The 72,089-nt window shown below is 43.7% G+C and overlaps 1 protein-coding gene and 1 non-coding gene across 2 annotated transcripts; one reads left to right on the top strand and one right to left on the bottom strand.

The window, feature by feature from the left end:
* Positions 1-23,081: 23,081 nt before the first annotated feature.
* RAB11A (RAB11A, member RAS oncogene family) lies at positions 23,082-56,870 on the bottom strand. Its single transcript, XM_056571700.1, has 5 exons — positions 56,708-56,870; positions 38,016-38,211; positions 34,642-34,835; positions 27,312-27,392; positions 23,082-23,885 (listed from the first exon to the last, which is right to left on the bottom strand). The coding sequence occupies exons 1-5, from the start codon at positions 56,745-56,747 to the stop codon at positions 23,746-23,748; spliced, it is 651 nt and encodes a 216-aa protein (XP_056427675.1). The 5' UTR covers positions 56,748-56,870; the 3' UTR covers positions 23,082-23,745.
* A 464-nt stretch (positions 56,871-57,334) lies between these two features.
* TRNAQ-CUG (transfer RNA glutamine (anticodon CUG)) lies at positions 57,335-57,406 on the top strand. Its single transcript has one exon. It is a non-coding gene; the product is annotated as a tRNA-Gln (tRNA).
* The last annotated feature ends 14,683 nt before the right edge of the window (positions 57,407-72,089 follow it).

A 72,089-nucleotide genomic window follows, 5' to 3' on the forward strand; every position in this document is an offset into this window, starting at 1 on the left:
CTCCCGAACGTCTCTGCTGTCCGGTATCCTCGCTCTCCGTCGCCGCCATCAGGCCGCTACGCACGCCGCTCCTATTGGATGACGGGACGGCGTGTGCGATAACATGATGACGACGAAGGAGAGCGCCGGCCATGCAGGGGATCCCGGCACGGAGCAGACACCGAGGAGGCAGGTAAGGTCCCTCCCGGTGTCCGGTAAGCTGTTCGGGACGCCGCGATTTCACCGTCGCGGTCCCGAACAGCCCGACTGAACAGCCGGGTTAGTGTTATTTTCGCTTCAGACGCGGCGGTCAGCTTTGATCGCCGCGTCTGAAGGGTTAATGCAGGGCATCACCGCGATCGCTGATGTCCTGTATAAGCCGCGGGTCCCAGCCGTTGATGGCCGCAGGGACCGCCGCGATAGGTGTGTATTCGCCTTATAAGGCGCACCAACTTTTCCCCTCCAGAAAAATTGGGGTAGAAAAATTGCGGCGAAAAATACGGTATATAGTCAGAGTCCGCAGCACAATTTTGGAGCTATACATAAAGACAAGTATCAGACAACACAATATCACACACTACATATTAAAACAGGAGGAGTGAAGGTCCTATGCGTGAGAGCTTACAGGATCGGAGAATTGAGGTTGAGACAAAAAGCAGAAAAAATAATAATAATATAAATAATATTCACAGCATAGGCTATCCATTGCAGATTGGCAGGTTGCCATCAGAGATCTATGATATTTGAGTTTTCTTACGTAACTGTGCTGTAGATATAATGTAGTAATTCATGATTGTAGCTTCAACCACCACATTGCAAAAGGATTTACAAACAGGAAAGGAGCAACCAGCAACCTTCCTGCCAGAGCAATACACAAAGCACCTAGCCTGGCTCAGGGGGAGGCTATTACTCAACCTGGACAGAAGTATTAAGGGCTACGTGACGTTACCTCTCAGCAGCTACAGTATATGTTTACTTATCTACTTTGTTGGGATTTAAAGGGAACCTCTCATCAAATAAACTTTTGATATATTTTAGATTAATGAATGTTGAATAACTTTCCAATAGCATGTTAATGAAAAATACGCTTCTTTCTATTGTATTTTCCCAAATCAGTCCTGTCAGCAAGCATTTCTGACTCATGCTGGAGTCCTAAACACTCAGAGCTGCCAGCCTGCTTTGTTCACAGCCAAACAGGCTGTGAACAAAGCAGGCTGGCAGCTCTGAGTGTTCTCCTTTGTGAAGAAAGCAGACTGGCAGCTCGTAGTGTTTAGGACTCTGAAATGAGTCTGAAATGCTTGCTGCCAGGACTGGTAGGGAGACCCCTAGTGGTCATTTCTTCAAAGTGGAAAATTAAATAGAAAGAAGCATATTTTTTAATAACATACAATTGTAAAGTTATTCTGCATACATTAATCTATAATATATCAAAAGTTTTTTTTTGATGAGAGGTACCCTTTAAGTGTCCCTGTCACTTAATTAAAAAAACAAAACTTTTGATATGTCACAGAGTCATGTCACAAGTTTTCATCATTCAGGGTCTCAGTGCTGAGGCCTCCGTGGATCATTAGAATAAATGGGGAGGAGCGTTCGGCTGTATGATCTCAGTCCAATTGCACTGGACTGGCTATATTGTAAGTCTATGGAGAACTGAGACCTTGATGAACCAAAACTTTTGACATGTACCCCTTGTTCCTATAGCACCCCCTATGGACAGGTTATGTATAATGATCTCTATTATGTTGTGTCCGTATAGCTGCTATATTGATATCTGTGAATAAGCAAACACTCTCGTATCCCCCCAGGTTATAATCCAGTTTATTATTAGAATTCTGTAGATGATCTACTCCCACAAAGAAAGTAGAGCCAGTAGGGAATGCAGACGCCATAAGATACTAAGGGGTTAACTATACTTCTACAGTATACACTATATTATCAAGAATCCTGAAGTCAGCAGTTTCTCATATGCTTTCATATAGAGATATAGCAGATATACTAGATTTCTGAAATGGAACGATTCCAATGCACTCCAGTATCTGCAGGGATTATAATTTCTTGTGACCATGCATGAAACTTGGCACACATGTTACTTATATGTCAACAACAAACATAGGATAGGTGATTTAACCCTTACTCACCCCCATTTGCCACGGTCGGGGGTTTTGTTTAAAGTCCCATACAAGTCTATGGGAAATATATGTTACTGCATAACAGAGGATAGTTAAAGGGGTATTCCAGGACCAGGAAAAAAAACTTTTTTATATATCAACTGGTTCCAGAAAGTTAAACAGATTTGTAAATTACTTCTATTAAAAAATCTTCATCCTTTCGGTACTTATGAGCTTCTGAAGTTAAGGTTGTTCTTTTCTGTCTAAGTAATCTCTGATGACACGAGTCTCGGGAAACGCCCAGTTTAGAAGCAAATTCCCTTAGCAAACCTCTTCTAAACTGGGCGGTTCCCGAGACACGTGTCATCAGAGATTAGAAGATCAGAGATTAAAAGAACAACCTAAACTTCAGAAACTCATAAGTACTGAAAGGATTAAGATTTTTTAATAGAAGTCATTTACAAATCTGTTTAACTTTCTGGGGCCAGTTGATATATAAAAAAAAGTTTTTTCCTGGATAACCCCTTTAATTTAACCCTTAACAAGATGTCTGGTGCAGACTTTTTCTATTCCATCCTGCCCGGGCTGCAAAAAAAGACAAAACAAACTTTCACTTACCTCCATATGTTCTCCCGGAGCTCCGCAACACTGATCGGTCGGCCGGGCTGTCTGCTTCCTACTTCCTTTAGCCAGGTACGTCACACGGTGCTTCAGCTTATCACCGGCTGCAGTGATGTCCCACCTCAGCCGGTGATAAGCTGAAGCGCCATGTGACGTACTGGGCTAAAGGAAGTAGGAAGCAGACAGCCCGGCCGACCGATCAGTGTTGTGGAGCTCCGGGAGAACATATGGAGGTAAGTGAAAGTTTGTTTTGTCTTTTTTTGCAGCCCGGGCAGGATGGAATAGAAAAAGTCTGCGCTGGACATCTCCTTTAACTACCCCCATTTGTGAGGGTCGGGGTTTTTGTTCAAAGTCCCATGCAAATCAATGGGAAATGTATGTTCCCATATAATTTCCGTACGGTTGGAGATATTTCAATACCTGGTACACATATTACAGGTCGGGACATGAGGATGGGATAGGAGGTCGAGATAGGAGGACGGGATAGGAGGACGGGATAGGAGGTCGGGATAGGAGGTCGAGAAAGGAGGTCAAGATAGGAGGTCGAGATAGGAGGTCGGGATAGGAGGTCGAGAAAGGAGGTCGAGATAGGAGGTCGGGATAGGAGGACGGGATATGAAGATGGGATAGGAGGTCGAGATAGGAGGACAGGATAGGAGGACGGGATAAGAGGACGGGATAGGAGGTCGGGAAAGGAGGTTGAGATAGGAGGTCGGGATAGGAGGTTGAGATAAGAGGTCGAGATAGGAGATCAGGATAGGAGGACGGGATAGGAGGTCGGGATAGGAGGTCGAGATAGGAGGATGGATAGGAGGACGGGTTAGGAGGTCGGGATAGGAGGTCGGGGTATGAGGACGAGATATGGGGTTGGGATATGAGAACAATATATGAGGACGGGATATGAATTCAAAAGCTTCCTCTGTTGATTTTCCTCCACAACAAGGATTAGGAAGGAAAAACCGGGCAACGCCGGGTACTCAGCTAGTAAGTTATAACTCAAGGCTTTCCTTCCTAAATGCAAAAGAAGGAACACGCATTGTGGTAAACCTAGTGTACCAACCAATTGCTACACAGGGAAAATCACAAAAGTTTTTTTTTTGTTACATTATTGAGTGTCCACTTAAGTTTTCAGCCTGTGTCAGCCTTTACAGCCTTTCACAGTCACAGGTGCCCCCACAGCAGTGAGCCATTACTGTACCATGGAAGCATAATAACAACTCATTTTCAGGTAAGAAGCCACCTTCCAATTTCTATGGTCTATTTAAAGGGGTACTCCACTGCCCCAGCGTTCGGAACATTTTGTCGGCTGTCACGCCCCCTCCCATAGACTTGCATTGAGGGGGTGTGGCGATGACATCACAAGGGGCATGGCCATGACGTCACAACCCCCGCAGCCCGCACCCACCGTTCGGAACAACATGTTCCGAACGCTGGGACAGTGGAGTACCCGGAATGGAACATCATGGAGTGGCCAAACACGTGATCTACTGGTCATTGCTTGAGCCCTCAATAGAGGTTACAGTCTCTTCTAGTTTCATTGCCCGCTTAATGTTGAATTTTTGGATATGAAGACCTGACCAAGAAATGGATTCTAAAGTCAAAGGGAATCGTCTAATACAAGAAAAATGTGTTTCCTTCTATGATCTTTGTTTACTAAAGAATGTGGCTTTCTGCATTACTTCAGGAACACAAAAAGACGTTCCTTTCTTTGTGTGCAGTAAGCACTTCAAAGAGGTTCACACATGTTTTGTACATTGTAGCAAATACACAAACCACGGATATGATAAAACAAGGTTAAATAGTTGAACGTTTAGGCTTCAGAAAACGTCCATTAAACAAATAAAACTGTTTTAAGTAAAGGTGTGTGCTGTTCCAAAGCTAAAATAAGAAAAGAATATGGAATGATTCAGGAAATAAAATTGGAAAAAACGTATTGAATCCCGTTCTAATTTACATTTTTAAAACAAATACCTATAAGGGGAGATATATCAAAACGTGTCCAGAAGAAAAGTTGCCCAGTTGCCCATAGCAGCTAATCAGATCCCTTTTTTCATTTTGCAGAGGCCTTGCTAAAGGGATATTCCAGGCCAAAACTTTTTTTTATATATCAACTGGCTCCGGAAAGTTAAACAGATTTGTAAAATACTTCTATTAAAGAATCTTAATCCTTCCAATAGTTATTAGCTTCTGAAGTTGAGTTGTTGTTTTCTGTGTAACTGCTCTCTGATGACTCACGTCCCGGGAGCTGTGCAGTTCCTATGGGGATATTCTCCCATCATGCACAGCTCCCTGGACGTGACATCATCATTGAGCAGTTAGAGAGAAAACTTCAGAAGCTAATAACTATTGGAAGTATTAAGATTTTTTAATAGAAGTAATTTACAAATCTGTTTAACTTTTCGGAGCCAGTTGATATATATAAAAAAAAGGTTTTGCCTGGAATACCCCTTTAAAAATGAAAGAAGCGATTTGATTGGTTCCTATGGGCAACTGGGCAACTTTTCCTCTGCACAAGTTTTGACAAATCTCCCCCTTAGTCTAAAAATGTGAGCGAGCAGGTGAGTCTGCAGGTAAAGGGGGAGATTTATCAATATCTGTGTAGAGAAGAAGTGATGCAGTTACCCACAGCAACCATCAGATTGATTCTTACATTTTTTTCAGAGACCTTTTTAAAAATGAAAGAAGTGATCTGATTGGTTGTTATAAGCATCTGCACATTTCTTCCCCTACACAAGTTGAGATAAATCTTCTCCAAAATGACAACTGTGGACTTGCCTGATTGAAAAACAACATGGCGCTAACAAGCGTTTTGTCAACTGAAACAATGAAAAGGATAACAAATCCTGTTCAAAAGATGCTGGTTGTTCCCAGGCTGTGGAGTTTAAAATTTTGTGGAAGTGGAAGTCTTGGTTCACACATATTTTGGACAGTATTGGATCCCTGGTTTTGACTAAAGTTATTGACCAAAACACCACATGTGAACTCTGTCTATAAAATTGGCTGAATAAAACACAACACATAAACAGGAGAAAACCAGGTTAAGCTGAGTTCACATATGTCCAGTGTCCAGCATAGTTTCCGGATGGCACCAGACAGGGGAACACAGCTTACTGCCGGATGCCATACAACTGATGCACATTGTCATCAGTTATGGCATCAGTTGTGTCAAGATCTAGGCTGAGTTCACCAATGCCGGACATATGTGAACCCAGCCTAACAGGGGACTAAAGAGAAGAGTCATGGAGTGTGTAGGACTAGATAAAAGTGATATTCAGTGATAATCTGCAATGGCCAAGAAGATGATGCTGGAACCTTTTTTCTGGTGTTACTGTGGTGAAACATTTAAAGATGCTGCCTGAAGAAAACAATGACATTTCCACATCATTTATGGACTTTCATAGTTTGTAAAGCTGAAAAAAGACATAGTGGCATAGCAATCATCACCTCAGAAGACAATGGGGGCCATTTACTAATCTAGTGTATTCTGGGTATGCTTATAGACCAGCGTATGTGGTAGTCTCCTGTCTATTGTGCTCCTAATTTATCAAAGGTCTCACAGCCCTTGATAAATTCTGTGCTCAGACTTCAGGGTCTACAGCTTAAACTGCATTTAGACCTGCTCCAACATGGTCTGACATTTCAGCGTATTTTGGGCAGATGCGACTTGTCGCACAAAAGTCGCACTTGATAAATTCAGCACCAATGCATTTTCCAATGCATTTCCGTCTAAAATAGACTTGCATGCATCATGTTCTAAAAATCCTCTAGAGCAAAAGTCGCAGAAAAGTCGCACATATTTAGACTGCAACTTTCTGTGCGACAAATTTAGACAAAACAGTCTAAATCCTTTGATAAATTTCCCCCAATGTACATGAGGGCCGGGAAGTTGGGTAATTAGGAAATGAGTTTGGAGTTGATGAAGTTATTTCTTAGGATGATAATGCATCTTGCCACACAGCACATAATGTTAACCCCTTAAGGACTCAGGGTTTTTCCGTTTTTGCACTTTCGTTTTTTCCTCCTTACCTTTTAAAAATCATAACCCTTTCAATTTTCCACCTAAAAATCCATATTATGGCTTATTTTTTGCGTCGCCAAATTCTTTGCAGTGACATTAGTCATTTTACCCAAAAATGCACGGCAAAACAGAAAAAAAATCATTGTGCGACAAAATCGAAGAAAAAACGCCATTTTGTAAATTTTGGGGGCTTCCGTTTCTACGCAGTGCATATTTCGGTAAAAATTACACCTTATCATTATTCTGTAGGTCCATACGGTTAAAATGATACCCTACTTATATAGGTTTGATTTTGTCGCACTTCTGGAAAAAATCATAACTACATGCAGGAAAATTTATACGTTTAAAAATGTCATCTTCTGACCCCTATAACTTTTTTATTTTTCCACGTACAGGGCGGTATGAGGACTCATTTTTTGCGCCGTGATCTGAAGTTTTTATCGGTATAATTTTTGTTTTGATCGGACTTTTTGATCACTTTTTATTCATTTTTTAATGGTATAAAAAGTGACCAAAATACGCTGTTTTGGACTTTGGAATTTTTTTGCGCGTACGCCATTGACCGTGCGGTTTAATTAATGATATATTTTTATAGTTCGGACATTTACGCACGCGGCGATACCACATATGTTTTTTTTTTTTTTTTTTTACACTGTTTTATTTTTTTATGGGAAAAGGGGGGTGATTCAAACTTTTACTAGGGAAGGGGTTAAATGACCTTTATTAACACTTTTTTAAAACTTTTTTGCAGTGTTATAGCTCCCATAGGGACCTATAACACTGCACACACTGATCTCCTATGCTGATCACTGGCGTGTATTAACACGCCTGTGATCAGTGTTATCGGCGCTTGACTGCTCCTGCCTGGATCTCAGGCACGGAGCAGTCATTCGCCGATCAGACACCGAGGAGGCAGGTAAGGGCCCTCCAGGTGTCCGGTCAGCTGTTCGGGACGCCGCGATTTCACCGCGGCGGTCCGGAACAGCCCGACTGAGCAGCCAGGTCACTTTCACTTTCGCTTTAGAAGCGGCGGTCAGCTTTGACCGCCGCTTCTAAAGGGTTAATACCGCACATCGCCGCGATCGGCGATGTGTGGTATTAGCCGCGAGTCCAGGCCGTTGATGAGCGCCGGGACCGACGCGATATGATGCGGGATCGCGGCGCAATCCTGCTTCATATCGCGGGAGCCGGCGCAGGACGTAAATATACGTCCTGCGTCGTTAAGGGGTTAAAGGGGTTTTCCACCATAAGTTGATTTTCACAGTACGTACCTGCCAGAACTGGGTATTTCCTGTTGAATTTTGTTCTCTAAACTACACATCCCATAGTTCCATAGTTTGTAAGTATGAGGTCACTTTCCTCCCTCCCACACATCAGCCACCCCACCCATTGAAACACACCTGGGATCCCTTCAATGCAATACACCAGTGTTTTCTAAGGCTGCTTTCACACTATAAAATTAATCCGTTAAAAGATCCGTTATAAACGTCCGTTAGAAAAGCTTTAAAAAAAGATGTTAAACGTCCATTACAAAATCCCATTAAAGTCCATGGGATTTTTTGATTATCCGTTATGACCCTTTATAATGCGTCATGACTAATTTTTCTTCCGTTACAAGAAACGGGTAAATTAACGGCCATTATTTTTAACATTGAAGTCTATGGCCAACGGATGAGCCTTTATGTCATCTGTTTGCACCTGGTTTATAATATCCGTTATTACTTCTGAGCATGCTCCGAAGAGGTGACATCAGCAGACTCCTGCAGTGCTGAGGGACTACTACTACTCCCATCATGGAACAGACTTGTTTTCATTATGGGAGTAGTAATTCCCTGGCTGCAGGAGTCTGCTGGTGGCTGGGGAGTGTTTGTGTTTGTACTACTACCCCCATCATGGAACAGAGTCTGTTTCATGATGGGGGTTGTGGTACAGGGGGTGAGGGATTTATCGCTCCAGGCCTCACTTCTGAGACCCAATGCGGTGCGAAGTTATTAAGCAGAGAAGCGGGCAGCATGCTCCGCAACCCGGCGATGTATGGTGTGTTTTAACTTTCATTTTTGAATCCCCCACGGGAGCCCTGAATGGACGGTACTGAGGAGCCATTCAGGGCTCTCAACGGGAGATTTAAAAATGAACATTGCGAGTAGCAGGGGGCCATATCTATATTAAAAGTGCTGTGGGGGGGCAAGATATATAGCGCTGCAGGGGGGATGGCAGACATATAGCCTATATATCTAGCCCATCTATATACATATGCCTCTGCAGCACTATATGTGAAAAGCATTCTAGCAGCAGCATCGGCCGGCCTGATGCTGCTGATAGAAATACTTTTCATACACAGCGCTGCGGCGGCATATGTATATAGATGCGCTGTGGGGGGCAGATAACGCTAAATGTCTGCCCCCAGCGCATCTATATACATATACCCCTGCAGCGCTATGAATGAAAAGTATTTCAATTAGCAGCGCTTAGTGCCAGCAGCCGTTTGCAACCTGGGAAATCCTGAGACAACAGTAATTTTGTAGGCTGTTAAAAATAAATATTGGGGTGAAAATCACAGAAGAATTGTGAGAAAACCGTCATAGGCTGGGTTCACACTACGTTTTGTCCCATACGGGAGCGCATACGGCAGGGGGGAGCTAAAAGCTCGCGCTCCCGTATGTCACCGTATGCGCTCCCGTATGTCATTCATTTCAATGAGCCGACCGGAGTGAAACGTTCGGTCCGGTCGGCTCATTTTTGCGCCGTGTGCGCTTTTACAACCGGACCTAAAACCGTGGTTGACCACAGTTTTAGGTCCGGTTGTAAAAGCGCATACGGCGCAAAAATGAGCTGACCGGACCGAACGTTTCACTCCGGTCGGCTCATTGAAATGAATGACATACGGGAGCGCATACGGTGACATACGGGAGCGCGAGCTTTTAGCTCCCCCCTGCCGTATGCGCTCCCGTATGGGACAAAACGTAGTGTGAACCCAGCCTTACACAGGTACAGACACTATATTATGAACGACACTAACTTTACAGCCTCTGTAGCATAGTCAAATAAAATAAAAAATCCTGAAATACCCCTTTAAAGCTTTTCTTCAGGAAAAAGCAAAACAACTCAAGGACCTAGTCAGAAGACAATCATTATCTGACTACAACTGATGATGCAATATTGTAAAACATTATTCCATAACAAGGCTCCATCCAGAAAGCTGACCTGTCACCACATAAAAAGCAAAGGGGGAACAAGTAATAATTGGGAGGTTTTTGTCGTTGATTCCAAATTTTGCTCAGGAAAGACATATGTCATTGATTAATAACATTTTATTTGTTTGTTGCATAAGGCCAGAATGTATAGCTATAAAACATGTTAAGGTGTCAGATTTGAGTATTTGCTATAATGTAAAGATGTTGAGTGATCATATAGTGATCGTGTGTGGATTCCATAATTCTTGCCCCAGGGGTTATAGGTCCAATTGTGATTTTATAGAGTAATTCCCACTTATTCAGAGAGGGAATCTCATCCTCAGTGAGGGCATTTCTTTTAAACTCCAAATCATTTTTAGGTCTAGGAATATATCCTACACCTACCTCACAAGATGTCACTGCATTGTATGTTGTCATTGTGTTCAATGTATGCAGTAAGCTCCCTCTGGTGGCCACTGCAGTCAGCTAAAATGTTTTTATGGCTAAGCAGAGGGATTGGATCTCTCTATAAGAAGAATGGAGTGCCAACTTCAATGAACAAAATGGTAACAAATAGTGGATATCCTCTGCTGTACTGAAGTATGGCCATGCTAAGAGCAATAAGATACATTTAAAGGTGTATTCTCATCTCCAAAGGTTATACAGTAATCCCTCAACTTACAATGGCCTCAACATACAATAGTTTCAACATACAATGGTCTTTTCTGGGCCTTTGTAACTTGAAACCAGACTCAACATACAATACTACAGACAGTCCAGATCTGTGAAACGTGTCAATGGCTGAAATAACTGACCAATCAGAATGGGCATTCACTGGTAAAACACCTGTATTACTGAAGTGCATGCACTGACTGGCTATCTGGTAGCGCCCCTTACAGTACACGGAGGTATTACATGTTCTGTACTACTCTTTACCTGTGCCAGGATTAGCTGCTCCTTTGGACACCAGATTAGGGCGACTCCATGTTACTTTTTTAAGGACATTGCGTGTACTGTACAGGACCCTGAAGAAGCTCCTGTCCTCTACATAGACAGTGATTTACAGCTCCCAGAAGATCTTTATTACTTTTATATGTAAGGATTTGCTTTATCTGTATTAGTTATCTACATATTTTCTTTAATCCTCCCTTTTTCCTATTTTTGGATGACATTTTGGTGCCTTCAGAACCAATTACCAGGTTTACATAGAGTTATAGTCTCAACATACAATGGTTCCAATATACAATGGTCGTCCTGGAACCAATTAATATTGTACCTTGAGGGACCACTGTATATCCCCTATCCACATATTAGTGGATAATAAGCTTATCAGTGACGGTCCGACTGCTGGGACTCCAACGGTCGTGAGAATGCTCTGCCATGTTCAGACGCCACGCATCATCCCAGGGGACATTTCACCTCCCTTGGTCTTGTGATAGTTGGGGTCCCAGTGGTTGGCCCCCACCAATCAACATACTATCATCTATCCTGTGAATGGGGGATAGCTTTTAGAGATGGCAATACCGCTTTAAAGGTGTTTTATGTAAACAAAATTTGAAAAAGGAAACATTCTGCAATTTTCATAATATACTTTGTATAAATTCCTTACAATTTTAAGCATCTCTAATTGCTGTCAGTGAATGGGAACATTCTCGTTTATATCTCAGGGCTCAAAACCAGAGCAGACCTCATCACACTATGCTTGCCCTTTGTCGGGGAAGAAGACTTTGGTGTGAGTTCCGCTCTCTTATAAGACATATTGGTAACAAAAAATATCCCAGATAAGACCCAGATTGTGAAATTTTTACATTAATCTGTATTTTAAAGCACACATCAGAAACCACATACTGACCCTTAAAGGGGTTCTCTGGTGGAAACCTTTTTTTTTTTTTCTATTATTTTTTCAAATCAACTGGAGCCATAAAGTTAAACAGATTTGTAAATTCTTAATCCTTCCAGTAGTTATCAGCTGCTGTATGCTCTACAGGAAGTTCTTTTCTTTTTGAATCTCTTTTCTTTCTGACCACAGCGCTCTCTGCTGACACCTCTGTCCATGTCAGGAACTGTCCAGAGCAGAAGCAAATGCCCATAGCAAACCTCTCCTGCTCTGGACAGTTCCTGACATGGACAGAGGTGTCAGCAGAGAGCAGTGGGGTCAGACAGAAAATACATTAAAAAAGAAAAGAACTTCCTGTGAAGCATACAGCAGCTGATAAGTACTGTAAGGATTAAAAATTTTAAAGAAAAAAATTAAAGTCATTTACAAATCTGTTTAACTTTCTTCTGGCACCAGTTGATTTAAAAAAAATTGTTTTCCGACGGAGTACCCCTTTAATAGAATGAACACAGTGCAGAAGGGATCCCAAGAGAGTCCCAATTACAGCTTGTCCACACTACGGACATTCACCCAGTAAAGTTCCGCTGGCTGAATGTGCGCTTGCATAGACATTGCCACGTTCTTTGAGTGATGGAATTACGCTGCACCGATTCTGCAGTCTGAACAGAGCAGAAAAATCCCATTGAAAACAATGGGACTCTGCTGCTAGCGGGATTCCGCCCCAGAATTCCGCCATAGGAATGTTCACAGTGTGGACAAGTCCTTAGAGTCTGATCACAGTGTTTCCCACCCAGTGTGCCTTCAGCTGTTGCAAAACTACAACTCCCAGCATGCCCGGACAGCCTTCGGCTGTCCGGGCATGCTGGGAATTGTAGTTTTGCTACAGCTGAAGGCACACTGGGTAGGAAACAGTGGTCCAGACTAATGCAATTAAAGGTTAGAAACATACATTATACTATATAGCCCATTTTATGGTCAAGAAAACATTAATGATATCCAGGTGACACCCTCCAACCAGAGGAGCAAGTGTAGTGATTGCTTCTAAATTCACAGTGAACAATCCAGTATATGAGTCAACCTGGAAAGAGAGGAGGAACACCCAGAGGGGAACATAAAAGAGCCGACAATAAGGTGACATGCAGTCACATGATCAGCCAAGTCAGGGCATCAATTCTTGAGGTGGAGAGCAACATGCTTAAAGGGGTACTCCCGTGGAAATCCTTTTTTTTTTTTTTTTTTTTTAAATCAACTGGTGCCAGAAAGTTAAACAGATTTGTAAATTACTTCTATAAAAAAATCTTAATCCTTCCAGTACTTATTAGCTGCTGAATACTACAGAGGAAATGGTTTTCTTTTTGGAACGCAGAGCTCTCTGCTGGCACCTCTCTCCATTTTAGGAACTGTCCAGAGCAGCATATGTTTGCTATGGGGATTTTCTCCTACTCTGGACAGTTCTTAAAATGGACAGAGATGTCAGCAGAGAGCACTGTGGTCATGATGTCAGCAGAGAGCACTGTGTTCCAAAAAGAAAATAACTTCCTCTGTAGTATTCAGCAGCTAATAAGTACTGGAAGGATTAAGAATTTTTAATAGAAGTCATTTACAAATCTGTTTAACTTTCGGGCACCAGTTGATTTAAAAAAATAAATAAAAGTTTTCCACGGGAGTACCCCTTTAAGGCCATGGCAGGGAACCCCAATACACACAACTGTATAAGAAGGACAAAGAACCTGATCATTTTGTTAGCACTGAAAGCAGATTTTACGGAAGTCCCCTAGACTTGAATAAGAATTTGGACAAGTCTGCACCTTGAACGTTGCAGTCTCAGGCAAGCCTCGAAGGGGTTGTAAAAATTTTAACACATGCTGCTGCCCGAGCAGAGCTGGACTTCCCCTTAAAAGGGATAGTCTGGTGGAAAGCAAATTTTTTCCACTCAACTGGTGCCAGAAAGTTAAACAGATTTGTAAATGACTTCTATATAAAAATCTTAATCCTTCCAGTACGTATGAGCTGCTTTATGCTCCAAAGGAAGTTGTATTTCTTTTTGGAGTTCTTTTCTGTCTGGCCACAGTGCTCTCTGCTGACACCTCTGTCTGTATCAGGAACTGTCCAGAGCAGGATAGGTTTGCTAAGGGGATTTGCTCCTGCTCTGGACAGTTCCTGACATGGACAGAGGTGTCGGCAGAGAGCACTGTGGTCAGACAGAAAAGAACACCAGAAAGAAATACTTCTTCCTCTGTAGTATACAGCAGCTGATAAGTACTGGAAGGATTAAGATTTTTAAATAGAAGTCATTTACAAATCTGTTTAACTTTCTGGCACCAGTTGATTTAAAAAAAAAAAAATGTATTGACTTAAAGGAGTACTCCGATGGAAAACATTATGTCTGTAGTAACTTTAAGGCTATGTTCACATGTCAGAATGTGACATTCTGCAGACTGTGGGCGACAACATGACATGCCGGGGCTAGGACCGCTCGGGAATGTGCAGTCTCATAGACAGCAATGTGTTTCTGTGCTGAGTTCATAGAAAGAATAGACATGTCTATTCTTTCTGTGGACACCGCAATATAAATTTCCGCAACAGTTGTTTCCAGCACGGAAATTCTTCCATGTGAACAGTGCAGCAGAATCCCATTGAAATCAATGGGACTCTGCTGCTGGGAATCTCCATGTAGAATTCCACATGGAAATTCTGGCACATGAACATAGCCTTAGTGGTAACCTGTCAGTAGATTCATTCTTTCCTAACCACAGGCAGCATTAAAAACCTGAATAAAGCTCCCTCCTTACAAACAATTACCCATCACTCAGAAACAATGAAACCATTTCAGAGAAAAGTTTTAGGCTAGGACTACGCTGCAGTCCAATGCAATAAATTGAGTTGCATGTAATCTTGTGGACTACAGCCATCAAAATCAATCCTGTAGTGCAGTGGTCTCCAACCTGCGGACCTCCAGATGTTGCAAAACTACAACTCCCAGCATGCCCGAACAGCCAACGGCTGTCCGGGCATCCTGGGAGTTGTAGTTTTGCAACATCTGGCGGTCCGCTGGTTGGAGACCACTGCTGTAGTGCTACAAAAAGTCGCAGTGTAGCCCTGGCCTTAAAAGGGTTATTTAGCAATAGTGTAACAAAGCTATGGTATTACAAATTGGCTCTATTCACTTCAATGGAACTGAGCTGTAATACCGCACCCAACCTGCAGACAAATTGGGCAGAGTTATTATTCATTTTTTTTACACTGGGATAACCCCTTTAAAGGGGTACTCCGGTGGGAAAAAACATTTTTTTTCTTTTTTAAATCAACTGGTGCCAGAAATGTAAACATATTTGTAAATTACTTCTATTAAAAAAATCTTAATCCTTCCAGTACTTATTAGCTGCTGAATGCTACAGAGGAAATTCCTTTCTTTTTGGAACACTGATGACATCACGAGCACAGTGCTCTCTGCTGAAATCTCTGTCCATTTTAGCAACCGTGCATAGCAGATGTATGCTAAGGGCAGCATTATGGCTTAGTGGTTAGCACTGCTGCCTTGCAGTGCTGGGGCCTTGGGTTCAAAGCCCACTAAGGACAACAATAAATAAAGACCTATTATTATTATCATAATAACGTCAGCAGAGAGCAGTGTGCTCGTGATGTCATCAGAGAGCATTCCAAAAAGAAAAAAATTTCCTCTGTAGTATTCAGCAGCTAATATATACAGGAAGGATTAAGATTTTTTAATAGAAAATAGAATTTTTCTGGCACCAGTTGATTTAAAAAAGAAAAAAAAATTTTTTTCCACCGGAGTACCCCTTTAAGAAGAGACAGGATCAGGGCACACTGTTGGAGGCCCAATACACATAGTTGTATAAGAAGTATAGCGAACCTGATAGAGGGCTCACTTCCAACTTCTCCTGGCCTGGCGAGGCTAGACAGCCTTCTTACTATCTGCAAATAAATATCAGAGAAAAGCCAACCAGCAAAATTGTCTCAGTTCTTGCAGCGGGTTTCCCTGCTGTAAGTTACGCTACCATTAATTTCAATGAGTCTGCGGACAATCTGGAATTCTGCCACTATTCCGGACTGTCCTTGGACCCATACAAGTGAATGGTAGCACAATTTGCAGTGGATTACCTAAGGCCATGTTCACATATCCGGAATGTCTGCATGGAAAAATCTCTGTGTGGACATTCTGCAGACTGCGGGCTCCGGCATAATATGCGGGCAGTAAGGCTGCACAGGAATGCGCCATCTCATAGATGGAGAAGGGTAAGTCAGCTCACCAATTGACCGTCCAGACCACAGCACGGCAGGTGTGCGGCAACACCAACAGTAGATAAGGAGAAGGATGAGCCAGCGTGGAGATGGCAGAAAGGTCCATTTATTGCATAAAATCCAAAACACAGGTACAGGAATGCATAATGACGCGTTTTAGGTGTAAACCACCCTTAGTCATTTTAGTTACGCCTGAAACGCGTCATTATGCATTCCTGTACCTGTGTTTTGGATTTTATGCAATAAAGGGACCTTTCTGCCATCTCCTTCTCCTTATCTCATAGATGGCAATGCGATCTGTGGGAAGTCTGCAAAAAGAATGAACAGGTTCATTCTTTCTGCAGACACGGAAAACGGAATTAGATGTTTCTGACACGGATATTCCGTGCACAGAGCAGCAGAATCCCATTGAATACATTGAATATATGTGGCTGCGGAATGTCCAGATGTGTGAACATGGCCTAAAGCCATCTATTTTCTGAAATGTCGCAATGTTTTTGACTAAAACATAAGAGAGTCCACCGTATTGCATGCTGCCATGGTTAGGTCAGTATAAATCTGTTAGCAGGTTCCCGAGGTTATCGATGAATAGAAAAACTGAGCTCCATTCACTTCAATGGAACTTCGCTGCAATACCACACACAACCTGAGGACAGGTGTGGTGCTGTTTTTGGAAGAAATCACATGTATGGATGCAGTAGCATGTTGTGCGAGTGTTCAGTATATATTTTATCAGCCTTATTTTCTCCCATTACCCCAGCCATAAATACAGGTGTAGTTATGTACTGTATACAATGATTCATACATCACCTGGAAAAAGCAGAAACAAATGGAAAGCCCCCCAAAAATGCTGGAATTTGAAATACAATGATCCAACTGCATGAATATCTGCATTGATATAAACCCCATATTCAGGACCATTCAAATAGGGAACTTGAAGGGGCGGAAGATACAATCCAAAGTCAGATGAGGTCTGTATGAACCTTGGATACAGTTAATACTACGCAAGGAGAACGGCTTCTTGTGATCGTATCAAGGACGACTCCCATGTACACAAGAAATAGACTTTTATTGAAAAACCAATGCCATTTGTTTTTCGAATGTAGCAATATGCTTCCACAATCTAAATGACTTTCCTGCTCTTGAGAACACTTACGCAGATAATCTTTTTCTGTATTCTTCAAGTAAATTGTATTTAATGACGCTGCACAGCAACTCGCTTCATAGATAATGTAGATTCTAAAGAAACACTTGTTATGAACATATGGACCAATGTCTCTGTGGAGCTGGACAGCAACCCCCCCCCCCCCCCACATGAGCAAGTGGTCTTATACTGCTCAAAAAATAAAGGGAACACTAAGATAACACATCCCAGATCTGAATGAATGAACTAATCGTATGAAATGGTTTCATCTTTACATAGTTGAATGTGCTGACAACAAAATCACACAAAAATTATCAATGGAAATCAAATTTATTAACCCATGGAGGTCTGGATATGGAGTCACACTCAAAATCTGGCTGATCAGGCTGATCCAACTTTGATAAAATGTCCTTAAAACAAATCAAATGAGGCTCAGTAGTGTGTGTGGCCTCCACTTGCCCATATAACCTCCCTACAATGCCTGGGCATGCTCCTGATGAGGTGGGGGATGGTCTCCTGAGGGATGTCCTCCCAGACCTGGACTAAAGCATCCGCCAAATCCTGGACAGTCTGTGGTGCAACGTAATGTTGGTGGATTGAGTGAGACCAGATGTCCCTGATGTGCTCAATCGGATTCAGGTCTGGGGAACGGGGCGGGCCAGTCCATAGCATCAATGCCTTCCTCTTGCAGGAACTGCTGACACACTCCAGCCACATGAGGTCTAGCATTGTTTTGCATTAGGAGGAACCCAGGGACAACTGCACCAGCATATGGTCTCACAAGGGGTCTGAGGATCTCATCTCAGTACCTAATGGCAGTCAGGCTAACTCTGGCAAGCACATGGTGGGCTATGCAGCCTCCCAAAGAAATGCCACCCCACACCCTTACTGACCCACCGCAAAACCGGTCAAGCTGGAGGATGTTACAGGCAGCAGAACGTTCTCCACTGCGTCTTCAGACTCTATCACGTCTGTCACATGTGCTCAGTGTGAACCTGCTTTCATCTGTGAAGAGCACAGGAGGGTGCCAGTGGCGAATCTGCCAATCTTGTTCTCTAGCAAATGCCAAACATCCTGCACAGTGTTGGGCTATAATCACAACCCCCACCTGTGTATGTCGGGCCCTCATACCCCCCTCAAGGAGTCTGTTTCTGACCGTTTAAGTGAACACATGCACATTTGTGGCCTGCTGGAGGTAATTTTGCAGGGCTCTGATAGTGCTCCTCCTTGCACAAAGGCGGAGGTAGCGCTCTGGTTACTGGGTTGTTGCCCTCCTCCACGTCTCCTGATGTACTGTCTCTTGGTAGCGCCTCCATGCTCTGGAAACTACGCTGACAGACACGGCAAAACTTCTTGCCACAGCTCGCATTGATGTGCCATCCCAGATGAGCTGCACTACCTGAGCCACTTGTGTGGGTTGTAGACTCCGTCTCATGCTACAACTAGAGTGAAAGCACCGCCAGCATTCAAAAGTGACCAAAACATCAGTAAGGAAGCATAGGAACTGAGAAGTGGTCTGTGCAGAACCACTCCTTTATTGGGGTGTCTTGCTAATTGCCTATAATTTCCACCTGTTGTCTGTTCCATTTGCACAACAGCATGTGAAATCGATTGTCAATCAGTGTTGCTTCCTGAGTGGACAGTGGGACTTCACAAAAGTGTGAATGACTTGGAGTTACATTGTGTTGCTTAAGTGTTCCCTTTATTTATTTGAGCAGGGTATGTCTCTGTATTACTTTAGTGATACTTAAAGGGGGACTCCAGAGGAATAACTGGTTCCAGAAAGTTGAACAGATTTATAAATTACTTCTATTAAAAAATCTTAGCTGCTGTATGCTCCACACGAAATTGTGTAGTTCTTTTCTGTCTGTCTGTCTGAGTGAATCCCCATAGCAAACCTCTCCTGCTATGGACAGTTTCTGACAAGGACAGAGGTGTCAGCAGAGAGCACTGTGATCAGACTAAAAAGATCTGCACAATGTCCTCTGTAGAATACAGCAGCTGATAAGTACTGGAAGGATTAGGGTTTCTAAATAGAAGTAATTTACAAATCTGTATAATGTTCTGGCACCAGTAATTTAAAAACTTTTTTTCCTCCAGAGTACCCCTTTAATGCAGCTGTGCCATCATAGAAATGCTGTCTTAAGCTGGCACCTTGTGTAAGCTTACTGTGTTCATATGCCCTGCACCACTTCCACCTCGGCCTCACATGCCAAGCGATGGCCGCCTCTGTATAAGCATCTATATAAAGGCTAGCATCACTCTGTCTTACCAAGGCCAGAAAAGCAGTAGCAGTATTCAGCAACACATAACAAAACTTCCAGCTAGAAAATATTTTAGCCTTTAACCAGTGTTTCTCAAGCAGTCTGCCTACAGTTGTTGCTAAACTACAATACCCAGCATGCTGGGAATTGTAGTTTTATAACAGCTAGGGGCACATGATTGGGAAAGACTGCCTTAAACGTGTATATGTGGCCACACATTTTTATGGATTATAGAGACAAAGCAGCTCTGGGATAACCATTAAAGGAGTACTCTGCTGCTAGACATGTTATCCCCTATGCAAAGGATAGGGGAGAACATGTCTGTTTACGGGGGTCCGGCCGCTGGGGACCATCACTGCCGTGGCACCCCAGTCATCCAGTGCACAGAACTAACTCTGCTCCGTGCCGGATGACTGGTGATCACAACCACTACGCCCCTCCATTTAGGTCTATGGGAGCAGGTGTGACGGCTATGTACTAGCTGCCACGCCCCCTCCCATAGACATGAATGGAGGGTGTGTGGCCTCAGGCTTCCGTGACCGTAAAGCCTCAGCACCGGCCTGGAGATCGCAGGGGTTCCCAGCAGCTGGACCCCCAGCGGTCAGACATGTTATTCCCTATCCTTTGGATAGGGGATAAAATGTCTAGGGGAGGAGTACCCTTTAAAGGAAAACGGTCACCTTGATCACCCACACTAAACCCAATATATAAGGTTATAGTGTGGGTGACCAGGAGTGACCAGGGGTCACTTACCAAATTCCATCCAGTGGCTCCTGTAATATTGCCCGACGAAGTTCCCATTCTCAAATTGCTTACCTGTGCGCAGGAGGCGGTGCCCTGATGGCTGTCCAACACCGCTTCTATCTGCCTCCTGAAACAATCTGCCTATTAGTATAATCAAATTCTGCGCTGCACTCTGTGGCAGGAGCGCAAGCGGTTAGTTTACGTTCACGTTCTAGTGACGCAAGAGCTCTTCTTGCCAGAGCACTCTGCTACTGTGCCAGAGCACATGCGCTCTAGCGTCTGAGCACAGCACTCACGTGACGTGAGACTCATCACTAGGACGTGAGAGCTATTTGCAAACTAACTGCGCTTGCGCTCCTGCCTCAGAGCGCAGTGCAGAATTTAAATATACTAATAGAGGCAGATAGAAGAAGGGGTGGACAGCCATCAGGGCCCCGCCTCCTGCGCGCAGCTAACCAAATTGAGAACGGGACTTTCGTTGGTTAATATCACAGGAGCCACTGGATGGAATGTGGTAAGTGACCCCTCTTTGCACTCCTGGTCACCCACACTATAACCCTGCGTATTGGGTTTTTTCGTGGGTGATCAGGGTGACCGTTTTCCTTTAATGTCATAAAAAGTTAAATAAAAATATAAAAAGTTTGCTAGAAAATCTTTACTTCCCTAGGAGCAATCATATACTGTCAATAAGCTCCCAAGGCTGTGCTTTTACCAGGAAGCACAGTGTATGATCATAACCTTGGGTAACAGGAGGAGGATACTAAATGTCCAGAACCCTGTGTTTTAAGTGTGGCACACAAAAATGAAGTTGTTTTGATGCAACTTCTTGAACCAAAGCATGAAGTGGATCTAGCAGAAGGGAGATATTAGATTCCCTACCCATTTTCAATCCCCTACTAAATTTGGCCTAAAATACTGTATAAAAATCTGCAGTTGTGTCTTGCCAAAAACAGTAGGTGTGAATAGATAAGTCATTTTATATGGTCAGAACAGAGTCTGGGGCTGATCAAAGATCCAGATTTACAAGACTTATTTTCCATAGAGTTGCCTGGTTTACAAACCCTATAATAAATAGCCTATTAACCTTTTTTTCAATTGTTAATTGGGCAGTATCACTTTAATAAAAGGGGGTTCTATGCACCCCCCCCCCCCCCCCGCAAGATTATTTCATACAGCTGGGAGAAGCATTTGGCTACTCACACCTCTCCCCAACTCGCTGCAGGAGATGGGTTCCATCGTACACTGCTCAAAAAAACTAAGGGGAACACTAAAATAACACATCCTAGATCTGAATGAATGAACTAATCGTATGAAATACTTTCATCTTTACGTAGTTGAATGTGCTGACAACAAAAGCACACAAAAATTATCAATGGAAATAAAATTTATCAACCCATATGGAGTCACACTCAAAATCAAAGTGGAAAAGTGTGTGTGTGTGTGTGTGTGTGTGTGAGCCACTTATAATGGTTGTAGACTCATGCTCTGGACACTACGCTGACAGACACAGCAAACCTTCTTGTCACAGCTCGCTTTAATGTGCCATCCTGGATGAGCTGCACTACCTGAGCCACTTGTGTGGGTTGTAGACTCACTCTCATGCTACCACTAGAATGAAAGCACCACCAGCATTCAAAAGTGACCAAAACATCAGTCAGGAAGCATAGGAACTGAGAAGTGGTCTGCGGTCACCACCTGCAGAACCACTCCTTTATTGTGGGTGGCTTGCTAATTGCCTATAATTTCCACCTGTTGTCTGTTCCATTTGCACAACAGCATGTGAAATTGATTATCAGTGTTGCTTCCTGAGTGGACAGTGTGATTTCACAGAAGTGTCATTGACTTGAGTTATTTTTTGAGCAGTGTATTTAAAGTCTATTGAGCCCGTCTCCTCCAAGCCAGTGAGAAGAGCAATTAGGGTGTGATTTATCTAAACCTGTCCAGAGGAAAAGTTGCTGAGTTGAAAGAAAGAAGTGATCTGATTGGTTCCTATGGGCAACTCAGCAACTTTTAATCTGGAAAAGGTTTTGATAAATCTCCCCCTTAGGGTCTATTCAGCAGAATTCCGCCTCCAATGAAAGCCCAATACACTTCTATGGGATTCTGTACTCCCGTTGACAGTTCGGAATTTCCGCTTGTGGAAGCAGAAATTCCGAGGTATCAAAGGGAGTACGGAATCCCATAGAAGTGTATCGGGCTTTCATTAGATGCAGAATTCCACTGGCAGAAATTCCGCCGTGTGAATAGAACCTCCTCTTTGTATTTAAAAATTGGTGGAGGTCTTAAAACTGAGAACCTAACGACCACTCTAGGTCATGTCAAAAGTTTTTCTTAATGTGACAGGTACACTTTAATAAAGGGGACTGCCCATTCAGCACACAATTTTCTATATCATTGAGAACTGCTACAAAAAGTCTCTGTCTGGGGGAGAAGGATGTCCATGCATTACAAACAGTCCCACTGTTTGTAATGTGAACTGTGTAAGGTGCAGGCGCATTAAACACTTAGGCTATGTTCACATTACGGAATTTCAAAGCAGAATTCCACTTTGCAGCAGTTTCCCATTGCTGGCAATGAAATTCAGCCACATTAGTGCACACCATAGAATGTCAGTGGCAAATATTCCGCCACCAAAAGAACGAGCTTGCGCATTCTTTAGGCACAATCCACGTTGCAGACATTGCCGTCTATGGGGACGGCAATGTCCACATGGTCCAAGTTGGAAGCACTTGGAATTTCCAGCCTGATTTTGTCCGGCCGGAAATTCCGTAGTGTAAATCGCATATTATCCTTAGCCATAGAACATTTTTGGAGACTTATCAAAACCTGTGCAGAAGAAAAGTTGCCCAGTTGCCCATAGCAACCAAAGTTCTTTACTAATCTGTAAAAAAGAGAAAAGCAGAGCGTGAAGAGAAAAACGTGACGTAAGGTTTAACAGTATAAACACTTTATTACACATCACACCTGTTTTTTTCCATGTAGTTTCTATAGATCAAAACAGCGGTTCTAGCAATGAGTGACATACAAGTGACATTACCTATTACTAGATTAGAGTGAGAAAAAACAACCCATAAACAGAAAAAAGATCTGTTGAGTCACAAGGTATGAGGAGAATACACCTCCAGCAGACAACATGCTTTTATTTCATATATTATACAGACATCTCTGAGTGGAAAGGAAGAGGAGGAAAGGGAAGGGGGTTAGGGCAGACCTGGAATCATCTTATCTTTAGAGAAGAAAGGAGGAAGAAGACCGGGCAAAGGGCGAGAGAGAGAGAAAGAGAGAAAAAGAATTAGATTGTTTCTTTAATAGAAGAAGGTGGAAAATCATAAGAATTTAAGACATGTAAAAATCCAGATGGAATAGTAAAATTAAAGTTCTTACACACATACACTCAAAAAAATATATTAACAAAAAAAATAAAATAAAAAAAAAAAAAATAGAGAAAAAAAAAAAAAAAGAATTCCAAAGAGTCCAGTGCAGGACGTGGGGAATATACAGAGCCTGGCACCTCTAGGACTGGACAGGTACAGCCTGGCCCCTCCAGAGCTGGACACAGGGATTCAAAGCCTGGCACATGTCAGGCAGCAGCCGTTATATGTTCTGACAGCATTGCATCTTTGGTTTATTTTCAGTGGTGGGTGGAACATGAATGGGAACTACGTTGTTGCTGGGGGACATGTCATTCTCACGTCTGTCAGACATCTGCTTCTGGGACACAATGCGGTAAATCTCTGGAAAAAAAAACAAAAAAAAATAAAACACGGACGGTTAATAATGGCGGAACAGCCAGACACTGGACGGGATATAGAAGACGATTTTGGTAAGAAAGGATCTAGAATATGTTATAGTGTAAACTGGTCACATAAGTGTTTGCCTCCAGCTCTTGCAAAGCTGCAACTCCCAGCATGCCCGGACAGCCAAAGGCTGTCCGGGCATGCTGGGAGTTGCAGCTTTGCAACAGCTGGAGGCACCCTGCAAAAAAAAAAAACTGGTAATTTGTTTATGTGTATTCAGCTTGGAAATGCATTGCCGTATTTTTTGGGCAGACATTCTGCACATTTTCCCGCTGTGTATACATAGTCTGGTGGTCGGTCCTATTTAGTGATTGACGGCCATTTCTGTATATTCAATCATACAGGGACAGCTGCCAATCACTTAGTGAGACTGCCCACAGGCTCAGACGGGTTGGATATTAACCTGTTCAATCTTTTCCTTTCTTGAGCTAAATAGTCCCAGAGGTGCATATGTACTTACTGAAATAAAAACACACTCTTGGCTGATCTGAACGTGCATGTTTATATAGCAGAAAGCTTTGCTTTTCACAAAATAAGTCCAAGTAGAAATCATATTGTGCTCTATAAAATCCTCCTACAGGCCAGACTGTAGTACCAAGTGCTTGTTATACAGTGCTGGGCCAAATGCCATTGATAGGCTTCTTGGCCTGGTGTCAACGGCTAGTGATGTGGTTCTGACCCGGGGACAAAGTTAAAGGGGTATTCCAGGCAAAAACTTTTTTTTTATATATCAACTGGCTCCGGAAAGTTAAACAGATCTGTAAATTACTTCTACTAAAAAATCTTAATCCTTCCAATAGTTATTAGCTTCTGAAGTTTTCTGTCTAACTGCTCAATGATGATGTCACGTCCCGGGAGCTGTGAATGATGGGAGAATATCCCCATAGGAACTGCACAGCTCCCGGGACGTGAGTCATCAGAGAGCAGTTAGACAGAAAACAACAACTCAACTTCAGAAGCTAATAACTATTGCAAGGATTAAGATTTTTTAATCAAAGTAATTTACAAATCTGTTTAACTTTCCGGAGCCAGTTGATATACCAAAAAAAAAGTTTTGGCCTGGAATACCCCTTTAAAGTAAAGCTATGACATCTGCCAGCAGCACAGTAATGTAGGACGCTCCAACATCCATGAAGAAGCAGTCCCAACAGCCTACATGGTTGTATTTTTTTTTCTTTTATATTTTAAAGGAATATTGTAGTGGAAAATAACTTATCCCCTTATGGGGATAAGTTATAGATCACGGCGGGTCCCAGAGGTTGGACCCCTCGCGATCTATAACTTATCTAGAGATGAGCAAACTTGCAGTAAATTCGATTCGTCACAAACTTCTCAGCTCGGCAGTTGATGACTTCTCCTGCATAAATTAGTTCAGCTTTCAGGTGCTCCGGTGGGCTGGAAAAGGTGGATACAGTCCTAGGAGACTCTTTCCTAGGAATGTATCCACCCTTTCCAGCTCACTGGAGCACCTGAATGCTGAACTAATTTATGCAGGAGAAGTCAACTGCCGAGCTGAGAAGTTTGTGACGAATCGAATTTACTGTAAGTTCGCTCATCTCTAAACTTATCCCTCCGTACAGGAGAAGGATAGGAGATAAGTTATAGATCGTGAGGTCCAACTGCTGGGACCCCCTGCGATCTATAACTTATCCCCTATAAGTTATTTTCCACTACAGTATTCCTTTAAGAATACTACAAAACCTGTGGTGTTCTTTTAGGTGCACATAAGTACAGTGAAGCAGTCAAACAGAAAATTATTTTCCTTTAGAGCATGACTATAGGATTGATGAAGGAATCATAAAATCCACACCCTGCAAAGTCAGTGTCCTGTCTATATGGTGTCATGTTAGCAGTGTGTATTATGTTCTTATATTATCTCTTACTATCTTATGACCTTGGAAATATTAGCTGCTGTTTCAGACAAAGCAAACTTCTTACAGTGTATTTATAATGCACGTCCTACACAAACCATCAGAAGGACAGTGACCCCCCGACCTACGATGGCCCGACATACGATAATTTCAACATACGATGGCCTCTCAGAGGCCATCGAATGTTGAAGGCAGCATCAAGATACGATGCTTTTGTCAGGCCATCGCATAAACGGCTATCCGGCAGCGCAGACTGCATTAGCTGCCGATGTATAGCCGTTTAAGGTGCCCTGTGTGGTCCGGTGATGATCACTCATCTGTCCCCGGCGTTCCAGACTGTTCTCTTCAGGATCCCCTGCATTGCCGTTGCTCTCCGTCCTCACGTAGCCGCACATGCCGTCCCGTCATCCAATAGGAGCGGCGTGCGCAGCGACGTGATGAAAGCGATGAAGAGCAACGATTCCAGGCAGCAGAGACACACCGGGGATGCAGCGACAGCGATGAAGGGCGACATCCAGGGCAGCGGTGATGGTCCGGAGCGGCGGGGACAGGTGAGTATAACATCCTATACTTTTCATTGCAGGGATCCCTCAACATACGATTGTTTCAACCAACGATGGTTCATTTGGAACGAATTATCATCGTATGTTGAGGGACCACTGTATATAAAAAGACAGCAGCAGAGTGCTCAAAAACCTGCATACACAAACCCTAGTGACTCGTGCCTCAGGGAAAAGACCTGAGCAGATTCATCTAACTGAAGAGAAGTTTACATACTTTAATGCATTGAAAGATGCTTGCGGTATTTAGGCCGCAACTAGTCACTGCACCCCATAACATCACCTAGAACCATAATGAATGTCCTTGGCCTGCAGAATGTAGGAAAGCGCGTTTATAGTTTCTAAGTGACAGAAGAGGGGAGCACAGAGATCACGGATGCTTTTATTACATTATTATAAACTACAATGGACTGCTACAACATTAAAGGGGTACTCCGGTGGAAACCTTTTTTTTTTTTTATCAACTGGTGCCAGAAAGTTAAACAGATTTGTAAATTACTTCTATTAACAAATCTTTACCCTTCCAGTACTTTTTAGCAGCTGTATGCTACAGAGGAAATTATTTTCTTTTTGAATTTCTTTTTTGTCTTTGTCCACAGTGCTCTCTGCTGACACCTCTGTCCGTGTCAGGAACTGTCCAGAGTAACATAGGTTTGCTATGGGGATTTTCTCCTGCTCTGGACAGTTCCTGATACGGGCATCAGGTGTCAGCAGAGAGCACTGTGGACAAGACAAAAAAGAAATTCAAAAAGAAAATAATTTCCTCTGTAGCATACAACTGACAAAGTACTGCAAGGGTAAAGATTTTTTAATAGAAGTCATTTACAAATCTGATTAACTTTCTAGCACCAGTTGATATAAAAATAAATAAATAAATAAAATGTTTTTCACCGGAGTACCCCTTTAAGATAGTCCAGTAAACGGAGTCTCACCTGTCAGGATAGTCTGGAAAGCAGCCTCCACATTTGTTGAGTCCAGGGCTGAAGTCTCAATGAAAGACAAACCATTCTTTTCTGTAACAAGAGATAGGAAAAAGCATTAAGCAGGCAGCGTCTGCGAATACATTAACACATGCTTCCCGCTACAATAACCGCAGGTCTGGCGGAGCAGTAATAATGCAGCAAGACTGGGCCAGGACTTGCAATGGACACGTATCCCAATGATATCCAACCTGTTGTGTGGAGATCATAAATGCTTCCAAATCTCTCCAGGGTGATACTTTTGAGTACAGGCTGTACACAATGGGGGAGATTTATCAAAACCTGTCCAGAGGAAAAGTTGCTGAGTTGCCCATAGCAACCAATCAGATCGCTTCTTTCATTTTTGAAAAGGCCTCTGAGAAATGAAAGAAGCGATCTGATTGGTTGCTATGGGCAACTCAGCAACTTTTCCTCTGGACAGGTTTTGATAAATCTCCCCCAGCTCAAATTCATCACATTTTGTAAGGAAACATTAGTAAAAAAAAATAAAAATAATTTTTCCCCCCTAATGTCAGGGACACACCCCAATCCCCCAGTGGACACGCCCCTTTTTCTGGTTTTGTAAGTAAAATGGTTGGTTAAAGAGAGTTGGTTGGGTCTGAATTTTTGGGTGCAAATTTTGGCCCAAAATATGACAATTTGTGGCGCAATGTGATAAAAATCTGGCACCCGACCCCACAAAACCGATCTGGTTTACAATAGTAAACCAGGGCCATTCTGTTTATATGAAGAGAGATCTTACGGGGGTCAAATTAACCCTTCCCTGCATTGGTGCAAAGTGGGAACATTGCAGTTTTCTATTCAACAAGCCATGTCTATGCAACAAAAACAAAAAAAACAAAACTTTTACGCAATTTAGTCACTCTGCGTAGCACAGGCATTAATCCCTCTTTATTATGTGTTAATATGCAACATTAGGCTCCAAATATGCCAATAGTATGTTTCTTTGGACACTGGTCATTTGTTGGCTAAATTAGGCAAGTGTATGGCATACAGTTGGATACATCGGGCTATAGGTGGTATGAGGTAGAGAGTGTGCTTATACACTTGGACCTAGAGCTGTGGTCTCAAACTGTGGCCCTACAGATGTTGCAAAACTTCAACTCCCAGTATGCACGGACAGCCAACAGCTGTCCAGGCATGCTGGGAGTTGAAGTTTTGCAACATCTGGAGGGCCACAGTTTGAGACCACTGACCTAGAGCATCTCTCATATATCATGCAGCCAAAGCCCAATTTTTACCACTAGCTAAAGCTGTTTTTGGACACAGATTTAACAGGCAAAAAAATATATTGCATACATGCGATTAATGTAAAAACCACAAAACGTAGGGCTGGGCGGTATGACCAAATATGTGTATCACTGTATTTTTTAACTTATGGTGGTTCCATGGTATACAACGGTATCCCCCCCCAAAAAATGAATTATCAGCCCAGCACTGCGCTGCGCTGTCCCCATAGGGGTAAATACTCACATATCACCTGCGCTGCCCTCCTGTATGTTGCGGGCCGCCAGCGCTGGCACTCTATACTGTACGCTGTATCCCTATGCCTGGGCTGCAAAAGATAAACAAAAACTTTAACTCACCTCTCCCGTCGGTCCAGACCAGCTTCCTGGGCACAAGGTCGGAGAGCCGTCAGCCTATCACCGGCTGCAGTGATGTTCCGCCTCGGCCAGCGATAGGCTGAGCTCACGGTCATGTAAGAAGGCGGCTCCTTACATGACAGTGGGCTCAACCTATCCCCGGCAGAGGCGGAACATCGCTGCGGCCGGTGATAGGCTGACGGCTCTCCGACCTTGTGCCCAGGAAGCTGGTCAGGACCGACGGGAGAGGTGAGTTAAAGTTTATTTTGTTTATCTTTTGCAGCCCGGGCATAGGGATACAGTGTACAGTATAGAGTGCCAGCGCTGGCGGCCTGCAACAAACAGGAGGACCAGGAGGGCAGCGCTTGCGGGTGATGTGAGTATTTACCCTGATGGGGACAGCGCAGCGCTGGGCTGATAATTCATTCATTCCCGAGGGGGAGGGGCCAAACCGGTATCGCGGTATGGTATGGGGAAAAATTCATATCGTGCAGGACAAAAATTTCAGTATTCGGTATGAACCGGTATACTGCTCAGCCCTAACAAAACGGCATCAATTTAATACTGCATCTGGCCAGTTGTACATGGCAGGGCAATTGCTAATATCAATGGCCATTTTCCTACCTCACTGAGTACAGTACAATAAGCAGCACAGATAGATCTCGTACATGGACTCTAAGCGGAGATGTGTACGAGTTCCTCCCATCAGCAGACACATTACTGCTTGCTGGCAGTCTTCCTCATATAAACGGAGAGATTATTGTGGCCAGTTCTAAAGTGTTCCTCAGACATTGCTGAAATGATGCCCAAATGTGATCTTCTAAAGGGCGACAGCTTTACATCAACCAGATGTCGCTATGGAATCCCCCTTTTAGACTGCAGATCCCTAGATGTTAGGCCGGTTTTGAAGTATCCCATGGGGATCCCAATACACACTCCCTACCTACCCCCCCCCCCCCCCCCCCCCAAAGATCAGATATTTCCTTCCTGCAGGAATACAGAATGAAGGAAACCACACCAATGATCGATGGGGATAAAACTGGTTACTATGGATGCTGACCAGAGAAGAGGCTCTCTCTAATGCAGCCCACGCAGTCCTTACATCCTGTGTGCTCGTGTGTATGGGCCCCTAAAAGGCCTTTTAGTTCTTCCAACATGGATTGATACAGCCATGTGCATGAGTCCTAAGTATAGCTTGTCACTATGACAGGCCTCTAGCTACTATACCAGCCAATTCAAATGGTTAAGAGATTTTCTTGGCCAATTGGATTTATGATCTATTCGTGCTGGCACCCCTGATGATCAGCTGTGCTGTTTAGCTTATCCCTCTGATCAAGCAATTGATGGCCTGCTATAAAGCTAGACTACAAATATTAACCCCTTATTTGCTGATGAGATACTAAAAAGCCACATCATTACCACTGGCGTTTGACAGATCTTTGGAACAGTGGGCTGTGCAAACGAAAAATTATATATTTTTCATTTTCACGGACCACTGTTCCAAAAATCTGTCAGACACCTGTGGGCTGTAAATGCTCACTGCACCCCTTAAAACATTACATGAGGGGTGTAGTTTCCAATATGGGGTCGTCACGTTGGGGGGGGGGGGGGAGGGTTCCACTGTTCTGGCTTTTGTAAACGCACATGGCCCCGGGACCCCGCCGGACCAGGGAGAGGTAAGAGACCTCCGCCGGCCCGATCTCCACCCCGATCACTGCCCAGCAGGACAGTGATTGTCGGTCGTTCCGACCGATCAATCACGTGATCGTGAGGTGGCACCTGTGCCACCTCACTCCTGCTGGGTAAGGGTGAATGGGGCTGTCTTGGACAGCCCCATTCACCCTTTTTTTCTGGGTCACCAGAGACCTGATTGACCCGGTCTGAATTGGCATTGGGGTGGGGGGGGGGGGGGTCCCCAGGGGTTTGCACGGGGTGCCTGCTGATAGTTATCAGCAGTCACCCCAGCCCGGTCCCGGCGCAGCGGGGATCTAAATTCCCACGGGCGTACAGGTACGCCCTGGGTCTTTAAAGTGGTACTCCACCCCTAGACATCTTATCCCCTATCCAAAGGATAGGGGATAAGATGTCTGATCGCGAGGTTCCTGCCACTGGGGACCCCTGCAATATAGCATGCAGCACCCACCTGTATCTGCTTCCGGCAGCGCTGGAGGTTCTGGCTCCCGACCACGGGAACGGAAGATTGTGACGTCACGACTCCGCCCATGTGTTACATAACGCCCCGCCCCCTCAATGCAAGTCTATGGGAGGGGGCGTGGCGGCTGTCATGCCCCCTCCCATTGACTTGCATAGTGGGGGTTAAGTGGCTCTGTTCCGTTCCCTGCCACAATTAATACAGTGAGCTGCACAGAGCCTCACCGAAAGCTGCACAGAGCCTCACCGAAAGCTGCACAGAGCCTCACCGAAAGCTGCACAGAGCCTCACTGAAACATGCATAGAGCTTGAGGTCTTCTATTCATCACAGCACTGCAACCATGTGAGTACAGATGTGGTCCCCCAGCAGGATTCAGTGATGCTGGGAAACACCCGCTTTCTCCTGCTAGGAGATTGCACAATGTGAGCAAGAAGACCGGTAAAATACACAGCTTTTTAAAGCTCTGAATTTTTTTTTTTTTTTAAATGGTTGGAGGGGTGTTAGCAGTAGTTAGGGAACATAGCCTGAATAAGTTTAGAAATGTAAATTTAGCGACAATTACTATACACACACACACACACTTCTATAAATCTAATGCTCGCAGCTCCTGGTCAGCTCTGTCTGGTCCCCTGATGCCTTTTTCAGGCTTCCGAGAAGAGTGCTCAGGACAGGAGCTGCCCACACAGCCAATCACTGGCTGCAGCGGTGTTCTTACTTGGCAGTGATTGGCTGAGCAGGCAGGTTCTTTCCTAGTATTGTCTCAGAAGCACTAAGAAGCACTGAAGGGAGCTGAAGAAAGCTGCGAGGGAACTAGAACTTTAAAAATTTTCTAGGAGACCAATAACGTGTGTGTTTTTATTAAATGCAATTTAAGAGTCGTTTAACAGATTGGGGGGGGGGGGGGGGGGAGAAAAGAAAATGCTGCAGCAAAAAGTTAAAGATCAAAAGCACAACAAAAAAAACAGCATGCTGTAAGTATAAATGTCACCCAAACGGTCCTGATTGAGAAAAACTAGAGATATCTTGCATACAGTAGCCAATCACAGCTCAGCTTTACTATCCTACTAGCTCTGGTATAGTGAAAGCTGTTTGATTAATCAGGGCCATTTTGTTTTTTAAAAAGCCAAATAAGAACCACCACAAAACTGTGTGTAATGGAGCTCACCAGGTAAAAAAAAAACATAAAACCAGTCTCTACCAGCCGCAGCATTGTTCCACATTGAGTGTTCTTCATTTACCTAGGTCACGGCTTTAACTCCAACACTTTGCCAGGCCGTTCCTGGCTACTTACCAGTATAGAAAAAAGATCACATGGAGGAAATACATAACAGATACTGAGCTTTCCATTAACTATGACCAGCAGAAAAAAGACTTTCTACCAGGAGGAACTTCCCTCAGATCAAGCGTTATATAAACCAACACTTCCTCTTTATAAAGAGAATATAGATTTACTTTACTAAACATTGTAATCGAGTTATGTGAAGGTCTGTAAACCCCATCCTGTCCTAATACGGCACAAATAAAAGGGCTACAGTAACCCACTTTGTATCTAGGATGCTAAGGCATATCCTTCATTTATCCATAACTACAAAGGTAGCATGACGTACAACATATTCTTCCTTTCTGGCTGCTTATTAGGACCAGACTAATGATAAAGGAAATAAACTTTTCTAACTTGGTGTTAGGAAACTTTTCAAAGTCGTCTTATCAGGTTAAAGGCGCGGCCTCACAAAATTCCAGTTCCAAAACTAATAACGCCATACCTGATACAGAATAGGCCGACGCTCAGAAGGGAATCATCATAGTTCAGGTTGCCGTTGAGTAACATGTTCATGGCACAGTCTGCACCATTTGGAAGAATATGTAACATTGCCATGACCTACTCAGTCCTTAATAATGTAAAGCGGTAATATCTACAGGAAACTGCTGCCAGCAGAGGAAATGCAACTAGGGGGGGTTGTGTGTTATTTTAGTATTACAAATGCATATTACAATAACGCAATGATAAGACATTTAGTAAATGCATACTGACTGCATGAACAGGCACTTTCACAAGCTGGGGTTCTACAATATCAAACACTTAAAGGTGTACTCCGCTCCTAGACATCTTATCCCCTATCCAAAGGATAGATGATTAGATGTCTGATGCTGGGGACCCCAGACATCTGGTACACGGAGGTGATGACTGGCAATGCAGGGTGGAGGTTCGTGACATCATGGTCACACCCCGCTCGTGACATCACGGTCCCACCCCCTCCCATAGACTTGCATCGAGGGGGCGTGGCCGTGACGTCACGAGCCTCCGGCGCTACACCCAACACTCTGAACGAACGCCGGGTGCAGCAGGGATATTGCGGGGGTCACCAGCGGTGGGACCCCAGCTATCAGACATCTTATCCCCTATCATTTGGATAGGGGATAAGATGTCTAAGAGTGGAGTACCCTTTAAGACAAGTATTGGCTGAATGTTCAATCGTTTAACCATCCTCCTGAGAAAGCTACTGCCAGACTCCTTTGACAACAGCCGATCTCTCAAAGAACAAAATGATTGGGTAGATAAAATCCAACAAGCCCAATACTTACCTCCCCAGAGATCCACTGTAAGGGGAGAGTTAAGAGGCTACTATAAACATAAGATCAGTGTTTCCCAACCAGGGTGCTTCCGGTTGTTACAAAACTACAACTCCCAGCATTGAGGCATACTGTGAGTTGTAGTTTTGCAAAAGCTGAAGGCACTCTGGTTGGGAAACACTGTATTAGGAGGTCAGCAGATCTGTTTGATATTAGCATGTTCTTATCAGAAGTATACGGAATTATATCTTTTTTTTTCAAAAAACTGTACAACATATAAAAAGTTTTTATATCTGACGGTGCTCATTAAAGCCATGATAAAAGAAATGATGCCATTGTCTACATTGTACAATGACTACATTTCCCAGGATGCAAGTGACTGTGCCATCGAAGAATGGTGTATGATTTCAACTATGAAGCTCACGGAATTCTGAATTCAGGCTGCAACAGAGGATCAGAACAAGACAAATACATTCAATGTTCCTCTTACTGCTTTATGCCGAGTTAATATAACTAATCCTAGTGTGAAATGGTATTGAAAAGTGGACATGAACGGCTTCTCCTATACCCTTACACAAAGATCTTCTGTTCCAAGTCTGCAGATAGAGGGATAATGAACTCATGTATGTCACAAAGCAAGTGAAGCCACATGACAAAAACACAATGTAACGTATGCCTGAAATGAGCAATTTACATGGAAGCACTGGCTGCAAAGCCTAAGCCTATAAATACATTTATGTAACATGCAAGTTATGCTTTGTAAGTTTACAGGAAGCCAGTGGGTTCTGCAAACGTGGGGCACATGAAATGTACATAGACTGTTCAGTAATAGAAACAGTGCTTCTGGTGTTATTGGGCCAAGATACCCAAGTTAGAGCAAATATGGGATCTGAGATAGAAAATCTCATATCTATATAGAAACACAATGGGTTAACTGCTTCCCCAGATGACAAGTAACATGCTAAATGATAATGACCTGCAAAGGCGCGGGCTTCATCAGTAGGCACAGCTCTCAGGTGACGCAAGTCGCTCTTGTTGCCCACCAGCATGATGACTATGTTGTTGTCTGCGTGGTCCCTCAACTCCTTTAACCATCGTTCAACATTCTCGTAAGTAAGGTGCTTGGCAATATCGTACACCAGCAACGCACCTACAGCTCCTCGATAATATCTGTCGAGAAAGACAACATGTCAGGCAACTAAATATAGACAAAATATTCCAGTATGCACAATTGTGCCGATCACAAAGTGTTCCTGCGCCTATATGAGAACAAGGGATATTAGGGCAGCTGCTCCCCCCAAACTGAGATGATCACCTTAGGTCCATCTGGTGGAAACCAAACATTGACTAGTTAGCTCTAAGCGGAGCTGCCAGCCTATAGATGTTTCACAAGTGGAGATGTAGTATAAGGGCTCATGCACTCTACGGAAATTTAGCTCATAATTCTTTTATATTATTATACCAGCAGAATCCTTAAATGGGATTCTGCTGCTCTGTGCACACCTCAGCAGTTCCATGGCGTTCCGCGGCGTTCCACCATGGAACTGCTGAGGTGTGCACAGAGCAGCAGAATCCCATTTAAGGATTCTGTTGGAATTCTGTTGGATCCAGATTCTAGGGGAAAGAATTATGATGTAATTTTTTTCGCCGGGTACCACATTGTAGTCAATGGGATGGCAACTAATGCCCGCATGGCCATTAAGCACCGATTCTGCTGTTAGTGTAATTCTGCACTTAATTTCCATAGCGTGCATACAGCTTCTATTAGAGCACTGTGGTGCTGTTCAACTCATCCCCAATCCAAAGGATAGAGGATAAGCATGTCATGGTAGGGGGTATGACAGCTGGGACCACCTGCAATGACCTGCACGGCACCCAGCTCTACCCAGGAATGGAGCGTATCGACCTCCGCACAAAGAGCTAGTGAACACGCCCCCTCAATGTATCTCTATGGGAGAGCCAGAGATACAGCGTTCAGGTTACTCCGGCTTTCCCATAGAGATACATGGAGGGGGACGTGTCAAACTCTGCCTCATGCTGGGGTTGACACACTCCGTTCATGGGGAGAGCCCCGGGGGGGTGTGTCCCAGCGGTCTAACACCCCCCCCCCCCTCACGATCAGTCACATCCTCTATCCTTTGAATAGGGGATAAGTTGTACAGCACCACAGTACTACTTTAAGTTTATAGGAGCAATAAACACCGCACTTCTGTGCAACACATATGCCCTAATAGTGTTTCATAACCCGTAGCTCTCCAGCTGTTGCAAAACTACACTGCTCAAAAAAATAAAAGGAACACTTAAAGGGGTATTCCAGGAAAAAACATATATATATATATATCAACTGGCTCCAGAAAGTTTAACAGATTTGTAAATTACTTTATTAAAAAATCTTAATCCTTTCAGTACTTATCAGCTGCTTCAGTTTCAATGTAACGCCAAGTCAGTCACACTTCTGTGAAATCACACTGTCCACTCAGGAAGCAACACTGATTGACAATCAATTTCACATGCTGTTGTGAAAATGGAACTGACAACAGGTGGAAATTATAGGCAATTAGCAAGACAACCCAAATAAAGGAGTGGTTCTGCAGGTGGTGACCACAGACCACTTCTCAGTTCCTATGCTTCCTGGCTGATGTTTTGGTCACTTTTGAATGCTGGCGGTGCTTTCACTCTAGTGGTAGCATGAGACAGAGTGTACAATTCACACATGTGGCTCAGGTAGTGCAGCTCATCCAGGATGGCACATCAATGCGAGCTGTGGTAAGAAGGTTTGCTGTGTCTGTCAGCGTAGTGTCCAGAGCATGGAGGCCCTACCAGGAGACAGGCCAGTACATCAGGAGACGTGGAGGAGGCCGTAGGAGGGCAACAACCCAGCAACAGGACCACTACTTCTGCCTTTGCGAAGAGGAGCACTGCCAGAGCCCTGCAAAAAGACCTCCAGCAGGCCACACGGTACGGTTTGCTGTATCTGTCAGCGTAGTGTCCAGAGCATGGAGGCGCTACCAGAAGACAGGCCAGTACATCAGGAGACGTGGAGGAGGCCAACAACCCAGCAGCAGGACAGCTACACCTCCGCCTTTGTGCAAGGAGGAGCAGGAGGAGCACTGCCAGAGCCCTGCAAAATGACCTCCAGCAGGCCACAAATGTGCATGTGTCCACTCAGTCAGAAACAGACTCCATGAGGGTGGATGATGGCCCGACGTCAACAGGTGGGGGTTGCGTTTACAGCCCAACACCGTGCAGGACATTTGGCATTTGCCAGAGAACACCAAGATTGGCAAATTCGCCACTGGCGTCCTGTGCTCTTCACAGATTAATGCAGGTTCTCACTGAGCAAATGTGAAAGAAGTGACAGAGTCTGGAGACGCCGTGGAGAAAATTCTACAGCCTGTAACATCCTCCAGCCTGACCGGTTTGGCGGTGGGTCAGTAATGGTGTGGGGTGGCATTTCCATGTGCTTGCCAGGGGTAGCCTCACTGCCATTAGGTACCGAGATAAGATCTGTAGACCCCTTGTGAGACCATATGCTGGTGCGGTTGGCCCTGGGTTCCTCCTAATGCAAGACAATGCTAGACCTCATGTGGCTGGAGTGTGTCAGCAGTTCCTGCAAGAGGAAGGCATTGATGCTATGGACTGGCTCGCCCGCACCCCAGACCTGAATCCGATTGAGCATATCTGGGACATCATGTCTCGCTCCATCCACCAACGCCACGTTGCTCCACAGACTGTCCAGGAGTTGGCAGATGCTTTAGTCCAGGTCTGGGAGGACATTCCTCAGGAGACCATCTGTCACCTCATCAGGAGAATGCCTAGGCATTGTAGGGAGGTCATACGGGCACGTGGAGGCCACACACACTACTGAGCCTCATTTTGACTTGTTTTAAGGACATTACATAAAGTTGGATCAGCCTGTAGTGTGGTTTTCCACTTTGATTTTGAGTGTGACTCCATATCCAGACCTCCATGGGTTGATAAATTTGATTTCCATTGATATATTTTGTGTGATTTTGTTGTCAGCACATTCATCTATGTAAAGACGAAAGTATTTCATACGATTAGTTCATTCATTCAGATCTAGGATGTGTTATCTTAGTGTTCCCTTTATTTTTTTGAGCAGTGTATAACTCCTATCATGCCCTGACAGCCACCAAAGGCATGATGGATGTTATAGTTTTGTAACAGCTGGAGAGCCACAGGTATGGAAACACTGCCCCAATACAATAGGGACAACACCTTTAAGAGTCAGTTCATGTATAAAATTCTATGGTTCTGTTGTCTATACTAGGGGGCCTGACTGTATACACCACCATGCCCCCCACCCAATATTATATATAGATTACTTACGCTGAGGTGATGGCGCGGTATCGCTCCTGTCCAGCTGTGTCCCAGATCTGAGCTTTGATTGTTTTTCCATCCACTTGGATGCTTCTTGTGGCAAACTCTACCCCAATGGTACTTTTACTCTCCAAGTTAAACTCGTTGCGAGTGAATCGAGACAGCAAGTTACTTTTTCCGACTCCAGAATCTCCAATCAGCACCACTTTGGGGAGAAGAATTTTTTATTTTTATTTAATGCGATAAAAAAATATATATATATATACAATATATAATATATCAATGTATCACTGAGCATGCCCACAACACTCTCTCATAAAAGTCATCGTGCTGTAAACTGTACCTCTGACTATACATAGGTTGTGAGAATGCTAGCACTATTACATTTTACATAGAATTAGAATATATAGATTTTTTTTACTTCGATTTTAAAATAAACTTTTTCTAACAATTTATGTACGGTATTTTTTTATTTTTCATTTCCAATATTAAAAAATATATATATTTCTGAAATCTTGTAGTTTTCATTTTAGCCACTAAGCATTATAATATTTCCTGTTTTGTAGATGGGATCAGGACATTTACAACGGGTTACAACTAACCTTACCGCAGCCCCCTCCTCCCTGCACAGTCACAGAGCATGCCCACAACATTCTCCCATGGAAGTCAATGAATCATGTGTAGCTTTCCCTTTTTTGACAGGGAGTTGAGACAGATACAGAGATGAGCGAACTTACAGTAAATTTGATTCGTCACGAACTTCTCGGCTCGGCAGTTGATGACTTATCCTGCATAAATTAGTTCAGCCTTCAGGTGCTCCGGTGGGCTGGAAAAGGTGGATACATTCCTAGGAAAGAGTCTCCTAGGACTGTATCCACCTTTTCCAGCCCATGGAAGTACCTGAAAGCTGAACTAATGTATGCAGGATAAGTCATCAACTGCCGAGCCGAGAAGTTCGTGACGAATCGAATTTACTGTAAGTTCGCTCATCTCTAACAGATACATTTAGCGCAAAGCAGAAACACATTGTAAACTGGGCCTTATCTGGGGTTTATTTTTTAAAGGGCCTCGCTAAATTTCTAAGAAGATAAAAATAATTCCCCTGCTTACGCTTTTACCAAAACAAAAATCTGATTTATGTTTCCGTCTCAAGGAACTGCCTGCTCAGCCAATAACTAGTTGAGGTTTGTCACAGATTAGGACCAGGACTACGAACAATTTCCGTTGACGGACTACAGGCTGTCATCATCTGGAAAGAAGTCAGCTAAGATTTTTACCCTTAGCTGTTATTCCGTCACTGTATATCAGTGTTTCCCTACCAGTGTGCCTCCAGCTGTTTCAAAACAACAACTCCCAGCATGCCCGGACAGCCTTTGGCTGTCCGGGCATGCTGGGAGTTGTAGTGTTGCAACAGCTGGAGGCACACTGGTAGGGAAACGCTTATGTATATGGTGCAGTTGGACAACAATGTTCACCAGACAATCATTCATTCAATGGCGGTTTTCAATCTTAAAGGGGTATTCCAGGAAAAAAAAATGTATATCAACTGGCTCCAGAAAGTTAAAACAGATTTGTAGATTACTTCTATTAAAAAAAAATCTTAATCCTTTCAATAATTATCAGCTGCTGAAGTGGAGTTGTTTTCTGTCTGGCAACAGTGCTCTCTGCTGACATCTCTGCTTGTCTCGGGAACTGCACAGAGTAGAAGAGGTTTGCTATGGGGATTTGCTTGTAAACTGAGCAGTTCCCGAGACACGTGTCATCAGAGAGGACTTAGACAGAAAAGAACAACTCAACTTCAGCAGCTCATAAGTACTGAAAGGATTAAGATTTTTTAATAGAATTAATTTACAAATCTGTTTAACTTTCTGGAGCCAGTTGATATATATAAAAAAAAAAAAAGTTTTTTCCTGGAATACCCCTTTAAGTGCATGGCCTTGAAGATATGGGTGGGTAGAAAAGTTTTCCCCTGCCGGCGAGTCAGTATTGCTCACCACCATATCATCACAAAACCATAACTTATTCCATACACCCAGGTGCACCAGTCCGACAGGTCTCCCTACTCCTGGGACTCTAACCTAATAAGCTACCGAGTTGACGTGTGAAGGAGACCTGCCCTTTAGCCTGAATCCTTTCACTAAGGAAGGAAAAGGCAGAGGCCTATGTCAGCACACAACAATGTTTAACCTTTACCTGGCCGACACCTGCACCCAACTTATATCGGCATTGAGAACTGAATGGTTAACTCCCGCTGCATGACAGCGCCAAATCAACCTACGGGCCAAAGTTTTAGACCTGGAAAAAATGTGTCCTGAAAGTTTCTGTTTTCTGTTATTTCACAAAATTATGGCAAATTCGTGCTATTCGTCTAGGGGGGGAAGCTGCGAGGTTATCCTTCATCTGTTGTCAATAGCCCAGCTTTCCCAGTGATATACATATTGAATATGGCTGTATCTACTATAATATTGTTTACAGGTCTAACATTATTATTATCTTCAAACTGAGGAAAGCTTTATATGTGACTTGCACTTTATCTATACACTGATCCCTCAACTTACAATGGCCTCAATATACAATAGTTTCAACATACAATGGTCTTTTCTGGACCATTGTAAGTTGAAACCAGACTCAACACACAATGTTATGGACAGTCCAGATCTGTGATAGACATGTCAATGGCTGGAAGAACTGACCAATCAGAATGGACAATTTACTGGTAAAACCCCTGTATTACTGAAGCGTATGCACTGACTGGTGTCTGGTAGCGCCCCCTACAGTACAGGGAGGTATTACATGTTCTGTACACTTTACCTGTACCAGGGTTTGCTGCTCCTTTGGACACCAGGTGGGGCGACTCCATGTTACTTTTTAATTTTTTTGGGACATTTCGTTTACTGTACAGGACCCGGAATAAGCTCCTGTCCTCTGCATAGACCAGTGTTTCCCAAGCAGCGAGCCCCCAGCTGTTCCAAAACTACAACTCCCAGCTTGCCCGGACAGCCAAAGGCTGTCCGAGCATGCTGGCATTTGTAGTTTTGCAAAAGCTGGAGGCTCCCTGGTTGGGAAACACTGACATAGACAGTGATTTACAGCTCCCAGCAGATCTTTCTTACTTTTATATGTAAGGACTTGCTTTATCTGTATTAGTTATCTACTTATTTTTCTTTAATCCTCACTTTTTCCTATTTTTGGATGACATTTTGGTGCCTTTAGAACCAATTACCAGGTTCCCATAGAGTTCTGGTCTCAACATACAATGGTTTCAACATACAATGGTCGTCCTGGAACCAATTAATATTGTAACTTGAGGGATCACTGTACTGTGATTGATGTTTGTTGGGCTATTGGGACTATTACAATATCTATGTATTGATTTAGCAGGTGCCCCGGGAGTGGTTTCCCCCTTTTTCATGGGGATCCCCCTGTTAAGTAGGGCCTTTGGGCCCTTTCAGATGGTTTTAAGTGTTTTTGTCTGCTATAATATCTATGTGTAAGTTGTAATAAAGTATATTTTCTAATTGTACATGAATAATGGGTGTGCGATCTTTGGTATGTCATCTTTACTTGTGGTGCAATGCTAGTTTACTGACATACACAGTGGCACCCCGAGTATGAGCATTGTTGCTGAGCCTGCTTGAGGTTTTAAAGGATTTTACTGCAATTAAGCAAATCAAAATGTATTTATTTTTTTCTAAAAGAAAAATTCTCTTTGATTAAGAAAAAGCATCAAAATCGCACATTATGTGAACTAACCTCAACCATCAAGTTTAATGAGTTCACCTGGATGAACTCAAGGACCAGATGCCTGATTAGGTGAGCAGGTGCAGTGATCAAACACCCCACCCTAAGCCAGAAATTTCATGGGAAATTTAGGTAGCATAATCAAGTCATTTCCGTGACTGATTTACATTGACTATAGAGCCTAAACCATGCCTGCCAAATCAGTTAAAACAGGAAAGAAAAAGGCACACACTAGAACCTAATAGCTTGTGCGGCACTGTATTAGAAGAAAAATAAAGAAGAAGCTTGAGAGGATCTGCAGAGAAGAATGGCAGTGAATCTCCAAATCCAGGTGTGCAAACATTGTGGCATCATCCCAAGACTGGAGGCGGTCTTCACTACCAAAGGGGCTTAAACTAAGAGCTAATTTATTTAAAAAATTTATTTATTTTTTTTTTTTTTTACTTTAGCACAGGACCGTAACACACGGAGCGGTCTGAAGACTTTCCGAATGCATTGTATAAAACAAAAGAACACAAACAAGTCAGACGTGGTGCAGAGCCTGTGCCGGTTCCAGAGCACTTAAAACTTGAGACACTTATAATTCTTGAGACATTTTAAATAAAATATATTGCAGACATCAGTCAAACGAATGACAGTTTTTACACTGCACCAAAGCTGCATCACTGACAGTATTCCTAAACCTGCCTGAGTGGTCTGAACCCTCTCAGATGCATCTGCAGTGCTCCAGTAGTCTCGCTTAGTCTCCAATAGACTTGCAGGTACTAATATACCATATTTTTCGCCGTATAAGGCTGGGTTCACACTACGTTTTGTCCCATACGGGAGCGCATACGGCAGGAGGGAGCTAAAAGCTCGCGCTCCCGTATGTGACCGTATGCGCTCCCGTATGCCATTCACTTCAATGAGCCGACCGGAGTGAAACGTTCGGTCCGGTCGGCTCATTTTTGCGCCGTATGCGCTTTTACAACCGGACCTAAAACCGTGGTTGACCACGGTTTTAGGTCCGGTTGTAAAAGCGCATACGGCGCAAAAATGAGCCGACTGGACCGAACGTTTCACTCCGGTCGGCTCATTGAAGTGAATGGCATACGGGAGCGCATACGGTGACATACGGGAGCGCGAGCTTTTAGCTCCCCCCTGCCGTATGCGCTCCCGTATGGGACAAAACGTAGTGTGAACCCAGCCTAAGACGCACTTTTTCTTCCCCAAACCTGGGGGGGGGGGGGGGGAAATTGGTGCGTCTTATACGGCGAATACACCCCTATCGGGTCGGTCCCTGCGGCCATCAACAGCCGGGACACGCGGCTAATACAGGACATCACCAATTGCGGTGATGCCCTGTATTAACCCTTCAGACGCGGCGCTCAAAGCTGACCGCTGCGTCTGAAGGGAAAGTGACACAAACCCGGCTGCTCAGTCGGGCTGTTCAGGACCGGCGCGGTGAAATCGTAGTGTCCCAAACAGCTTACAGGACACCGGGAGGGACCTTATTTGCCTCCTCGGTGTCTGCTCCATGCCGTGATCCCCTGCATGGCCGGCGCTCTCCTTCGGTGTCATCACTTCGTCGCGCGCGCCGTCCCGTCATCCAATAGGAGCGGCGTGCGTAGTGACGTGATGATGGTGACGGAGAGCGTGGATCCCGGGGGAAGAAGACGTCCGGAGCATCGGGGATAGATACCACAGGGACGCGGCGACAGCGATGGAGCGACATCCAGGGCAGCAGTGACGGGTCCGGAGCGGCGGGGAAACGTGAGTATTACCTCCTATCCAGTGGTCTTCAACCTGCGGACCTCCAGATGTTGCAAAACTACAACTCCCAGCATGCCCGGACAGCCAACGGCTGTCCGGGCATGCTGGGAGTTGTAGTTTTGCAACATCTGGAGGTCCGCAGGTTGAAGATCACTGTTGGGTGCAGAATCTTTTTTTTTTCTAGATTTTGTACCTTTAAAATTGGGTGCGTCTTATATGCCAGTGCAGAAGAGCAAGTCGGAGCAATAGAAGAAACTCAGAAGATAAGCAGCTCTGCATATTTTGGGTTATCAGGGTAGATTTAGTAAGGAATTTTCATTCCAATGCCCCCTCCCCCTATCCAGGATCTAGTCAGGATAAAGGTATGCAGACATTAGTACCGCAGGATTCCCTCTATATAACAAAGGACTGATCACAGGTCAGGAGTCAAACCTACAGGGCGGCCAAGGAGGAAAGATCAGAGCGAGAGGGACCATAAGTATAATTCCAGCAAGCTGGGACAAGTGAAGACATTCTGGAGGGAGCTCACTGCTCTAACCCGCAGGGCATCTCCTTATACTGCCCGCTCTGCACACAGCACCGAAACGCGTTCTCCTGCCAAGAGTCAAACATTCCATTCAAGAATGGGAGGAAGTCACTGGAGACCAGCGTACACGTAAACAGATTACTGAGGTGTGCGGAGATCCCCCAGACAAGGAAGGTAGACAATGCTGACCTCACTGCAACATAGGAAGACGGCCCACAAAAATGCGACGCCACCCACAGCTGACTTTGTATTAGGACCGCTGCCCTGAGAGACAACGCCTTTGTACTGCACGTTGGGTTTCACAGGTGTCAATGCAATCTTTAACCTGGAGTCAGCATGTGATGCAATATACCGTGCACTAAAGGCTCGGGTGAGCTCACAGGGCGTGTTGGGTGAATCACTTCGGTAAATGTGATGACACCCACACACAAAGGGTGCAGGGTGGCTACTAGGAGCCTGGGGCTCTTGTAAAAAAAAGAACCTTCAGCACATTTTATACACATTTTTTAATTACTTTTCATACATACACCTGAACCTTTATTGAGGAGGACTTTTATATTCACCATTAAATTATTCTGCAGCACTTAAAGGGGTACTCCACTGGAAAACATAACTTTTTTAATCAACTGGTGCCAGAAAAGTTAAAGGGGTACTCCAAACCCCTAGACATCTTATCCCCTATCCAAAACGGCGGAAGAGCATGACATCACGACTCCGCCCCGTGTCACTTCACGCCCCGCCCACTCAATGCAAGTGTATGGGAGGGGGCGTGACGAACATCCCATAGACTTGCATTGAGGGGGCAGGGTGTGACGTCACATGGGGCGGAGTCGTGACGTCATGCTCTTTCACCATTGTGGTCGGGATCCGAAGCCTCCAGCGTTGCCGGAAGCCGTACAGGTGGGTGCTGCAGCAGAGATCCCAGGGGTCCCCAGCAGCGGGACCCCCGCAATCTGACATCTTATCCCCTATCCTTTGGATAGGGGATAACATGTCTAGGGGCAGAGTACCCCTATAAGCTGATTTGTAAATTACTTCCATTAAAAAATATTAATCTTTCCAGTACTTATAAACCGTGGTATACTACAGAGGAAGTTCTTTTATTTTTAAATATCCTTTCTGTCTGACCACAAGTGCTCTCTGCTGACACCTCTGTCTATTTCAGGAACTGTCCAGAGCAGGAGGGGTTTGCTATGGGGATTTGCTCCTGCTTAGGACAGTTCCTAAAATGGACAAAAGGCGTCAGCAGAGAGCACTTGTGGTCAGGCAGAAAAGAAATTAAAAAATAAAAGAACTTTCTGTGTAGTATACAACGGCTGTTAAGTACTGGAAGGGTTAAGATTTTTTAATAGAAGTAATTTACAAATCTGTTTAACTTTCTGGCACCAGTTGATTAAAAAAAGAAAGTTTTCCAGTGGAGTACCCCTTTTATGCCATGTTCACATGGCAGACTTTCCGAGCAGAATCCGCCAGAAAGATTCTGCTCGGAAATTCCTATTGATTTTAATAGGATTCTGCTGCACTGTGCATGTGACAGAATTTCTGCAGCATTTCCCGATTTCGCACCCACCTAGTCTGATATCATCACCAATGACTGGAAAGTGTCCAACTGAGCAGAGCTTCCCAATCAGTTCACCTACAGCTGTTACAAAACTACAACTCCCAGCATGCCCGGACAGCCTTCGGCTGTCCGGGCATGCTGTGAGTTGTAGTTTTGCATCATAGGAAATAACTATGTCAAGACAGGCAAAAGTCCTCTTTATAAAACCATACCCCTAAACTCAACATACAGTATACAGTTGTGGCCAAAAATTCTGAAAATTACATTAATTTTAATATTCAAAGTTTGTTGCTTTAGTGTTTTTGGATCTTCTAGTCAGTTGTTTATATAGTGGTTACTGGAGTACAATTATAAGCAAAGACAAATGTAAAAAAAAAAAATTTATATATATATATATATATATATATATATATATATATATATATATATATATATATATATATACACACACACACATATACATATACACACACACACACACAATCACAATTCTCCCTAGCACACTGGGTATTAGTAGAGATGAGCGAACTTACAGTAAATTCGATTCGTCACGAACTTCTTGGCTCGGCAGTTGATGACTTATCCTGCATAAATTAGTTCAGCTTTCCGGTGCTCCCGTGGGCTGGAAAAGGTGGATACAGTCCTAGGAAAGAGTCTCCTAGGACTGTATCCACCTTTTCCAGCCCACGGGAGCACCGGAAAGCTGAACTCATTTACGCAGGATAAGTCAACTACCGAGCTGAGAAGTTCGTGACAAATCGAATTTACTGTAAGTTCGCTCATCTCTAGGTATTAGCATCTGGGCCTGACCTGACTGGTGACATCCCATTCTACTCTAATTGGTGCTTGGAATTCATCACAATTTCTGTAATTTAGTTTGTCCATCTACTTTTTGTGCATTGACCACAGGTTCTCAACGGGATAGACATCTGGCTATGGACCCAAAATCTTAATTTTGTTCATTGAGTCACTTAGTTATTACTTTTGCCTTGTGACATGGTCTCCATCCTGCCGCAAAAAGCCTTGGCCATCACCACATTACTCCTAGGTGGTTGGGAGAAGTTGCTCTTTGAGGATGTTTAGATCCCATTCTTTATTCATGGCAGGGTTCTTAGGAAAAATTGAGGGAGCCCACTCCTTTGGATGAAACGCAACCCCACACAAGAATGGTCTCAACATGCTTTAGTGTTGGTATGACCCAGGACACATGGCAGTGCTCAACTTTTCTTCTCTCCAAAAAGTCTAAAGGGGGCTTCAGAAAAAGTAACTGTACCCCTATACAGGGATTGGACTGCAGAGGGCTGCAGTAAAGTAAATTTCTCTGATGAAGCCCCCTTTAGACTCTTTAGGACATGTGGATGAATTGTTCAGAAAAGAGGTGAGTGTTACCACAAGTTCAACAGTAAAGCATCCTGGGACCATTTACGTGTAGGGCTCACTAAAGGAGTGGGCACACTTTGCGTTTTTTTTTTTTTTAAATCAACTGGTACCAGAAAGTTAAACAGATTTGTAAATTAATTCAATTAAAAAATCTTAATCCAGTACTTATTAGCTGCTGAATACTACAGAGGAAATTCTTTTCTTTTTGGAACACAGAGCTCTATGCTGAATCACGAGCACAGTGCTCTCTGCTGACATCTCTGTCCATTTTAAGAACTGTCCAGAGTAGGAGAAAATCCCCATAGAAAACATATGCTGCTCTGGACAGTTCCTAAAATGGACAGAGATGTCAGCAGAGAGCACGGTGTTCCAAAACCAAAAAAGAAAAGAATTTCCTCTGTAGTATTCAGCAGCTAATAAGTACTGGGAGGATTAAGATTTTTTTAATAGACGTAATTGCTTTAAGAGCATGATGGAGATAATGGGGGAGATTTATCAAAACCTGTGCAGAGGAAACCCTGACCAGTTGCCCATAGCAACCAATCAGATCGCTACTTTCATTTTCCACAGGCCTTGTTATGAAAGTGCATTGATTGGTTGCTATGGGAAACTGCACTATTGCTCTACACAGGTTTTGATCAATTACTGAGTGACACATTGAACAAAACATTGAACCTTTAGGTCTAGGGCCATAAATCTTATTGATCTCCATCCAATTGAGAACCTGTGGTCAATACTCAGAATAGACAGAAAAAGTGATAAATTCTAAGCATTGTTTAGGCAAGAATGGGTTGTCATTTGTCAGGGTGTCCCAGAAGCTGATATCCTGAAGGCCAGGGAGGATTGCGGAGGTCTTAAAGGGGTACTCCTCTGAAAACATCTTATCCCCTATCCAAAGGGCTCCCGTGATCTCCGTGCCGGCAGCCGGAACATGGAAGCTTGGAGTTTCCGTGTTCATGACATCATGGCACGCCCCCTTCATCCATGTCTATGGGACGGGGCCTGATGGCTATTATGGAGGAGTCACACCTCGTCCCATAAACATAAATGAGGGGGCCTGGCGGCGGTGTTCGCCAGTCATCGGGTACTACGCGGACTTCGCTCTGTGCACCGAATGACAGGTGTGCCGCATCGGAGAGCGTGGGGGTCCCCCGCAATTAGACATCTTCTCCCCCTATCCTTTGGACAGGGGATTAGATGTTTTTAGCAGAGTATCCCTTTAAAAAACAAGGGACAACACAGTAAATAGTGAGACTTTGTAGAAACTTGATGTATTTGTCAATGAAAGCTTAAAAATATGAGACGCTTGTAACTACAAGTCAGTAACCATAGAAACCTCTGAATAAAAGACCGAAATACACTGAAGCAGCAAACTCTGCGAAAGCCAAAATTTGTGTCCGTCTGAAAAGTTTTGGCCACAACTGCATTCTAGTGCCTGGACTGTCCATCGCCGCCGTAATATTCATTTTCTTCAGGTGTATTTAAAAGGGAATGTGTGTCATCAGAAAATTATCTTTTGTTAAGGTTTTACGATAAAATTTATTTTATTTTAAGAATTTTTAGTGATATTTTTTCAAGTCTTTCATTTTACAGTCTATATTACAACAGAATGCTGAAATCTTGCAGTATTCATTCTGGCTACTAGGCCTAATACCTGAATCCTAATACTAGACCTACCCTAAGGGGTATCTCCTGCGAATAGGGGATACGTGTCTGACCGCAGTGGTAGGGGTTTGACATCTGGGTTCCCCACAATCTCCATAATGGGCCCCATCTCTCCCTGTGCAGAGTCTATGGGAGTGTCAGACAGCGCTCCCATAGAAAATGCATTGTGCGCGTATAAACACACTGCTTTATGCACAGGGACAGAGTGGGCTTTGCTCTGGAGAATGCTGGGGGTCTCAGAGGTTGGACACCCTGCAATAAGACACTTATCCTACAGATAGGGGATAAGGCTTAAAGTAGTGAAGTACCCCTTTAAGCTGAGACTTCCTGTTCTGTCTGTGATAAGGAAGAGGCTGCTGGAGAGTGATCTGTACAAAATTAAAGTGAAAGGTGACACCAGTATATAGAAAAGACAATAACCGCTCAGATTCCCCATCTTTGTAGAATGATCTCTGCAAAGGTTACAGAGCATGCATACAAAACTGCCCCATAAAAAGAAAAGGGTCTGGAGATGTCCCGTCTCAGTGTCCATAGGGCATGAAGAGAATCATATCACTAAATGCTGTTAATAAAAAAAAAGATCACGCAAGATGACTGGCCCCATAATAATGTATAAAATTTTTTTTTTAAATCACCATATTTCAGAAATAATTTTTGTACTGAGAAAGTAGTGGATGCATGGAATAGCCTTCCTGCAGAAGTGGTCGCTGCAAATACAGTGAAGGAGTTTAAACATGCATGGGATAGGTATAAGGCTATCCTTCATATAAGATAGGGCCCGGGACTATTCATAGTATTCAGATTATTGGGCAGACTAGATGGGCAAATGGTTCTTATCTATGTTTCTATGACATCACTTAGGGGGCAGTGCTAAAGCGGAGAGACCATATCCAGCCATGCCTCTTGAGACAGCATGGATGATGCGTATCTCGGGAGAGAGGGAGAAGCCGGGGAGCTGGAAACAATACCACACTGACAATGAAAAGACTACACAACTTCCTGTCAGGGGGGGGGTAAATGACGCAAATGCATGCTGAAGCAAGTTCAACTCTTTATAATAACACCATATTCGTAAGTTATATATCTTGGGGGTGTTAGTCTTATTTGAATACCATTTTCACATACCGGAATAGGGAACCGGTCATCAGTTCCACCACCGGCGGCATGAAACTGGGACAGGCGTCCTTGTTAGGCTGGATTCACACCACGTTTTTCAAATACGGTAACCGTATACGGTTTTCCGCAAAAAAACGTATACGACCGTATACAAAACCGTATGCATAGAGAATGCATTGTTAACCGTATTCCAGATGTTGTGTACGGTTGCATCCATTTTGCCTTGGATACGGTTTTGCCGATTTTTCAACCGTAGGCAAAAACGCTGTCGACCACGTTTTTGCCTCCGGTTGGAAAACCGTATGCGGTTCTTTTAACATTGTTGTCTATGAGAACAGCACACAGAATTTCAGAATACGGTTGCGCACGGTTTTTCTAATCCGTTTTTGGAGTTGACACATGCACCGTATACGTTTTCATTTGGAGTCATACGGTTGCATACGGTTTTTGCCATACGTTTTTTAGCGGAAAATCGTATACGGTAACCGTATTTGAAAAACGTGGTGTGAACCCAGCCTTACAATGATACTCTGAACACTGTGGCCTTAAAGGGGTATTCCAGATACTAAAAATTATCTCCTACTGCATGGTCAAAATAAAAAGCAAAAACATACTCACCTACCTTGCTCCCTCTGGGGTCCCTCTGTGAAGTCTTCTGGTCCTCTGACTAAACGCTCCAGGTCACTAATGGAGACAGACTGCTTAGTCAATCACTGGCCTAAGGGGTGTCCGGCCTCAGTCAGCAAATGACGGAGCAGTCAGTCAATGCCGAGAGCATTCAGCAGATGTAGGGACCAGAGCATTCAGGGTGGGACTGGAAGACTTCACAAGGGAACAATCAAGGCAGAGAAGTAGGTAAGGATGCTATTTTTATTTTTAGTAAATTAATTTGTAGCCCCAAAACAGAAAAAAATTCTTAGTATCCATTTAAAATATAGAGCTCTCCCATGGCTTGGGTAGCATGAAACAGACAAGAGGGCCCCTTTAAGAAACAGCTGAATAAACTAACTCAAATTTACTTGGGACTCTGAGTTATGACTTAAATTAAAAATAAAAAGGCAGCTTATGAGAAACCTAAATATGGAACCAAAATCTTACTCAAGTGTGCCATGCACCAAGATATGCAAAGTGCATAAAAAAGGGAACAACAATAAAACCCAGCTACACTTTCATCTATAAATGCATACAGCAGCTAAAGAACAAAAACAAAAAAAAGATCAAGTACTGTATATACTTATAAATAAATATCAATAATTCAGAAACGGTCAAAGGGCTTCTCCAGAAATCAACAGTGAAAATGCAATCTACCAGATCATCACCTACCAATAGTGAAAACTAGTTGGGACCAATCAGAATTGTGTTTTAGGGGGTGATATAAACCACCAGCATCTACCTCTCTCAAAGGTGAAAGTTGAGAACCTGTGGGGTACCCTGTAACTGATATGAATGTTCTTACTAGAAAGTCCCCTTTAAAGTCCCCTTATATATATATATATATATATATAGATAGATAGATAGATAGATAGATAGATAGATAGATAGATAGATAGATATCTATATCTATATCTATCTCTCAACTGGCTCCAGAAAGTTAAAGGGGTATTCCAGGCAAAAACTTTTTTTTATATATATATCAACTGGCTCCGGAAAGTTAACCAGATTTGTAAATTACTTCTATTAAAAAATCTTAATCCTTCCAATACTTATTAGCTTCTGAAGTTTTCTGTCTAACTGCTCAATGATGATGTCACGTCCCGAGAGCTGTGCATGATGGGAGAATATCCACATAGGAGCTGGACAGCTCCCGGGACGCGAGTCATCAGAAAGCAGTTAGACAGAAAACAGCAACTCAACTTCAGAAGCTAATAACTATTGGAAGGATTAAGATTTTTTTAATAGAAGTAATTTACAAATCTGTTTAACTTTCCGGAGCCAGTAGATATATATAAAAAAAAGTTTTGGTCTGGAATACCCCTTTAAGGAGAACCTGTCACATTGACAATACAGACCAATCTGCAGGCATCACGTTATGGAGCAGGATGATACTGTATAGCAGTGGTCTTCAACCTGCGGCCCTCCAGATGTTGCAAAACTACAACTCCCAGCATGCCCGGACAGCCGTTGGCTGTCCGGGCATGCTGGGAGTTGTAGTTTTGCAACATCTGGAGGGCCGCAGGTTGAAGACCACTGCTGTATAGGTTTTTGGGACCGCACAGTGATAAGGAAGACGACGAGGTCATGTATAAGTCTGTGCTTCCCCCTCCCGTCCACCACACGCCCCACCCGAAATTCCTGACTCCTGAGAGGTCACACCGGGCTCCGACTACTGACTCTGAACATGAAGGCTCAAAGTCCTTGCAGGCGAATGTCCCAGATCAGTGAACCGTACAACACTGCTGGGGACGGACGCTATTCAGGTAGTGAGAGGACACTAGGTCTAATGGGCTATGTATTCTGCACATTCTATTCTCGCTGTTATCAGCCATTTAATAGTGGGGCAGATGTGGAACGTGGTGTTCTTCATTGGGATTAGTAGAAAGTGCAGCACAATGATCAATACGTAATCTCCCAAGCTTACAGTGCGGAGAACTTCCGCATCCACATACATACCAGTCATAAGTCACATGTCCTTTAGGGACACTAAATTATTTGAATGACGGGCAAGAGGAACTTTGCATCAAAGAGTTAATACAGAGTATGTATTAAAGGGGTACTCTGGTGGAAAAAAATAAATAAAAATGTTTTCAAATCAACTTGTGCCAGGAAAGTTGAACAGATTTGTAAATTACTTTTATTAAAAAAAAAAAATCTTAACCCTTCTAGTACTTAGCTGCTGTATGCTACAGAGAAAGTTGTGAAGTTCTTTCCAGCTCTCTGCTGACACCTCTGTCTGTGTCGGGAACTGTCCAGGGCAGGAGAGGTTTTCTATGGGGATTTCCTTCTAATCTGAACAGTTCCTGACACAGACAGAGGTGTCAGCAGAGAGCACTGTGGTCAGACTGGAAAGAACAACTCAACTTCCTCTGTAGCATCCAGCAGCTGATAAGTACTGGAAGGATTAGGATTTTGAAATAGAAATAATTTACAAATCTGTTTAACTTTCCGGCACCAGTTGATTAAAAAATATTTGTTTTCCCCTTCTTTCCACCGGAGTTCCCCTTTAAGCTTTTAGGGGAGATTATATATATATATATATATATATATATATATATATATATATATATGATCAGGAGATTAAAAAAATGTTAGAGATAGAGTCAGAGCTGCAGGAACGTGGGTGCAGACAGATTTCTCAACTTTTTTAGTATTAATCCCCCTGAAGAAGACAAGCTGGCCTGCAAGAGCTGGAAAAAACAGGAAAAATAGTTACCTCAGTGAACAGACATGTAGTACTAAGAAAGGACAAAAGTACATGTAGGAAAACTAGAAGGGTGAAGAACGTGTAACAAGGGGACTTCAAAGTTACAATAGGTCTTAAAGGTAAACCGGAATATCTTACTATACTTATTCATTGAGGAGTCATTCACACTCACAGCGTTGCCCAACCGGAGGCTGTGTAGCTATTGTGAAACTACCACTCCCATAAAGCATGGACAGCCTGCGGCAGGCTGTCAGGGCACGATGAGAGTAGTAGTTTGGTAACAGCCAGAGGGGCCACAGGTTGGGCAATGCTGCCCTAAGGAATAATCTTTACGCACACACCATGCTGTCCAATATCACCCATGTGACTGCCTGGCACCATAGGTGACAATACTGGGATCTCTACAGTCTTGGGAAGATCCAGGTAGTCACTTTCTATATGCAATAGTGCAGTAGTCACTTTCTATATACTGCAATCAATAAAAACCCCAGTGGTCTACAAAGTTTGGACCTCCAGCTGTTGCAAAACTACAACTCCCAGCATGCCCGGACAGCCAACGGCTGTCCGGGCATGCTGGGAGTTGTAGTGTTGCAACAGCTGGAGGTCCACACTTTGTAGACCACTGCCCTATAAAATTCTGTTCCACATTATACATTATATAAGTGAATGCCACTCATTCATTCATAGACACTTCCAATCCAGTTCTGGCCATCAGTTCCCATTTCATCCTGCTCAATTTTATTTTATTTTTTTAAAGGAAATAGGAAAAGGGATCTCCGAGGCCGCAAAACAGGAAATGGTGGAGAAACACGTAGAAATACACCAGAAATATCCTGGCAGGGAGGAAACCACCACCAGCTAGGTGTTATCTGTCATAGGAAGTGAGGGCACAGCCCCCTCAGGATGACTAGATATCCAGAATAGATCATATAGAATACAACTTACCCGGACGGTCACGAACTGGGAGTTGTAGTTTGCCAACAGAACCACAAGTTGCAGACCAGAAACCAGCCCTGCTGCTTGCAAACTACAGTACCCAGCATGCCCTGGGTTGAAGCTCTGATGGCCTGGCACCCTCAAAGTACAGGACCTGGTATACCGTGGGTTGTAGTGTAACCAGAGGGTACAAACCACTGCTGTAGAGTAGTCACTTTAATCCAGGATTAGATAAACACAGCTGATTTCCCCCAAAGCATAAAATAAATAGCACCATTCTTGCTCTCAGGTTGTGTGCGGTATTACAGCTCAATTCCATTGAAGCGAATGGAGCCAAGTTGTAATACCACACAAGACCTGAAGAGAGGGGTGGTGCTGTTTTATTTAAAAAAAAAAATAAAAAAAAGAAAAGTTCAGTTTTTCTATTGTTGGTTAACCCATTAAACTAGTTTGTACAGCTACACTAGCATGACATAGGTTGTGGTAGTTTAAGGTTGTACTACAGCTACCAGCATGACAGGTTATGGTAGCGTGTGTACTACAGCTACCAGCATGACGTAAGGTGTGGTCATTTGTGGTTGTCGTACTACAGCTACTACCAGCATGAAACAGGTTGTGGCCTTGCCCACAAGTGGAGAACTACAGGCTTCCAGCAAGCCGTGGTTTATTGATCGACCACAGCTGAAAGGCCTTGGGTTGCAGCAGACCACTGCTCTGGAGTAGTGTGTCCCAACCAGTGCAACATCAGCTTTTGCAAAACTACAACTACCAGCATGCCAAGACAGCCTTTGCGGGGATCCTGGAAGTTGTAGTTTTGCAACCGAGTGAGGCACACTGGTAGGGAAATGCTGCTGTAGAGCAGCAACCTTAAAGGGGTTATCCAGGATTAGGAAAAAAAAAAAAAAAAAAAAAAAAAAAAAAAAAAACAGTGCCCCACCTGTCCTCAGGTCACGTGTGCCAGTATAACCCTGCTTCATTCATTACAATGGAACTGTGCAATACCACAAACAAACTAAGGACATGAGTGGTGCTGCTTGTAGAGAAAAAACCTATTTATGTATTTAAATCTTTGACAACCCCTTTAAGCTGACTTGCGGTGGATTACTTGCCAACGGCTGTCCGGGCTTGCTGGGAGTTGTAGTTTTGCAACAGCTGGAGGCACCCTGGTTGGGAAGCACTGCTTTAGAGCCACCAGGTGCAGAACTGAATGTAGTCACTAGAACTACAGCTCCCAGTATGACATAGTAGTAGGGTGACGGCACCCTATGTAATTCATTTCAATGAGCCGGCCGGAGTGAAACGTTTGGTCCGGTCCGGTAATTTTTGCCCCGTATGCGCTTTTACAACCGGACCTAAAACAGTGGTCGACCACGTTTTTAGGTGCGGGGGAAAGTGCATACAGGGCAAAAATGAGCGGACCGGACCAAACGTTTCACTCCGGCCGGCTCATTGAAATGAATTACATACAGGAGCGCGAGGTTTTAGCTCCCCCCTGCCGTAGGTGCTCCCGTATGGGGGGAAACGTAATGGGAACCCAGCCTTAGGCTGCATTCGCATCTCGTTTTTGCAATACGGTTCCTGTATCAGGTTAAAAAAAAAGGATGCCTCAAAACCGGACCGAACCGTATATATACCTCTGTATGGTTTTAAAGATTGCATACGGTTTGATAAGTTTATTTCAAAAAAGAAAAACGGATACGGTTTTATGTTTGTCCTCAATGAAAGTTCTTGTTCTATTTGTGGGAAGAACTTTCGGAGTGCACTGCACATGCGCAAACTGCGAAACCGTATTGTGCAAACTGGATGGAACCGTACGCAAATACGGTTCAGTACGGTTCCCATTGACCACCATTTAAAAAAAAAAAAAAAAACGTTTAGGAGTTGTATCCAATTTTTCACCCGGACATAAAACCGTAGTAGACTACGTTTTTTGTGTACGGGGGGAAAAAAACGTAAATGATGCACAATGTACACAACCGGATGCTACGTTTGGCATACAGTTTTCTATGAAATGTCTATACATACGGTTTTCTATGAAATACGGTTTGCAATACGGTTTCATGGTTTTTTTTTTTTTTCACAAACCGGATACGTGAACCGTATTGCAAAAACGATGTGACTGCAGCCTTAGAAGAGGTGAATCCAGTTATTAGGATGTGACATCAGAAGACATTGATTAGTCTGACTGTAGACGCCATAGCATGCACTGTACAGGTAACTGAGGGTTAACAGGCAGCAATGCAGCGATCTACAGCCCTGGAGGATTCCTGCACACAGTGCGGCCTACACTGCTGCAGTGACTATGACTACAGCCCAGCCACTGTACGAGCTCACTGTGTCATCTACCTGTGCTCAGCAATAGCACAGACCAGGATCTGACAATGAGATCGGCCAGATGACAAACTCCGCTCAGCTTCATCCATCTAGGCGATTCAGACATCTCTACAATGTGTGGGATTTATAGAGATGGTCACATGACCCCCGGCTGCGGATGTCCCCGTTGCCCCGCACTCTCCCGGCCCTGACGCAATCCGTCTCCCGTGACAGCTACCCCCCCTCCATCCTCGTCCCCCTGTCATCCTCCTCTCTCCGCCGTCCTCTGCCCCCCGTCTCCGTCGCCATTACCCCCTTCTCCCCGCCGCCGCCCCTCCTCCTGCCTCTACCTTTGAACAGATAGTCGTACTCGTCGTCCCGGGTTCCCATGCTGGCGCTTCTTGTAGTGCTCCGGATCCGCAGCTATGGGCGACAACCGACAAATCTCCAGGAAGCCCGGCTGTGACCGAACCCCTCCCTGAAACAGGAACAACGCTTCCGCCCAGTTCCAACCGGAAGCAGGGGATGCAGCACTTCCGGGTTCAATAGAGCGAAGCGAGGCCATCTTGGTACACCCGTCATTTATTTTTTTTTATTAGTTTTTTTGGTTGTTATTCTATAGTGTTCTCATTTTTCCCGGTTTTAGTTTGTTGTTTGGAGTTTATGTATTAGTTCTGTGGCTGTGAAATGAATCACATGTAGCGGCACTAAACGCCGCGTGACTGAAAGCTTCGCCTGAGGTGCAAAATGGCGGCGCTTTGTTGTGCGGGATGTGTTGCAGTATGGCGGGGTGTGGGCAGGACACTATGACACTGCGGGCAGCTCACACAGCACGGCTTGCGATGTATCAGGCTTCCACCAAAAACGGCTGTGAATGAGAAGCCATAGACGTAGTAGATGAATGCAGGGTGAGGGGAGATTATGGACGGCGTATCACAGCCTTTACACAGCACACGAGAGGGGGAAGTAGCAGTATAGGTTCCATGGTGTAATGGTTAGCACTCTGGACTCTGAATCCAGCGATCCGAGTTCAAATCTCGGTGGAACCTGAGTTTTTTTTTTCTTGCTAACGACAGAATTTTCTAGATGCGATCTCCATTATGCTGAAAGGGTTAAAATATTCATCAGGCTGTATGTAGTATTGGACTTTTACCATGGCTTTTACAACAGAAGCATGGTCATAATTGTGTAGATCCAGGTATAAAATGTATATTGGTGTGAAAAGACATGATACAAAAACACATACCTTAGGTCCTGTTCACACTATGGAAATTCTATGCAGAATTTTACTTGCAGCTAAATTCTATTGATCTCAATTTCATTCTGCTTCTCAGTGCACACTATGGAAGTTCCCAAGTGGAACCGTATTCAGCCTAAATAATGAACATGCACATTCTTTCTATGGAATTCTGCCCAAAAGGGCACATTGGGGAGACTTATCAAAGCTGTGTAGAGGAAAAGTGGTGAAGTTGCCCATAGCAACCAATCAGATTGCTTCTTTCACTTTAAAAATGTCTCTGAAAAATGAAGGAAAAAAACTGATTGGTTGCTATGGGTAACTGGTCAACTTTTTTTCCTCTGCACAGGCTTTGATAAATATTAGGGATCGACCGATATCGATATTTTAGGGCCGATACTGATAATATGTGGCCTTTCAGGCCGATAACTTATACCGTTATTCCGGTATAAGTTATCGGCTATTTCACCCTGGCGGGGCAGAAGCCGCTGCAGATCACTGATTTAAAGCAGGCGCTTTAACCCCTTAAGGACTCAGGGTTTTTCCGTTTTTGCACTTTCGTTTTTTCCTCCTTACCTTTTAAAAATCATAACCCTTTCAATTTTCCACCTAAAAATCCATATTATGGCTTATTTTTTGCGTCGCCAATTCTACTTTGCAGTGACATTAGTCATTTTACCCAAAAATGCACAGCGAAACGGAAAAAAAAATCATTGTGCGACAAAATCGAAAAAAAGCCATTTTGTAACTTTTGGGGTCTTTCGTTTCTACGCAGTGCATATTTCGGTAAAAATTACACCTTATCATTATTCTGTAGGTCCATACGGTTAAAATGATACCCTACTTATATAGGTTTGATTTTGTCGCACTTCTGGAAAAAATCATAACTACATGCAGGAAAATGTATACGTTTAAAAATGTCATCTTCTGACCCCTATAACTTTTTTATTTTTCCACGTATGGGGTGGTATGAGGACTCATTTTTTTGCGCCGTGATCTGAAGTTTTTATTGGTATGATTTTTGTTTTGATCGGACTTTTTGATCACTTTTTATTCATTTTTTAATGATATAAAAAGTGACCAAAATACGCTTTTTTGGACTTTGGAATTTTTTTGCGCGTACACCATTGACCGTACGGCTTAATTAATGATATATTTTTATAGTTCGGACATTTACGCACGCGGCAATACCACATATGTTTATTTTTTATTTTTTTTACACTGTTTTATTTTTTTTATGGGAAAAGGGGGGTGATTCAAACTTTTATTAGGGAAGGGGTTAAATGACCTTTATTAACACTTTTTTTTTACATTTTTTTTGCAGTGTTATAGGTCCCATAGGGACCTATAACACTGCACACACTGATCTCCTATGCTGATCACTGGCGTGCATTAACACGCCTGTGATCAGCATTATCGGCGGTTGACTGCTCCTGCCTGGATCTCAGGCACGGAGCAGTCATTCGTCGATCGAACACCGAGGAGGCAGGTAAGAGCCCTCCCGGTGTCCGATCAGCTGTTCGGGACGCCGCGATTTCACCGCGGCGGTCCCGAACAGCCCGACTGAGCAGCCGGGTCACTTTCACTTTCACTTTAGAAGCGGCGGTCAGCTTTGACCGCCGCTTCTAAAGGGTTAATACCGCACATCGCCGCGATCGGCGATGTGTGGTATTAGCCGCGGGTCCCGGCCGTTGATTAGCGCCGGGACCGACGCGATATGATGCGGGATCGCGGCGCGATCCCGCTTCATATCGCGGGAGCCGGCGCAGGACATAAATATACGTCCTGCGTCGTTAAGGGGTTAAATCAATAAACTGCAGCGGCTTTTGCCGGGCCAGAGACCACCGCTGCCGCCCGCTTCTCTGCCCCTGCCTGTCCTGGGATCCTGAGTCTAACCACCACAGTTGCCCCATCGCCTCCCCCCCCCCAGCCTCTGCCCACATACCGCCGCCCCCCCCCCTTCTTCTGCCCACATACCACAGCCGCCCCCCATCCTCTGCCCACATACCGCCGCCGCCCCCCCCATCCTCTGCCCACATGCCGCCACCCCATCGCCTCCCCCATCCCCGGTATCATAATTACCTGTTCCCGGGGTCTGCGATCCTTCTGGCTCCTGCGCTGTTACTGTGCGCACTGACTGTTGGTGACGTCACTCATCATAGCGCGGCACACAGCAACAGCGCACAGCAACAGCGCAGCAGTCAGAAGGATCACGGACCCCGGGAACAGGTAATTATAACACCGGGGATGGGGGGAAGCGATGGGGCGGCAGCGGTATGTCGGCAGAGGATGGGGGGACGGCGATGGGGCAGCGGCATGTGGCCAGAAGATGGGGGGAGGCAATGGGGCAGCGGCGGCGGTATGTGGGCAGAGGATGGGGGGCGGCGATGGGGCAGCGGCATGTGGCCAGAGGATGGGGGGAGGCAATGGGGCAGCGGCGGCGGTATGTGGGCAGAGGATGGGGGGAGGCAATGGGGCAGCGGCGGCGACGGTCGTCTCAGGCCGGGGGGGGGCGGGGCATTATCGGCATGGTAATTTCCGATAATGTCCAAAATCATGAATATCGGGCAAACCGATAATCGGTCGATCCCTAATAAATATCCCCAATTGTCAATGGGACTTTGAATTGCAGGGGTTAACTTCCCTTACACATTCAGCACAGAATGAACCCTAATTCTGTGTGAGGCGGATCCGTTGACTGAATTTCTGTAGTGTGCATGGGCCCTTAGGCTAGGTTCACACTGCGGAATCTCCTGGCAGAAAGTTTCCGCCCAGGGATTCTGAGTGTGGCCACTAGGACCGCACGGGCACTGCAGTCTCCAATGGACTGCAATGTGTTCTGCGAGGATTTCCGCCTTAAGAATAAGCAACGCCATTCTTCAGGAGGAAATTTCCAAGCAGATTTTCCGTTCATAAATTCTGCTTCACAAATTCCGAAGTGTGAACGGAAACCCATTCACTACACTATACATTTTAGCATTTTAGCAAGCGGAATTTCTGCCTGCAATTTCAAATTTTTTATTGTACCAGCTTAGACACCAGTAATGACTTTTTGGAAAGGGTGTGTGGTTATGGCACATATGTAAAAATGTACAGAAATTCAGCCATGTGCACAATGCAGCAGAATCCCATTGCAAACAATGGAACTCTGCTGCAAATGAATTTACGAGCTGAATTTTGAAAATTCTGCTGTGTGAACATAGCCTAAGTGAGAGATTTTTTAAACAATTTCCTAAATTCTCACTGTAAGAGGAACGTGCCATATGGGAATAAAAGGGTGAGGACCAGCCAAAAAACAAGGAGAATTTTAAATGTAAAAGGAGCAACAAAACAGGAAGGCAGCGAAGGAGCATTTACAAGCTATAGGAAAAAAATACAAGAAACAGATAAAAGTAGCAAAAGTGAAGACATAAAGACTCATTGTCAAAGAGAGTAAAACTAACTCCAAAATGTTCTTTATATAAATTTAAAAAAAAGTTTTAATATTGAAAGCTTTGGCCCATTGAGAGAGCTATTAAATATGAATATATTAAACACACTCTTCTCTGTATTCACAGTGAGAAAAATGACAATCGAGGTAAAATTCTTTGGGATAAGGTAAAGTCCCCAGTACATGTCACATGTCTAACCCAGGAAAAAGTTCAGTGCCACCTAAAAAAACCAAAACAGACAAATAACCAGGTCCAAATGGCATTCACCCCTGTGTTCTCAGGGAGTTAAATGGGCACTGTCATGAAATCAAAAAATTGATATGTTTTAGTACTTAAGTACTACAACATATCTCTAATATACTTTAATTAAAAAAAGTGATTTTAAAACAGTTTAAAATCACTTTTAAATTCGGCCACTGGGGGTCGCCCTCCTAGTGGCCGAATGCATTCGGCAGTGACGTCACTAATTAATTTCGACTCGTTGAAGCCTGGCAACGAGTCGAAATTCATTCACTGCGGTGCTCGCTCCCGCCTGTCAATCAGATAGGCGGGAGCGAGCGCTTTGAAGGAAGAGGACGCGCGCAGGCTCCCTGGCCTCGCACGCCGGCCCCGGCTCCCGGCGACAGGTACAATTACTGTTCTCAATGCTTATGCTTTTGCAGGGGGAGGGGAGGGGGGGTAGTGGGTTTAGCGGCGCAGCGGGGCCAGGGGGGTTGCGGGCTGCTCGGCGCGAGCGGGATGTGCGGCCATCACGGTGTTCACCTATACAGTATGCCTCCAGTTGTTTCCCCACTACAACTCCCAGCATGCCCTGACAGCCAATAGATGTCAGGGCAAGCTGGGAGTTGTAGTGGGGAAACAGCTCGAGGGACACTGAATAGGTGAACTAAGGGGGAGGGGGAGTGAGTTGAGTGGCGCGACGGGGGGGGGGGGGTTGCGGGCTGTGCGGCGGGGAGCGGGATGTGCGGCCATCATGGTGTTCACCTATACAGTATGCCTCCAGTTGTTTCCCCACTACAACTCCCAGCATGCCCTGACAGCCAATAGATGTCAGGGCAAGCTGGGAGTTGCAGTGGAGAAACAGCTGGAGGCACCCTGTATAGGTGAACTACGGGCAGAAGTGTCGGCCCCAGCAGGCATCAGTGACGTGGTGCCTGCTGGGGAAGTCTGCCTGGTAGTGACCACACTACCAGGCAGACAAAAAGGCATTTTTAATATGTAAAAAAAAATAAAAATTAAAGGCAGGGAGGGGGTTAGGGATAGATGGGTAATAGGCAGGGACAGAAAAAAGTGATGGTGGGAGCTACCCTTTAAAGGGGTATTCCAGTATTTTTTTATTTTTTTTATTTGACTATGCTACAGGGGCTGTAAAGTTAGTTTAGTTCATAATATAATGTCTTTACCTGTGTGTAACGGTTTTCTCACAATTCTTCTGTGATTTTCACCCCAATATTTATTTTTAACAGCATACAAAATGACTGTTGTCTCAGATTTTTCCCAGGTTGCAATGCGGCCGAGACCTGACTCACTAGTCAGCTGATGACAGGGAGCCTGTCTGCTTCAATGGGTGGAGGGATCGCTTGGTGGGAGAGAGATCAATCTGCAACTAATGCAACAGCTGTAGGCATCCTGATTGAAAACCACAGGTCTTTTGAATGGATGCAGCTCATTTATGTTTCAATGGGTGGGGTGGCTGATGTGTGGGAGGGAGGGAGGAAAATGGAATTGTGGGATTTGTAGTAAAAAAAAGAAAAGTCAAATAGGATATACCAGTTCACAAAAAGCTAGCCACAGTGTTATGGTAATCATATGACATAGCCATTTAGCCCCAAGACAAGTGCAGATCCTTTCTAAGCATGTCCATTAATGTCTGCCAGGTGGTGTCAATGTGGTGCCAATATTCAAAAAAGGGGCTAAAAAGTTAACCTTGGAATTATAGGCCTGATAGTTTAACCCCTTGAGGACGGAGGGTTTTTCTGTTTCGTCTTTAATTTTTTCCTCCTTACCTTTTAAAAATAATAAACCCTTTCAATTCTGCACCTAAAAAAACATATTATGCCTTATTTTTTGTGCCACCAATTCTACTTTGTAATGACATCAGTCATTTTACCAAAAAATCTGCGGCGAAATGGAAAAAAAATCATTGTGTGACAAAATTGAAGAAAAATTTCATTTAGTAAATTTTGGGGGCTTCCGTTTCTACGCAGTGTCAGTAAAAATGACACCTTCTCTTTATTCTGTTTGTCCATAGGATTAAAATAATACCGTACTCATATAGGTTTGATTTTGTCGTACTTCTGGAAAAAATCCTAACTACATGCAGGAAAATTTATACGTTTAAAATTGTCATCTTCTGACCCATATAACGTTTAAAATTTTCCGCGTACGGGGTGGTAAGAGGGCTATTTTTTTGCGCCGTAATCTGACGTTTTTAGCAGTACAATTTTTGTATTGATCGGACTTTTTGATCGCTTTTATTCATTTTTTCATGATATTAAAATTCGCTATTTTGGACTTTGGATTTTTTTTGTGCGTACGCCATTGACCGTGCGGTTTAATTAACTATATATTTTTATAATTCGGACATTTCCACACACGGCGATACCACATATGTTTATTTTTATTTACACTGTTTTTTTTTTTAAATGGGAAAAGGGGGGTGATTAAAACTTTCATTAGGGAAGGTGTTAAATGATCTTTATTCACTTTTTTTTTCACTTTTTTTTTTTAGCAATGTTATAGCTCCCATAGGGGGCTATAACACTGCACACACTGATCTTTTACATTTATCAATGGTTTCTCATAGGAAACCATTGATCAATGATTCTTCCACTTGACTGCTCAAGCCTGAATCTCAGGCACTGAGCAGTCATTCGGCAATCGGACACCAAGAGGCAGGTAGGGGGACACTCCTCGTGTCCTACAGCTATTCGGGAGGCCGCGATTTCGCCGCGGCTATCCCAAACAGCCCCCTGAGCTAACCGGCAGCAGTTTAGTTTAACATTAGACGCGGCGATCAACTTTGAACGCCACGTCTAAAGGGTTAATAGCGCGCCACTGCAAAAAAAAATACATAAAATAAAAATAGGCATGGTATAGTGTAGTAGATTATGCTATGCTATCAGCAGTAATCTTTAAACTGTAGACCTCCATATGTTACAAAAATGTCCAAGCATGCTGGGAGTTGGAGCTTTGCAAGATCTGGAGGTCCACCGTTTAAAATCCACTGGTTTGGAATGAAAACACATACCGTAGGGGTGAAATCTTATTGTATGTCCATAAAAGTAAGATATGTCACAGCCTTCCATCAAAGGTATATATCTGGAGGTTCTCCTGACCTATACCCACAATAGTAGGCTCTTAGGGTGATGTTAACAAAGTCTGATTGTGCCAAAATGTGAAGGGTGGGCTGCAGAGCTGAAGGGATAAGATATGAAGGCAAACAGGATATCAGTCAGCAGGACAGAGTAAAACATGAGGGACTATTCTAGCTAGGTCAGCATTTTGTCAAGGCTGAAGTTACCATTCCCAGGACAGATCAGAAGATGACTCAGATTTTACAGTATATGCGGGTTGCTGTAACATTGATGCAAAAGCTGCGTTTGCATAATGTCATAGACAACTTATTATTTCAATTTCCAAAAAGGATACATCATCTTTTATCTTGGTGTTTGTGACAGACGTGCCTTGTGAGTCATGTAGGTTGTGATTTTATTTCCACATAAAAAGTATAATCCTTTTGTCAAGTTGTCAAAATTGTACAAGATGTTCATAGTTAGGGTTTTCTAATCACAGCACCTTCTGGCCTTATTACCTGAGAGGCATCGTGTGGTCACAGCCATTGCATCATGAGCCTTAAGCTGCTTTCACACCACGTTTTGCAATACAGTCCCCGTATCAGGTTTTTGAGGGAAAACTGATTCCTCAAAACCGGACTAAACTGTATCAAAACGTGTATACAAATTTTAACCCGTATACGGTTTACAAAATTATGTTTTTAACTTTTCACTCCATTATGAATAAAGTTTCACTTGTTTGGTTGAAATTCCAAGAAAAAAAAAAAACTGTACAAAGTCAAAAACCGTATGGTGAAAACCAGATGGAACTGTACGCACATACGGTCCTGTATGGTTCCCATTGACTCCCATGTTAAAAAAAAAGTATACGGCTTAATACGGTTTTTCACCCGGACCAAAAAACGTGGTAGACTACGGTTTTGGGTACGGGTAAAAAAACGGCAAAACTGTACAGGATGCAAAACGGACACAACCTGATGCATCTTTTGGCATACGGTTTTCAATGGAGAGTCAATGCATACGGTTTTCAATACGGGTCCGTACGGTTTTCACATTGAAAGTGTATACGGGAACTATATTGCAAAAACATGGTGTGAATGCAGCCTTATAGGAGTCACATCCACGACCAGCTATGTGTGGCCATAATCTGGGTTTAAAAATGTGCCCATATTATGATAATGTAAATCCAGGTCAAGAGCAAATTAAAATAGTTATGTGACCAAAGTGTGTGATCTATGGGGTGATGTCACGGGCAATAATGAGAGTAATAGTACCTGAAGTGTAGCAGAGTGTTATAGACCCCTAGTGAAGTTGTACCTTTACTCAAAACCTTTACTCTAATGTAGATGTAGACAACTCTACTTAATGTCCAAATTACGGAAACTAACTGTAACAGAATTTTATAGGGGCGTGGCCGTGGCAAATGCAGATATACAGACTGTAGAACTTCACTCCACTTACTTTTTGGCAAACAGTGACATAATATGGCAGTGGCGGATCACTGCACAAAACATAAGCATCCGCACATCCCCGTATACGGAAAATAAAATGTATTGGGGTCAGAAAATGACTGTTTTAAACATACTAATTTTGGTTCATGTAGTTATAATTTTTTAAAAGTAGTAAAATAAAATAAAACCTATATAAATTAGATATCCTTGTAACTGTATGGACCTACAGAATTAAGATATGGTGTCATTTTTACCAAAAAGTGCACTGCATAGAATCGGAAGTCCCCAAAACTTACAAAATGTCGTTTTTAATTTTTTTTTATTTTGCCCCACAAATATTTTTTTTCTGGTTTCGCTATAGATTTTGTGGTGAAATGATTGATGTCATTACAAAGTAAAATTGGTGGCGCAAAAATCAAGCCCTCATTTGGGTCTGTAGGTGGAATATTGAGTGTTATGATTTTTAGAAGGTGAGGTGGAAAAAACGAAAGCACAAAAATGAAAAAACCCGTGGTCCTTAAAAGGTTAAATGAAAACCTAAATTTTGCTAATTTTGGAGGGTTTCGTTTTCACACTGTACACTTTAAGGTAAAAATGACATGTTTCTTTTTTCTGTGGGTCAATAACATTAAAATGATACCAATCTTTACATACTTTTCTATCACTGTACTGCTTTTAACAACCTCAAACTTTTTTTTTTTTTTTTACAAAATAAGTATGTTTAAAATCGTGGCTGTATGAGGGCTCTTTTCTTGGGCCATGACCTGTATTTTTTTTAGTACCACTTTTGTGTGTATGTGACTTTATAATCGCTTTTTATAAAAATTTTTAGGAATGTGATGTGACCAAAAAGCTTAAATTATCGCCAAAAGGCAGATCAGAGCAGAAGACCCCTGTAGAGCAGCGGAGGCAGGTGAGGGGACCTTCGTCTGTCATCTTGGCTCATCTGATCCTGGCCAATCCATCAGCCGTTACACTCGCCCCACTGCCGCAGATGCCGTGATCTTTATTGATCAGGGCATCTGAGGGTTTGCTGATGTCCGCCATTACCGGCAGGCCCCAGCTGCTGATAGCAGCCTGGACTTGCCATGCATGACACAAGCACCACTCCGGTGCTCGGGTCATGTACAGGACGTAAGTGTACAGCCTGGTGCGCAATGTACTAGCACATCAGAACGTACATTTATGTCTATTGTCGTTAAGAGGTTAAAGAAAATGCTGAAGAGTGAACATATCCTTGCAGTTGGACTTTTGGGCTAGGATCAGGATTAACTTGCGTGAAGACAGGAATAGTAACAATGGGGGTGATGCATCAAAACTTGTGCAGAAGAAAAGTGTACCAGTTGCCTATAGCAACTAATCAGGTTGTTTCAAAAAATTTTGAAAAGGCCCCTGAAAAATAAAAGAAGCAGTCTGATTGGTTACTATGGGCAACTGGTCAACTTTTCCTCAGCACAGGCAATAATGAATCCTGTAATGTGCCTATTTGTAGACGCAGGGGTGTGGAAATTTAATAAAAAACTACTTGTCCACAGGACTCAAACGGAGCAAAATCTACTTGTCCCTCATGACGATCCACTTGTCCGGACCAATTTTCACTTTTACACTCTGATTTTTTTCTCCTCGTCCTATAATAGCCATAACTACCTACTATAATGATACCTTTTACATTTTTGATTAACATATTCTCCGAACCCAAAAAAATAAATAAATATATATAAATATATATATATATATATATATATATATATATATATATTACAATACCAGATTTGTATAGTTTCCATCATGTTTTACTAATTAAAAAAAAAAATCTGAACTTGTTCGAATTTTTTTTATTGCCATTTTTGACCCCTGTAGCAGCTTTAAAAAAAAAAATTCACATACCAGGTTGAATGAGGGATATTTTTTGCGCCATAATCTGTATTTTGTATCGGTACCATTTTGGTATTGATCTGACTTTTTTTTATCGCTTTTTTACTTTTTTTCTGGTATATTATAAAAATTGCAACTCTGTGGTTTTTGGTAATTTTTTTACATTTACGTCATTTACCGTATGGGATACTTAATGTTATATTTTCATAGTTCGTACAATTACGCACTCAGCGATACTATATATGTTTATTTTTATTATGTTTACATGTTTTTATATAGGAAAAGGGGGTGATTTGAACTTTTAACATTGAAGGGGTTACTGTGTGTCTTTTTAACTTTTATTAAAACTTTTTTTTTTTTTTTGCTTTACACTTTATTACACTTTTAGGAGGAATCCCTAGATTCCTCATACTGATCAATAGAGTTCTATTGAACTCCGTTGATCTGTGTGCTCTGTGATCCAGTGATAGAGCCTAGTCCAGCCAGGCTCTATCATTGAAAGAGCCACATACACCAGGGAAGCAGAGGTTAGCCCTCCGACTACCTCCACAGTGGATCTATCCCACCCATCCCCCCCTGCGATCACGCTGCGGGGGGGGGGGGGGGGGCGATCCACCCCACTAGCCCACCAGGGAGCATTCCCGTGTCCCTTTAGACGCCGCTGTCAAATTGGACAGCGACAATCTAAAGGGTTAATAGCCAGCTGCGCGATCGTTGCATGCTGGCTATTAGTGGTGGCCCCCGGCTGCTGAGAACAGTCGGGAGCCCACTCCATACAGACTGCTGAGCGCCGCTGCGTTTTTCAGGTCTGGCCCTGCTTGCTCGAAGCAGGGCTAAGGGCCAGAAAAGTTCACCTGCCTGGCGCCCAGAACAGCATGTCCCGGGCGTCGGGTGATAGGAATTCCACATCCCTGAGACGGTATGCTGACATTAGCTATACCTAGGCTTACAGACCTTTGGCTTCCTCAGGAATAGGCTTAGACTAATTACAAAAAGATCCTTCCCTATTTCCAGGCTTTGAATGAAAGTTGGGACAGGCTCCAGCTTTCATTGGCTAGGATTTGACTATCTGATTAGATTCTGACTAAAATGCTGCGCAATGTGCAATTGTTAAGCCTCTTGCGCAATGCAAAACTCGGTGTATGCATGTAATGACAGAAAAATGTAGAAAGACACACATACAATGTAGAAAACACAGTTACTTAGGCCTTTTGCACATGAGATAGACACTTTACTGTCCAGCAAACTTTTTAATACCACAGCCACTCAACTGGTCTTGGTGCAGTTGCTAGTACAGCTCGTGCTGGGCCATCATAAATTTATTTTAAAAAAATTTTCAAACTGTGTTGAAAAACACACAATTTCTATTGCTATTAATTGGACTTCTTAACAAAGAACTACTGCCAAGCTAGCAATAGGCTTATATATTACAGGATTGTTTATCTTACTGATGCAACCCTTGCTAACTGTAGCCCAGCAAGGAAGACTGTTGGTCATAGTTTTAAAAGTAGCACAAATAAGTTAAAGAGCTGCCTATAGCAACATATCAACTCATAGCTGTCTAAATTGTACTACCTCCTCCATTTATGCTTTTTTTTTTTCTAAAGCAAAAAAACATTGTATTTAAAATAAAAAAAATTCAGTCTGGTCTACACATGAAGTGCTACCAAAAATCTATGCAAAACTTCACAGATGAAGCAAAATCAATACCCTGCTAGAAATATCGGTTCACAGAAGGGGTAAAGACATATAAAACATAACGTTTAATCGTGCTATTTAAAACAACAGAATCCCCACTGACATACAAACAACAAGGAGATAGGTCAAAGAGGCCCAGAGGCCACAACTAGCGATGATAGTTGGAGTCAAACAGTTCAGTGGCCTGAGTAGAGACAACAAGTGAGGTGAGCGGGAAAATTGTGAGGACCAGGTGGGGTGGGACTAGGACCCTAGTATACCCTGCCAGGGGAGATGTTGTGCCCACTAGCCCTGCTCGCTCAGGGAGCTGTCGGGGCACTCGTCCTGGAAAGGACGACCCCTGCCCCGGTCTATCCCTTGGTCAGCCCCTAAACTAGAACAGATGTATAGCCCGCGGGGTAACCTAGCCTCTCACTGATAAGGGATTAAGTAAATATGTTTTTTGCAGGACTAGAGACACTTTTATAAGTGAAGGGAATGGAGGGTCAATAGTTCAAGACTGAAGCTGTAAACCACTGGAAAAACTGCTGCCATTCAGCTTACGCTATAAAAACTTGTAAACTGGATTGTTAGCTTAAAGGGGTACTCCACCCCTAGATATCTTATCCCCTATCCAAAGGATAGGGGTTAAGATGTCAGATCGCCGGGGTCCTGCTGCTGGGGACCCCCGTGATCGCCGCTGCGGCACGGTGCTATCATTACTGCACAGAGCGAGTTCGCTCTGTGCGTAATGACGGGCTATACAGGGGCTGGAGCAGCGCTACGTCACGGCTCAGCCCCTGTTGATGTCACGGCCCGCCCCCTCCCATAGACTTGTATTGAGGGGGCGGGACGTGACATCACAAGGGGCGGAGCCGTGAAGTAGCGTTGCTCCGGCTCCTGTATCGCCCGTCATTACGCACAGAGCGAACTCGCTCTGTGCAGTAATGATAGCGCCGTGCCGCAGCGGCGATCCCGCCCCCTGCCATAGACTTCCATTAAGGGGGCGGGCCGTGATGTCATGAGGGGCGGAGCCATGACGTCACGCTGCTCCGTCCCCTGTATCGCCCCTCATTATGCACAGAGCGGACTCTCTTTGTAGTAATGAAAGCGCTGTTCTTTTGATCACTGAAAACAATCTCGGACACCTGTGATAATTAGATTGCCAGGTGAGCCCAACTTAACCTGTTAATGACCATGGACGTGTATTACATAGTTACATAGTTAGTATGGTTGAAAAAAGACATACGTCCATCAAGTCCAACCAGGGAATTGAAGTGAAGGGTGTAAGGGGATAAGGGGAAGGGATGTAGTTTTATAATTCTGCATAAGCATTAATGTTATTTTGTTCCAGGAATGTATCTAACCCTGTTTTAAAGCTGTTAATTGTTCCTGCTGTGACCAGTTCCTGAGGTAGACCGTTCCATAAATTCACAGTCCTCACAGTAAAGAAGGCGTGTCGCCCCTTTAGACTAAACCTTTTCTTCTCCAGACGGAGGGAGTGCCCCCTCATCCTTTGGGGGGGGTTTAACCTGGAACAGTTTTTCTCCATATTTTTTGTATGGGCCATTTATTTACTTATATACGTTTATCATATCCCCCCTTAAATGTCTCTTCTCAAGACTAAACAATTGTAACTCCTTTAATCGCTCCTCATAGCTAAGATGATCCATGCCCCATATTAGTTTAGTCTCTCTGCACCTTTTCCAACTCCGCAGTGTCCCTTTTATGGACAGGTGCCCAAAACTGAACAGCATATTCCAGGTGAGGCCGTACCAATGCTTTATAAAGGGGGAGTATTATGTCCCAGTCCCTTGAGTCCATGCCTCTTTTGATACATGACAATATCCTGCCGGCTTTGGAAGCAGCAGCCTGACATTGCATGCTATTCTGTAGTCTGTGATCTACAAGTACACCCAGATCCTTCTCTACCAGTGACTCTGCCAGTTTAATCCCCCCCTAAGACATACGATGCATGCAGGTTATTAGTACCCAGATACATAACTTTACATTTATCCACATTGAACCTCATTTGCCAAGTGGATGCCCAGACACTTAGTCTATCCAAGTCATCTTGTAACTTATGCACATCCTCTATAGACTGTACCGTGCTACAAAGCTTGGTGTCATCTGCGAAGATAGAAACAGAGCTGTTAATACCATCCTCTATATCATTGATAAATAAATTAAACAACAGCGGGCCCAGTACTGAACCTTGGGGTATTCTCGTCCATGTGCTGTTAATGGGGTATGGTGCGGGCTCCCGACTTGAGCCCGCGTCATACCAGCCAGCCCCCAGCTGATTCCTGTAGCTGGGGGCCAGAGTTAAAGGGGTTATCCAGGAAATAACTTTTTTTTATACATATCAACTGGCTCCAGAAAGTTAAACAGATTTGTAAATTACTTCTATTAAAAAATCTTAATCCTTTCAGTACTTATCAGCTTCTGAAGTTAAGGTTGTTCTTTTCTGTCTAAGTGCTCTCTGATGACACGTGTCTCGGGAACCGCCCAGTTTAGAAGAGGTTTGCTTTGGGGATTTGCTTCTAAACTGGGTGGTTCCCAAGACACATGTCATCAGAGAGCACTTAGACAGAAAAGAACAACCTTGACTTCGGAAGCTGATAAGTACTGAAAGAATTAAGATTTTTTAGTAGAAGTAATTTACAAATCTGTTCAACTTTCTGGAGCCAGTTGATATATGAAAAAAAGTTTTTTCCTGGATAACTCCTTTAACCCCTTAAGGACCCAGCCATTTTACACCTCAG

This window comes from Hyla sarda, chromosome 4 (assembly GCF_029499605.1).
Source record: "Hyla sarda isolate aHylSar1 chromosome 4, aHylSar1.hap1, whole genome shotgun sequence".
Taxonomy (NCBI): domain Eukaryota; kingdom Metazoa; phylum Chordata; class Amphibia; order Anura; family Hylidae; genus Hyla; species Hyla sarda.

Excerpts from the sequence above, each read along its gene's own strand:
- RAB11A (XM_056571700.1), bottom strand. The coding sequence starts at position 56,747 with ATGGGAACCCGGGACGACGAGTACGACTATCTGTTCAAAG. Across the intron at positions 38,212-56,707 it reads GTACGACTATCTGTTCAAAG|TGGTGCTGATTGGAGATTCT; the intron begins GTAGAGGCAGGA and ends TTCTCCCCAAAG. Across the intron at positions 27,393-34,641 it reads TGAAGCCCGCGCCTTTGCAG|AAAAGAATGGTTTGTCTTTC; the intron begins GTCATTATCATT and ends CTCTTGTTACAG.